Source organism: Protopterus annectens, chromosome 12.part0 (assembly GCF_019279795.1).
Source record: "Protopterus annectens isolate FY-2018-M chromosome 12.part0, PAN1.0, whole genome shotgun sequence".
Classification (NCBI taxonomy): domain Eukaryota; kingdom Metazoa; phylum Chordata; order Ceratodontiformes; family Protopteridae; genus Protopterus; species Protopterus annectens.
In genome coordinates this window covers 1472939102-1473011190 of record NC_056746.1, presented here as the reverse complement: position 1 = coordinate 1473011190, position 72089 = coordinate 1472939102, and positions in this window count along the sequence as shown.

Genomic DNA, 72089 nt, shown 5'->3' with positions numbered 1-72089 from the left:
ATACACACTCTCACTCACTACAGGGTTCCAATCCATACATGGACATGGCAGTGTCCCTGTGGACACATACATGGTACTGCCATGCACACGTTATGTCCTAGGACACTGTCCCAATGTCACCTCCGATCTCCCTAGCTGTTATGTCCCGCCAACCTGTTCGGTATGTGTCTCCACAGCAGCCCACTGAATTTACTGCTAGCCTGTTCATGGACGTTGTGTACCTTGACCACCACACTACCACATCTATCACACTACACATGGGTGGTACTGCATTGCACATGTGGGACTGCATTCGTACACCCATGACTGGACCATTCAGTATGGCACTGGGGCACATCCTCACATCCGTGCTTCACACACTCATTGATGACCTCCATGCCTTTACTGGCACCCTTGTTGGGCCTCTGTGTGCCACAGCATGCCACATACACATGCTGGCCACCTGTCATACCTTTGCATGGGTGGTTGGTGTGGTACGGAGGGTAACAGATCAGACATTGTCCCCACATTGCCCTTCAGCACCATTCCACATTCTGGTATTGGCAATGTACACATCCACCATCACATCATACCCTGTGTCTCAGGATGTTAGGCTATATGACTCCTGGACAGGACACACAGTGGTGCAAGCATATCATGCTACCTACTACATGTCAGGTACATGTGGCATTACACAGTCCTCAGTCATGTGGCCCCTCATGTTCACTATTTGCTTACATACACAACGTGCTGTCACAGAGTACTGTCCATGCCTAGATATCCCACATCTACATACCTGGCAGCATTGTAGCTCCACAAGCTCATACTGCTAACAACCGTACAGGTGTCAGTGTGGCAGATACATCGTGTAGATGTCATTGCATCAGGATACATCACACATGGTGCGTACACATCACCTTTGCATAGCAACAGTCATCCACTGGGTATCACATGGATACTGTCCCCATACATGCATATCACATTGTACATGGTTGCTGTACACACACATGCCCCACATGGTGCTGTGGTTGCCATATTCCACTGTGGCGTGGGTACACATCTGCAGGGCCACACATATCTGTACTGTGTGTGTTGCTGGTACATTGGTAGCCTTTGTACCTGTGCCATACACACATCTACACACGGGCAGGGTTACAATAACACATTTGTGGTGTACCTTCCACAACGGCTACGACTTTACATGGCACGGCAAGGTCATGCCGTGATGTATACCAGGCTCAGACAGTTTACATATGCAGATGACAGATGGGGAACACATCTGTACTCATCTGTGTACCACTTACACAGGGGTGTCATCTACTCTGACATGGGCCATGTCCTCCGCATTAGTGATGCATGTAGTACTCCTACATGGCAATTGCAGTGGGCGGGGTGAATGAAGAACTCCTGCATATGTGCACACATGCCACGTTGCATAGCCTGGGCTTCTGTGTTACTTCCGCAGACACGACACACACCATGCTGTGGAACGTAGGTCCTGTGCACATCCCACAGGGACACATTGTGGCACTGGTTATGTGATAGCACCCTTGCTGATAGGGTGACACATAGACATGGTACCACCACAGCGGCAGTACTGTGTAGACATGCAGTTGACATCCACCTCTGCTGTTCAGTGGACACTACCATGGGGAGGTGACACTACTGTGTACACTGCACATGTGTTTACACATGGACCTGACGGACGTCATTGTTGCACACATTGCACCTGCTACAGATCGTTTGGACATGGTTACTTGGTGTTCCTTCCATTTCGGGTGGCTATTCTGCTACTACTCTGTCCCATATGTACAGGCCATACATATCCTGTTAGTGTACATAACACTAGGCCATACCTCCATTATGCATGCTATGCCTGTGATACTGTGTATGATGTCTGTCAAATCCACCATGACAGCTTTACATTACACATACTTGACATAGTAACCACTACTGCGAGGCATACGTGCACGTCGTGCGCACATTACGTATGACATCAACGGTATATGCCCATACACATGTGTGCTGTGACAGTATACATACATGTCCTATCCCCTGCTGTGGCACTTCCTTGTTGGACATCCACTGCCAGCATCAGCGTGGGTGGTGGCATTGTTCTGTGTTTTGCCCCCCTATGGCAGCCCTTGGGTTATCCCGGCTGTGTACATGATGTCCCACTGCTGTGCACACGGTGTCCACAGTGGTTGGTATGCTCAGCGGGTTAGCACTACATAACCACCTTTCACCACTCTCTGCTTTATGGACAGGTATCCTTACTTACAAACACCGTTCACGTACAGTGCAGCTTCGTCATACATATCATGCGTTACACACCAGTACATCTCGTGGGTTCTACATACCTTTCCTGTGTTTACTTCCGTATTCCGTTCGAGTCTCGCTATATCCTTAAGTCTCAGTCGAGCCGTTTTGTAGTATTGGTTCGGTATGAACATACAGTTTGAAGATCCTAGGAGTCTTCCTTATATCCGTCGTCATCTGCGACATGTGGGTTCATCACACCAATAGCTGTTCCTCGGTGTGTACTTATGCGCATATCACCTGTGCATCTACTCCATTCGTACAGTACGCGTCGGAACTAGGGCATGGTTCATTCCTCGCCTGGGCATTGGTTATTTGCACTACCTTCATGGAGATGGTATGTATTGTGTTATGTTATGTGTGACTGCAGCCGCTATGTGTGGCGTCAGGTACATTTTGCAGTGGTGTTAGCCGTGGATTGTGTGTGTTGGGTATGGTATTATGTTCGACATGTGGGTGTCCCTGTCCTGGCGGCGTCTGTCGATGGTGTTTTGCATTCGGATGTGTAACATAGCTCTTGTATTCCTTTACACAACGGATGCAGGTATGCATCCGCTGCTGATAGTGTTTCCCATGCGAGATGTTGCGGTTATGCCGCTGTCATTGACTGCCTGTATGTTTTTGCTGCTATTGCGGCTTGTATCCCTTTGATATGTGCGATGGGGTATATCTGCGGTTGTGGGTGACGGGTACGGGTTGTGGGCCTTGCATTTCTACATACACGGTATGCTTGTGTGTGTGCTCTATCCCTGCCTGGGGAGCTGCATGTTACCTGTCTGTTGTTCTAGGAGTGTAGGTTTTGTTGATGTCGTCTGGTGTCGGTATCGCCTGCATGTGTGCTTCCTGCATGTATTCCTCCGTCACATCGGTAGTATATCTGTGGCTGTTCGTACGTGCCGACTATCCCTTGGCATTTTGTCCCAGATATTTACGGTCATTGTGGTCCTGTACTTGGGACGGCCTGTATGCTACTGGTTGCCACCTATTCGGGTGGCGATTGCTTGTTTAACACTCGTAGAACACACAGCGGTGTTTACGGGCCGATACGTAGCCACGATCGATGCCGGGGTAGCACATGCGTATTTCCGCGGTACATGACTATTGCTGTGTATCGTTGCCGACGTATTGTTTTGAAATTAACATATCGGTGCCATACATACGGTCATGGTTTGTACATACGTCCTTTGCATTTCATGTTGGCTATACTCCTGTGGTACATTCTGGGACATTTTCGCTTTGCATCGTTTTACGTCGCCACGCGCCTAGCCAGGGAGGGGCTCTCAGTACTACTTTTGGGGTACTGCTGTACATACGCCTGTGGTTCCTATACTGTATGCCTACACATGTTATTCCACTCCGCCTGTCACATGTCACCTACATACACATTTTACAGTGGCACACACATTACACTCGCACAGCGGAACACACGACACCCTCACTGCACACATACACATACTGCCGCTGTCACAGGGACGGTTGCACACAGTACCTACATTGCCCGCATCACAGGCGGCGGTGTCTACCTCCGCCCTCATATCCTAATAATATTACCCGCACATGTCCTGTTACTGTACCGTGGCCTGGCAATCATCCCGACTCGCGACTATGTATTTAGGTAGGTTGACCTTTCCATGGGTGCCGTTCCCTGTTCTGTCAACCCTCCCGGATACTCAGGTTGTCGTTCACTATGTTTACTATGTAGAGATATCGCGTCTTACTTCTCTGTCACCTTGCATCCCTCTGATTCCCTGTCTTACCTGTTGTACTTTATATCTGTGTATGTGTACATATATTTCTACATGTGTAATGATATCTATCTCCATATCTGTGTATGCACATATGTACATATGTATACATCTTGCGGCGAATGTGGCAGCATACGGCTACGCCGTCTGCTGTAGGACCCGCGTACGGTTGAGGTGTTGGCGTTCCATGCTCCGCTGGCTGTTGGGTGTGCAGTGTTTGGGTGCTACCTATGTTGGAGTCACACATGGGACCACCCATACAGTACACATTACGGGCGGCCATGTTTGTGTGCTGTCCATTTCACTGTGTGTGCAGGTAGGGAGGTGTCAGTCCATGGGGCCTACGCTGTCAGAGTATGTGCTATACGTTCCCTCTTTGCCAAGGCATAGGCATATTGGGAAAGCCTCCGTCTGCCTACTGGGGCTGGCACAGTGTGTTCATGGCGCTGAACGCTCTGTGCCTGTGCTTGCCTTGGCAGTTGTGGTGGGCTTGGTGGCCCTTCACCATTATGTCCCTGCAGCAGCTGTTTCCGCAGGATCATATTATGTAGCATGGCACATACTATGAATATGTGGGCACATGTGCCTGGAGAGTACTGCAGGGCCTCACCGGATGTATCCAAGCACCGGAACTGTGATTTCAGCATCCCAAACACACGCTCTATGATTATTCTGGTTTGTGCATGTGCCTCATTATGGCGTTCTTGCATGTGTGTGTGTGTGCATTTCTGATGGGTGCCATCATCCATGGCTCCAGTGCATAGCCAGCATCCCCCACAAGGTGGCCTTTTGTGATGTCCCCCCTGGCGAATACCTGATACAGCTGTGAGGCATGCCAGATATGGGAGTCGTGGTAGCTTCCAGGGCTGCCAGCACACACATCCATGATAATGCCCTGCACATTGCACATGACCTGGCAATTGATGGAGGGGAATCCCTTGCAGTTTATGTAGCGTCTACCCTGCTCCCCGGGTGGTGACTTGATTTGTATGTGCGTACAGTCTATCGCACCCAGTACCTCCAGGTATTGTGCCACACGGTGGAAGTGGCGCATATTGCTAGCCAACTCCTCCTGAGATCTGGGGAAGTATATATACTCATGGGCATGTCGTAGCATGGCATCCAGAAACTGGTGTAGTACCCTGGATGCTGATGCCTGTGAGATGCCCATTATATCCCCGGTTGGCCTTTGAAAGGTACCTGTAGCCAGTATTCGCAAGCTTACACATACCTTTGTGTCCACTGGGATGGGCTCCCCTCTGTTGTTTCTTGTTCTCAGGCATGGCTGGCACAGCTCCACTATTTGCTGTAACGTGTCCTTGTCCACCCTGTAACGCTCTACTATCTCCAGGTCTTGAAGCCCCTGGTAGGTTACCCTTGGTCTGAACACTCTCCTTCTCCTCTGAGGCCTACGGTAGTTGTCGGCACCCTCCTCCGCAACTCCGTCTGTCTCTGACACATGCTGATGTATCACGGCCACGGCGGCACCCAACATATACATTTTAAAAGTTCCCCGTGTGTTTACACCCTAAAGTGCGGCGTTTGGGAATACGCGCTGTGTGTTGTGTGCATTCACACTTTATACTGTTGTGCTGTACACCCGGTGATGTCATTGGGTGTGTCTGTGCGGCCGTATCTGTGGATTATCTTCCGTGTTTTACCGTTGGCACTGCAACGCTGTTGCCTTTGGTGTTACATTACACTTGCCTGCATTGGTTTAGCTTTACACCTTACCTTACTGTTTCTGCACGTTGCACCTACTATTTCCTGGAGTGCATCCTGCAGGGACATGGCATATCATGCATTTTGTCTGCCGCCGCCATTATGCTACCTCTCTACTTGGCTGTGCTGTATCGGTTCTTCGCTCTTTGCAATTCTGCTACATCCCCTACTTTCTTTGCATTCATATGCCTCCCTTTCCCGTTTTGCAGAATTCTGCATGCAGAGTTGTCAGCTGCCGCCAATTGCCCTTCGTGGGTTGATTGGTGTTGATTGCTCATTACGACTCCAATTACACTGCTTCCGCATTTCCTCATATTCTCCGCATCACCTTCCTGTATCCGTGGTTGTTGACGGGGTGGCCGTCACATGACTGGGTTGGGGGAACATAGTCATCCTCGTGCACATGCATCTGTGCGCACATTGTGTACTCTCAGCGCATCTATTTCCTCACACGCCGGTCCTGCTGCTGTGATGTGCATTGTACAGCCCATGTTTGCTGGGCTCCAATGTGCTTCCTCCTACAGTGGCACACCCCTCTGCGGTTGACATGTATTCCCTCTGGGCCACTTCTCAGTGTATTACTGCTGCGCCGTTTGGTGCAGCCTTACGCCGGCGGGGGTTTTGCGATTCAGTATTATCTGCCTCATTTGCATGGCATTGACTACTAATACATGGTTACGGCGCCGAACACTGCCGCCACTCCTTGGCAACCCTTGAGCTGTGGTTGTGGCTTTCCATGCATACTATGGTGTATTGTGGCTGTGAAGCTGATGTGTATTATACTGCTCTTTTATGACATTGTCATATTATTTCATTGTTTCGCACCTTCCGTGGACATGTCCTGGGGTTCTGCTGTGGTTTCTGCGGATATACCATTTATGTCATTATTTACATTTTGTGCATGTTTTCTTTTGACATTCTCGATGTCTTTCGCCATTGGCATATTGCACCAGTATGATACCTGACGTTGACAGCCTTCCGTTACTCCTATGTCATGTTTGGATATATGTAAACCGATTTTTTTGGTTTACATTGCCGTGCCCTTATGCTACGCCTGCGCCACTTCGTGGATCGCTATATGCCTTCATTTGCATGGTGCAACACCACACATGGGGTGTTTAACATACCTACGCCGGAGGTGGCGCAACTCAGGCGCACGCCAGTAGTGCACGTGGAATTGGATCGTACCTGAATTGCTCGGCGGCCATGTCTGGCGTTGTGGCGCCTACGCTATGCGTGCGCCTGGCGCAAGGTTCATGAATCCCGGGGAGTGTCCAATAGAATACTTTGCAAATGTCCTCATCCCTCATGATTTTCGCCTCAAACTTCACGTGAACACCTTCCTATACATGATCCACCTGCTTCCAAAGGGTTGTGTTTCTGACCTTGGATGTTTCAAATCTGCCATAGCAACAATGCACTCCTAGCCTGGAGGAGTCAGGTTACAAGAATGTAGTTTAAAAGACAGCAATACTGTGGCTTATGAAGCTGTATTTTTCCCAGCCCTGCATACAAATTATATTTGCTCTTTAACAATCATATTATAGCATTAATAAACTGAAATGAATATACATTTTAATAAGCTGGCCTTGTCCCATAACAGTTTCCTCCCTCTGACACTATCAGTATCATACCATACATATAATTATATTTTTATTTTTCTTAACTTGATACAATATTCATCATTAATTTCTGTCAAAACAGAACTGTCATTGATTTGTCCAAGCAGTGGCATTTCATGTGCAGGTGAGGTTAAACATCTTGTAATCACAACCTTTAGAAAAGAAAATGCCAAAATGATTACAGGTATAATAAAACGTGCAATGACAATACCCTGGATTCTGCTAGTTCCCAGGTTACCAAAAATACTGCCCAACCATCCAAAAAGTGTTCAGTTCTCTTTGGCTCTTTGTTCCATGAAGTTTGCCAGTTTTTCCTGTTCATCATGATAGTCATTAATATATGAACAGCAATGACTCCCTATTAGGGCACATGACCCCCCTTTTGTAGCAGGCATTATATCAAGTGTCATTTGATTCTGTAACACCACAGTTCACATTTCAGTCATTTTTTGATTTGCCATTCTGATGTGATGTGAAGTTTTGTTGGCCACCTCCTGTAGAATTTGGGCAAGCATGGTGATTTTAAGCATTGTCTTTTGCACTCCATACCCCGGATTAAAACTTGAAAATACTTGCTCAGTCCAGTGGATTGCTCACTTATTTCTCAGTCTGTCTGCTGGTGGTGTTTAAAATGTTGAATAGCAGGAGTAATATGGCCTACAAAGCAATATCCAGACCAGTTTATAGGCAAACAGGGGTAGGCACGATCACCACAGATGTAGTAACGGTCACTTATCATGCCCATGCCACGCCTCCAGTCATAGCTTTTTAAGTACAAAGAGTCTAACACACCTTCATGCCTGGTGTCATTACATTTGCTTTTTTCTACTGGTACAGTCCCATTTCTGGCATAACATGTGTCGCCATGATGTGTGGTTGCCAGTTGAAGAGACACAACCTTTGAAAAAATAGTTACATTATGCCAGGTTAAGCTGATGTCATTAAGGTCCTTTTCAAATGACACCTATGATGCATGGGTGGGAATCATAGGAAACCCTGCATTAGAATGATGAGGTATATGCGAACATATCCAGCAGTTTGTTTTGTTTAAATCCTTGGCATATTGCCGAAGGACCAGCAAGAAACTGTTTTCTCTCGACCAGTTTATAGAAGGGAACAGCAGCAGTAACAAAGAAGTACCTGTTGTCACTGGATTCATTATGGACTGCTACTGAAGTTGACCTTCTCACTGGGCAGATGATTTATCTGTCACACCTCAATCTCCCTCTGTTGGGATGTGATTATTGATCTGGCGTCCCCACATGACAGGTCTTCTTGCAATGAGATGAATGGATCCATGTTGGCTGTCCTGCACAGTGAACTGCAGTCAAAGTGGTGATCAAGACCTGAAAAGGCTCCTTCCACCTCGGGCTCAGGCAGTTTTTCCTCTGAAAAATGTTCACATACACCCAATCACCTGGCTGTAGTTGATGACAGGGTTGGTCAGGAGGTTTTGGTACCACTGCTCTTACTGTTTGATGATATTGCTGCAAGATATGGAGTTTCCTACAATCAGAAATCATAGCATCAGCTGACCAAGTTAAATCAGCATTTCCCACTTGAGGGGTAGCTGGAAGAGCCATGGCTTTCCCCATTAATATCTCAAATGGACTTAATTTCCTGGTGGCATTCAGTGAGTCCCTCATACTCATTAATTCTAAGGGAAGGGTTTTGGGCCACTTTAAGTGAGTTTCAGCACAAATCTTCAAAATGTTATTTTTAAGGGTCCTGTTTACCCTTTTCACTAATCCAGATGATCATGGGTGATTGTGACAGTGAAGACTCAACTTAGTATTAAAAGCTTTACATAACTTTTTAAACATATTATTAAAATGAGTTCCCTGGTCACTGTTAACAATGCTGGATATATCAAATATTTGTATATAATCAGATAACATTTTTTTAATACCTGTGACTGCATCAGCTTTGCAGCATGGGTAAGCTTCCACCCATGCTGAGAACATACACACTACCACCAAAATAAATTGTAAATTATTAGTCTTAGGCATCTGGATGAAATCCAGCTGTATATTAAGAAAAGGACCCAGGGTGGAGGTAAACATGTTGATTTGCTGTTGGCATGTTTGCTTATGTTATATTCCAAACAAATACTACAATTATGTACATACTGAAGTATCAAAGAGGAGACATGAGGGGCATACCAACTTCAGGTAATTTGATTAAACAAAGCTGTCTAACCTGTATGGGCTGGTAGATATGTCCTTACTAGATAAGGTAGCAAAGAGGCAGGTGCCACCAGTCAGCCATCCGGATGCCACCATATGCCGTCAGAGGATTTTTTACATCCATCTTTGAGCCACCTCGGAACTCCTCCCTGTGATACCTCAGCTTGAAAGGCTGAGAACTTTTCAAAATCAAAGATATTATTACTATTGCCGTTTGTTACTGTTAACATACAAAGATTTTTCAACAATTTACTACTGTTTGTTTATCAGCATGGTCTGCCAAATAATTACCTTTGATAACAACATTCTGTCCCTTTTGATGTGCACATTTGATTACAGACAGCTTTTTAGGTAACAAAAGTGCATCTAACAATGATTTTATGTACCCTGAATTTTTAATTTGATTTCCTGAAGAGGTCAAAAACCCTCTCTCTCTCCAAAGTTGCCCAAAAACATGTACCACCGCAAAAGCATAACTGCTGTCTGTAAAAATATTGGCCACCTTGTCTTTGGCTAACCTACAGGCTTTTTTGCAAAGCCACTAGCTCAGCTATTTGAGCAGAGTGAACACCCTCTAATCTTTTTTTCCAATAATATATATATATTTTTGATGCAGACTGCTATTCCCGACATCAACTTTCCTGTTTGAGCTCTTCGACAGGAGCCATCTGCGAACAGAAGCATGTCAGCATTGGGTATAGGAGTGTTATTTAAGTCCTCCCTAGGAGAAAGCAAATAGTTACAGACACACACACAATCATGGTCTTCACAATCCTCAGCAGTAGGAAACAAAGATGCAGGATTTAGAACAGGGCAGTGGATCAGAGAAATAGATGGATCAGAAAGAAGTGTAAGTTCATATTTCGTTAGACGTGCAGTCAAGAAGGGATGAGTTTCCTTTTAAGTAATAAAGATGATTCAGAGTGAGAGATAGCTACTGTAAGATTCTACTCTGTGATATTAAATGATCAAGATAATATACCTGAGGTAACCATAGCTGTATTTGTTTTGCTGACACTTTGTATCTTTTTCTTGCAAGGATAGTCAGAAGATGCAAGGTATCCTGTTGGCACCAACTTCCTTTCAGCAACATTATCAGTAAATCATTTAAATATTGTACTAACACAGACCCACCTGGAAATGTCACATTCTCCAAATCTTTTTGTAGAATTTGAGAAAATAATGAAGGAGATTCAGTATATCCTTGTGTCAACCATGTCTAGGTATATTGCTGTCCCTGATAAGTAAAAGCAAACAGAAACTGACTGTCATGGTGAATAGGTATAGAAAAGAATGCTGAACATAACTATCACAGAAAAGTAACTAGCTGTAGGTGGTATGCAACTCAGTATTGTTTCTGGATTTGGAACAACAAGGAAAAGTAGGTAGTACTGCATTATTTACAGCCCTTAAGTCTTGGACAAATCTATAAGTATCCTTTCCTGGATTTTTCACTGGAAAACTAGGAGTATTACAAGGGCTTTTAGCTGGTATTATTATTACTTGCTGTATTAGAAACTGAATTACAGGTTTGATTCCCTGTTGTGCTTTTGATTTCAGTGGATACGGTGGAACTTTATGGAGGGGTTTGATAGATTCAGTTTTATTTTTGCAGGTTTTTCAGATTTTAATATACCTACTTTATTAGTATGTTTAATCCCTAAGTTAGCAAGCACATACTGCAGCAGTTTTTAGTTGTCGATATGCCTTCAAAGGGCTTTTCTTAGCTTTGGGTAAGAATTGTAATACTTCCCCCTTTATTCTGTTGGAACATCTAGATACACCACTTCTGGTGTACAGTAAATGGTACAACCCCGCTTACATAAATTGTTTCTAGTAGGTTTACTGGTGCAGTAGTACTCAAAGGAAAACATTTTTTTCTTTGATTGGACTTAAAGAAATGGTTATAGGTTTTAAAACAGGAGACATAACAGTAGCATTTGTTACACAAACTCCCTTTACTTTGTTTTTGTACTGGTATTTAACTGCCTGAAGTAACTTTTAATACAGACCTAGTGTTGCCAGTTTTACTAAGAATAGAATTGGCTTTGCATTTATTTTTACTTTAATATAGGGTCTTTGTTTAGTGGCAGCACAGGGTTTGCAAACACTGCATGAAGGCAGCTGCAATAGCTGGTTTTGCTTGTTCATTTGGATCTGGTATTTCTAAATGTTTAGCAAACACTACTTTAAGATGACTCAAATAATCTGCAAGGGCTTTCTCTTTACTTTGCCTACATGCCTTACACACTTTTGTAATTTAACAATGCTATCCTTTATCTATTAGTGCATTTCCTGTGAAAGTGAAATTTGTTATTTTAGCCTTTTTAAGTAACTGTGATCTTATTTCATTTGAAGTAACTTCTCGAAGCAGCTGGTTTAAATCTGTCAAAGTAGGGTTGCAATACTGTTTTTTTTTAATTCCTCTTTAAACCTTCATGGATTTTTTTTCTCTTCTTTCAGTTAGAAAACATTTAGACATAGTATGCAAATCAGCATTACCCCCCCTTTTTTTTAAAGGTGCCAAAAAATCTTCTACAGAGACAATAGCCTCTTGTTCTACCCTATCATGTGAGCACTTGTGATGAGCCACAGGAGTGTCAAACACTAATGCTCCTATTGGAAAGGTAGAAGCTTGTTGAGAATGAAGAAAAAAACTTTTTTAACTGCAGATGACTATTCTACAGATGGGAGTTGAACAGGAGAATTAAGTTGAAATGTAACAGTACCATGCTGACCTCGTGTTCAAAAATGCATTGGTCTGAGAAACAGCAGAACCTTGTACAGGGGCCACCCATATCAGTACATATGGGGTGGGGTGCAGTAGTTACTGCAGGATTATCATCCTCTTTAAAAGTCTCTGCTTTTTGGGCATCCTCACTTTGTTCCAAGCCTGCTAAGACAGGATAAAAGGATCCCTTTTTACTGGTCTGTACTGCCTTTTTAACCTCTTTTACTTGTTGCAACAATTTCTTATTAGCATCCTGCAACCCTCTTAATGCTGACTCCCTTTCCCTTTTAAGTGCTTCACTATATCAAGAATAAAATTCTGTCATTTGTTCCCCACTTACCTTGCTTTTTCTTTTCTTTCAAAATACCCTTCAATGTCAGCAATTTAGTCTTATCATAAGTTCCATTTAATGGAAATACCCCACCAGCACAATTCTTAGTAAGCTGAAACCAGTCATGCAAATATTTACAACTCTCCTTTCCATAGTTAAAATCCATAACATATGCAGGTGTTCCCTTTTCAGGGATTTGATCTTGCTTACTTATCTTTGCTCCCATTTTTCTTCTTTTATAAATCAGTAAAAATAAAAATGTTAGGCTTACCTTACAACTTCTGGATGCTGGCAGTTCCAAAGACAGAAAATAACTGTAGTAATCCACACACCATACAGGGAGGGAAAGGTAGGAAGTCTGTCAGCATGCAGCAACAGAAGAGAGGATTAGATCAGCCTTTTCCCACAGCACCCCCTTGTTTTCATCCCTGCGCAAGCTCAAAAGTTACACCTCTAGTATTGCTGTCTGGATAACAGGGCGGATAGGTACTGTGTCCAGATTTGACCACTCTTTCAGACCTTCTGAGGGTGCTTTCACACAATCACACTGTTAATTTCCAACAAGCTTTGGGCTCATGAATTTATTTTAACAACGCATACCTCTACATCCTATCAAGCGGTAGGCTCATGAATTTGTTTTAACAGTATACAGTCTACATCCCAATCATGCGGTGGGCTTATGAACTTATTTTAACTTTATCTTCATCTTTTAACTTTTTGTTTTCTTTCTCTCACACATTCATACATTGATAGAATAAAAACATCTCTCATAATTCTTACCTTTCAATCCTGAGGGTACCGCCCTCAACACAAGGCGTTTCCTTTGTTAATTTGTCCTTTAATGTATGTGCACATACATTTACTATACTCATTTACTGTGGGGTCCTCCCACTATTACTTGTATACCTTACAACCACTCAGTCAAAAAAAAACACAGTCATGCACTTACATTTGCTAAAATTGTCTTAAAAAAAGAAAGAAGAAAAAAAACAAAACAACCCTTTTCCCCTTACAAAATAATTTCCCTGCCAAGGCTAGTATAGGTTCATAGGTTCACAGTCTACATCCCAATCATGCGGTGGGCTTATGAACTTATTTTAACTTTATCTTCATCTTTTAACTTTTTGTTTTCTTTCTCTCACACATTCATACATTGATAGAATAAAAACATCTCTCATAATTCTAGTATGTTTGCACCCTGATGTCTGAACATCTGAGTCTCTGACTATTCCATACAAAGCAGTGTGGAATTCACAGAAAATCTGCGATGAGCCCTATTCCAAAACTGCCCTGCAGCAATAACAAAGTTCAGATCCCGATAACAGCAACAAATTGTTATAGTCATAAATAAATAACATACCAAAGTTCAGATCCAAAGAATGGCACCAAATTGTTATAGTCACAAATAAATAACATTAAGAATTTACCTTATATGCCTTTAGACAGGAACAGTACTTCAGGATGTGCAAACAAAAATTTTATTCTTACAGCGCTGGGAGACAGTCTTCATAGCAGATGTCAAAATAGTCTCTTTGAACAGAGACAAACCACATTTTTTATACATTTTTCTTATCAAACCTAGTCATGCACTTTCATTACATTACAATGACTGTGTCCAATAGAAAACTTTGCAAATGTCCTCATCCCTCATGATTTTCACCTCAAACTTCATGTGAACACCTTCCTATACATGATCCACCAGCTTCCTTAGGGTCTTGTTTCTGACATTGGATGTTTCAAACCTGGCCTAGCAACAATGCACTCCTAGCCTGGAGGAGTCAGGTAACAAATTCCTTTTGTAGTAACTGCAACACATACTATTCTCTCTTATTACATACTAAAATAAAGTAGTTTAAAAGACACCAATAATGTGGCTTTTGAAGCTATATTTTTCCCAGCCTTGCATACAAATTGCTTTTTAACAATCATAGTATAGCATCATTATTAAACTGAAATTAATATGCATTTTAACAAGCTGGTCTTGTCCCATAACAGGAATTTTAACTGAGAGAATGCTAGGGGCTGTTGCAGGTCTACTACATCTGCATGTGCTGCAGCTGCTGCTAACAACAGGCCTTGAAAGAGAAGGAGAAGAGTGTTCAGGCTCAGGGTAACCTTCCATGAGCTACATGAGCTGGAGATTGTAGAGTGCTACAGGATGGACAGGGACATACTACAGGAACTCACTGTGCTCTGCCTACCTGAACTCAGACCCAGAGCCAACAGAAAGGAACCCATCCCAGTGAAAACAAAGGTATGTATAGCCCTTAGGATACTAGCTACAGGGGCTTTCAAAAGACCAATTGGGGACATGACGGGGATCTCACAGGTATCTGTTTCCAGGGTGCTCCACCAGTTCCTGGATGCCATGCTACCACATGTTAGTGAGCGCATTTCTATTCCCCTCACCCCTGAAGCAAGGGCCAGCAATATGTAACACTTTTACCATGTACCACACTACTCTGAGGTGCTGGGTGCCATAGATTGCACTCATGTCCACATCAAGTCACCACCCAGTGAGGAGGGTAGAATCTAAATCAACTGCAAGGTGTAACACTCCACCAACTGCCAGGTCATATGCAATGGCCAGGGGATTATCATGAGTGTGTGTGCTGGCAGCCCTGGCAGTTATCGCAACTCCCATATCTGCTAAGCATCACACCTGTACCAGATGTTTGCTGAGGGGACATACTACACATACTACACAGCCATTAAATGGGGGATGCTGGCTATGCACTGAAACTGTGGATGATGACACCCATCAGAAATGCACACACACCCATGAAAGAATGCCATAATGAGGCACATGCACAAACTAGGAACATTATAGAGCATGTGTTTGGGCTTCTGAAGTCACAGTTTCAGTGCCTTGCTATATCTGGTGGAGCCCTGCAGTACTATCCGGCCTCATGTGCACATATGTTCACAGTATGTGCCATGCTACACAATATGATCCTGCAGAAACAGCTGCAGGAAGGTCAGCAAAGGGAAGGGATGAACAGCCCCCCCACCACTGCCTAGGTCACCACAGCTACAGTCACAGGAGGACTCAGAGGAGGAACCCCCTGAGGATGTCCCTTTAGGCAGACATAGGCATTTCCAGTGTACCCTGACTTTGGCTAAGAGACAACACATAGCACATTCACTGACAACCTAAGGCCCTAGGGACTGACACATTACTCCTATTCACATACATATAGTAAAATTGCTGATGCCAGGCAATCCACACAACCTGCACCTATCCATGTATTGGCTGTGTACTGCTTGCATCACACACAGTCGGCCCTGAACTACAGTTCTGTCAACTGCTGCATTCACAAAGTAGTTCTCTAACCTACACACTGCTTGTAAGGATTACTATAGTATGGTATAGTGGGGTGTGTGGACAGAAGTAACATCTACATGGGACTACAGCTACCCAGTCCACTAGTATATGTTCTGTAATATTTACTAGGCCTCATGTTTGGAATATTCACTACATCAGTCAATGGGGGTGTAAAATAGTGGGGTCACATGAAATTTGGACTACTGTCTATCCCAGAAGACTTCCCCAACACAGCAGTGTTCCCATATAACTGCTTTAACAGTAATTCAGCAATGTTATATCAGGAGACCAGGAAATCTCAGGGCTGTAACATAGAACTCAATCACACATTGTATGTCACATGTAATGCAGGAATAACAACATACATATTTATGCTGTTGATTGTGTGATGAATGACTTGTCTCTAACTGGCAGTCTGTGTGGCTCAGTGAACTAGGAAAGTTAGCATGGGTGATGGTGTTGATCAGGGGTGGCTCATGCTATTGGACTACAGGACTGCAGCCCCCATCTGTAAAGACAATAAAATTAAATAAATTAAAAGAAAAAAAAAATAAATAACAAAAGCGAGTCCCACAACTCCATGCATGACTGTTTGGCATTCCTGGAACTCCCACACATGCGTACAGGACTCCAGACGGCTTGTGAACCTGTGCGGATTAGGAAGACATGGTGAACCAGCCTGGATTAGGAAGACAGCATCAGACTACAGAGATCCCAGAAGTCTATGCAGTTACAACAGCAAAGACTGGAAGGGGATCAGACTGCAATGTCTGCAGGCTGAGTAGCTTGCTCTCGCTCAAGGGAAGTATTGTATTGGATAGCTTGCTCTTGCAGGGCTGGGACTTTCAAATTCAGAATGGATTACATTTGCAGGGCTGGGACTTTGAAGGAATTAACTAAGGTAGGTAGGTGTATGTGTGTGTGTGTGTGTGTGTGTGTGTGTGTGTGTGTGTGTGTGTGTGTGTGTGTGTGTGTGTGTGTGTGTGTGTGTGTGTGTGTAATGCCCCAGTGCAATATACCTGGTGGCTAGAGAGAAACTCAGGAAATATACCTGGTGGTGGCTAGAAAATAACTCAGGCTCAAACCCTGTACATTGGGTACAGGTAGCAAGATCTTGAATTCCCTACCCACCACCACTTGTGAAAACTATTCAGATTTGTGCCTCATATTTTTGTTTTGTTCCTCATAAAATCTGTGGTTTTCTGGATTTTGAATTTACTAAATAATGACGGGCATTTGAATTTCAGACTTTATATTCTTCAGAAAGTACATGATAACACAAAACCTTTTTAATCTAGCAATGTTCTGTTTATAAGATCAATATTTGAAATGTGTCCCTATTTTTGGGGCTGTATTTCCCCATTATTGGTTTTGTCCAGTTTTTTTGTGCTAAGAGGTTGAGAGCTATGGTGAGAACTGAATTCACTAAATATGTCTGGTTGCTGTATTTCCCCATTATTGGCTTTGTCTAGGTGTTTTGTGCTAAGAGGTTGAGAGCTATGGTGAGAACTGAATTCACTAAATAATAGCCATTTAAGTTTCAGTGTACCTGTCTTTCAAGAAACAGCTGATTTGGCATAAGTGGTATGTTGCTCTGACTGCAGTACACAGGCTCCATCTGTCTCTCAAGACTTAGCAGTGAAATGCATGGTGGTAACACATCATTTTATTCTAGCATCTTTCCAAGATTATACAAGCAATGTTTAAAATGTGTCCCTAGTTTTGGAGCTTTTGTCCTCCCCCAATACATTTTGCTTTTTCCAGATTTCTTGTGCTGCAAAGTTGAGAGATACAGTTGAGTGTTGTGTGGATTTTACAAGGAGCTGAGAGCTTCAAGGGAAGAGAGGTTTAGTGCTGCTTATGCTGAGTCTGCTTGCATTGTTAATAGCACAACATGTAGTGTACTTGCTTTTGATACAGAAAGCTGTGGGTTCCACTCCCCACAATATATATATGCATTGCTGATACTGTACTGTGTTGTACTTTTAAAGGGGGTGGATGCTGCTATCCTGAGAATGTCCTCTTTGACGAAGATATCTAGTAACTATGAACCTATCAGTTTGCCATCCATTCCCTATTGCAATATTACTCGCTTATCATTTTTTTAATGTAACATAGGCAATTTATTCCTCAAGGGCAACAGGCACTTTATTTGTAGATGAAACAATGAAGTATAAAGTTGTTTTCTAGCAGCAGCCTCTTCATTTGTTACAAATCTCTTTAATGTAGAGTTATTTAGATGTCTTTTACTTCTGCAGAGATTGTGCATATTTACTGAAACTGGTGGACTATAGAGGTTGAGTAGACTTTTATGATGGAAATGTTCTGAATTGGGCCATTTTGTCATTATTGGTGCATGCATTTTGTTTCATTGTTTTCTAGAAAAATGTTCAAAACAATACATTTAAAATGCCCTCTAACAACTGCACTGTATTATATGAGGAATATAATTTAATACAATTAGGAAGGTATACCAAAGAACACATGTATGTTTCCTGTGCAAGGGACCTATAATTTGAAAACAGCCCAAAGTTGATCTTTATCTGCCACTGGCCAGATGTATTTTCTTTGAATGTGGGTTTCAATGCTGTTTCAATGAATGTGAGTTTCAAGGGCAGATAAGTTTTAATGCCAAGTCTATTTTCATTGTGAGACTGCATTGCTTTGCTTAGCAGATGTCTATTAGTAACCATAAAAACAAGGCACCAGAAGTACTTCTTAAGTAAGGAAGCCACACCAAAATTGTTCCAGGAAAGGCTGTATGAGCGCTTTCATTCCTTAATTACTTTCAAACAAAACAGAACTTCATCAGATACAAAATAATACATAATTTCCCCCTGTTTAAATACCCGTAAAGATCATGTGATTTACAACTATTACTTAAAAATTTATCATAATTTTAACACATTAATAAAAATCTAATCATTATATTTATTTCTTCATTTCTCATATTAAGCATACTACTAATTGATATTCTGTCATTTAGGCCTGGTTTTGTGGTTGCAATCAATAATAAAAAACAGGAGAGAGGAGGCAACTGGGCCAGTTTTCTTGAATTTAGGGAGACCTTTTGGAAGGTATTATTGAATGCAACCATGAAACCAGGCCTAAATGATAGAATATCAATTAGTAGTATGCTAAATATGAGAGTAGAAAATATTTGAAATAAATGGGAAAAACAAGAATATATGGATTAGGTACACAATCATTAGAAGTGAATATAAATACTAGAACATTTTTATTGTGTGGTTAGTGTGGGTTTTAGTTGGTAACTGGGGTAGTAGTTTAAGTAAATAAATAAATAAACAAATTAATACATTTGTCAGCAGGAATTGCACATTAATTTATACAAATAGTAGGTTAGGAAGTTCCAAGTAATAGATTTTTAATAACAATATGTGTGTTTTTATTGTTTAAAATATAATGATCAGATTTTTATTAATGTGTTAAAATGATGATGAATTTTTAAGTAATGGTTGTAAATCACATGATCTTTATGGGTATTTAAACAGGGGAAAATGACATATTATTTTGTATCTGATGAAGTTCCATTTTGTTTGAAAGTGATTAAAGGAATGAAAGTGCTCATACAGCCATTCTTGGAACAATTTTGGTGTGGCTTCCTTACTTAAGAAGTACTTCTGGTGCCCTGTTTTTATGGTTACTGGACATTTCATCTGTTTTTAGATGTTTATTAGTGTTTGTGCTGAAAATGTAAAATAAAACTTTTTTATGAAATCCAAATTATCATAGAAGTAAAGCAATATGCACATTATAGTGTTTATTGTAAATGGGGTGAAATAGCCAAGTAATGGGACATTGGAATAGCTGCATTTGGGAGACCCCATTCAACCATGATTTTGTGAGGGGGGTAAGCATGGCAAACTCAAAGACAGCCCAGGCTGAACTATACCTCTTAACTATCCAGATTTTTACAGAATGAATAGATTTTTGCTTCTTATTTTTGGTTTGTTCCTCATAAAATTTGTGGTTTTCTAGCAAATAATTTAGTAAGGAAGTCACTAAATAATGATATACATTGAATTTCAGACTTCATACCCTTCAGAAAAATGCATGCTAAAGCAATACCTTGTATTCTGTCAACTAAGTTTATACAAGAGCAATGTTTAGTACTGTTTGTATGTTCACCCAATATACTTGACCTTGTCCAGATTTCTTGCGTTAAAAGGTTGAGAGGTACATGCAAATAAATCACTTTACAGAATTAGGTATATCCAAACATCTAAACTGTCCCCAATTTTGGCTTAAAATATTGCTCTCCCCTTAAGAATCCCTCTGCAAAATGCCAAATTTGGAAGAAAATGTGGAGGGTTTACAATTAAAAAATTGTAATGATCAGAGTTATACATTACTTTTACTTTTAGAAATGCATGTAGATTCTCTTATTTTGTTAGCTGCTCAAGTTAACAGCACTAATATTTAAAAAGTGTCCCTTCTTTGACAGTTTCCCAGCTCTATTGTGTGGCTATTTTATATTTTTGCATCAGATTTTTGGTCCATTTTTCATAAAAGTATGGTTTTCTGGCAAATTAGTGGCAAATCATTAAAGACTGAAGATAGAAAATAATGACAGACATTTGAGTTCCAGATTTCATACCCTTCAAAAAATTCATATTAATGCAAGATTCACTATTCTATTATCTTTCTACATTTATAAGAGCAATATTTAAATATTGTCCTTATTTTTGGGCCTTTGTCCCACTTTTTTTTGGCTTTGCCCAGATTTCTTGCTCTGAGGTTGAGAGGTATGACAAATGTGTCAGGGCCATCACCATCAGCCAGACACATTTCAAATTGTGACATACTTGCGTCACCCCACTCCCCCACTTAGTGACTCTGGATGTGTCCAAGCAATGAAGGAGCAGTTATGCAGTGTAAGTGTGCAAAGTATCCCCCCATCCAAGGTAGACACATGTACTACAGTGGATTTTCATCTGTCCTTGATTTTGCAGAATGTTCTGGTTTTCTGTCATATTTTTATAATGTTGATTTATGCTTCTTCTTATTAAAAAAAAACATGTTGTTGGAGTGCCTGTTGCTCTGTGTCTAAGTAGCAGTGCTTTAATGACCATCAGTTAAGCTTGTCTGAAATTGTAAGATGCAAGTGCATACTGTTAAAGAATTACCAACATTGAAAGCTTTTTTGTTGTTGCCATGCAGAGAATATTTACATAACTACATAGCATATATGCCGTAGGTATTGAAATGCATATGACAGTATTTGTAATAAAGGACAGGATTACAGTATTTTCAATAGCTCATTAGATTTGTTGGAGACTTGCAGTCATCTTTGCAGGCTTTACCCGTAAACTAAACAGAATGCCAATCTATCATGTGTGGTCCATAACCTGTGCAGTAATCCTTTAAGCAATTTATCTTGAGCTTGTTTCTTGTTCGCTGTTCATTTTTTACTTTGATCATGTTTCCCCATGAAAAATGTAGATAATTGTTGTCACGCAGCAGGTCTTTTTTGGAAAATAAACATTTTTACAAGTGGGGGGTATCACAGAGATCGCTACTTTCAGCATGTTACTTGGTACTTTTAAAAAGCTGAATATAAATTATAATTAGATCTGCAGTGCAAAGAGAAGTGATTTGAGTTGAGTGCTGCTTGTTTTTTTATACTTGATTTCGATTGACATTCCAGTAATGTATTTAAAAAGTAATTTATTTTTTCATGCCTCACAACCTTTTTGTTTCCATTTAGATATTAATTAAGCTTGTCATGAAACCAATGCATTGAAATATTTGTTTTCTTCTACACTTCATTTTGTCTTGATTGGACTCTCATAATATAGTTACCACCCATCCCGTTGTCAGCGGGACACTCACGGGTTGAGCTTTGTCATCCCATTGCCCACACTGTCAAGCAGTGGGACTTTAAAAGTCCCATTCTCTAATACACACTGAATTGCCATGGAAAAGCTGAAAACACCTTCGTTTTTTCCACGGCAATGTGGTTACGTCACCAACCCGGACCTGCAGGCAGACGTATTCCCTGTCAGGTCCGGGTGATGTAAATCATGCAGCAACTGGCTGCAAGGATCGAAGGCAGTGGGGATTACACTTGAAAGAGCCCTACAAAGGTCGCAGCTGTAGAGCGGTTTTCTATTAGTACTTCTACAGCTGCTAATTTGATTAAAGGACTGAAATTTTTAGCCAGCCAACAAGTAAGGCAGCCAGCCAGCCAGCCAGCAAGCCAGCCAGCCAACCAGCTAGGGAGCCTGCTAGCCATCCAGCCAGTCCAGCAGGTAGGGAGCCTGCTAGCCATCCAGCCAGTCCAGCAGGTAAGGAGCCTGCTAGCCAGCCAGTTCAGCACGTAGGGAGCCTGATAGCCAGCCAGCCAGCCAGTCCAGCAGGCATGGAGCCAGTCATCCAGCCAGCCATTCCAGCCGGACGGAAGCCAGCTAGCCCAGCGAAGACTGTGATAGTGGTAAGTACATAGTATTTTGTGCTTTATTTAAATTTAAGTTTTTAATGTTTAGAGGTAAACGGGGTGCAGTATGCAGTATTTAAATCTGTGCAGTGGTAATTTTGAGATTTCCAAGCAGTAGTTTAAAACAGGAATATTGTGCTTTCTTTAATGTTGAGAGGTAAATGGGAGGGGATGCAGCATGCAGTATTTAAACCTGTGAGTGGTAATTTTGAGAGTTACAAGTAGTAGTTTAAAATGGGAATATTGTGCTTTATTTAAATTTAAGTTTTTAATGTTTAGAGGTAAATAGGGGTGCATTACACAGTATTTACATCTGTGCAGTGGTTAGAGATTTTCAAGTAGTAGCTTTTAAAGGCATAAAAGCTGTGTGTGTATGTATATGCAATTAGAGTTGTTGTGGTTGTTGGGGTATGATTTGCAAGCATTACGTTTTAAAGGCTGAAATATGTTTATAGAAGTTTTGTTTATTTCCAGTGGGAGACAGTCTTAAAGATAAATGTAGTGTGATATATTTCTATTGTCGTAGCTTTTTCAGGGTACTTTCTGTTTACAGATAGAAAATGTTCGAGCATAGTTTACACTTTTTTGTGTGAAAATGTGTGTAATTCAATGCTGTTTTCAAGAAGTTAGGATATATTGATTGGGTAATTTTTCCTGTTAGTTCTTGCAAGTCAACATGCATGTGGTATAAGTCTACCTTTAGATGAGGAATGTTAATAGGTAACATAGTGCATTTATTATTCTAGTAGGTACATGTTTCCAACTTGCCAAAGCTGTTTCAAGATCATTTTCTTTTATAGTTGTAAACGTATGCATTTTACTATTTATGCTGTCTTTAATACGGTCAAAATGCCCTGCTTTGCTTGTAATGTGAATATGGGTGTGCTGCCTTTACTTGGGCCTGTTTATTGCATCGTTGTGCTGGGTAAATTACTTCTTTTAACTGCTATGTTTTGAGGTAAAAGGGATCCATGTGGTTTGCTGTGCATTGTAGTTTATTTTAGCTGCTCTTGCAAGAAGTACTTTTAAAAGGCAAAATGTTTATGTACTAGTTTTCTTTTTTTTTTTTTTTTGTGGATGCATGTTTAGAAGTTAATGCAGTAAATTTGGGATTGTGATAAAACATGCCATCATTTCAGGATAGTTTGTTTTTTTAAGTAGCAAAGTTTGTATTTTGCTTTTAGTGATGTCTTCAATAAATTAACTATGTACTGCTTTCATAATAATCCAATTACGCCCAATGCTGCTGTTGGGCCTGTTCATTAATAGATCATTGTGCGGTGTAAACTAGTGCTATATGTTTATTTCTTTTCTTAACTGCTGTTGTCAAAAGGTAAATTGGGTCTATGGTGTCCACTGTGCATTCTCATTCATTTTAGAGTGTTTTTTGGGTACAATGAAAATGTGTTTAAATGTATTTTCTTGAGGGGTGGGGAGCATGTTCTGCTCCATTCCTCATGTCTTTCATATGCCAGTATTTTTCAAGCCAGTTCTTTCATATGCCAGTGTTTTTCTAGCCAGTTCTTTCAAGTGCCAGTGCCTGTATTCATCCATCTAAAACCCATTTTTCCCATTTTTGCAGATGGGGTTGTTGGGGACATCATTTACCAGTGGCAATCATCTACAGCCAAAGCCAGTTCATTCTCAGGTCTTTGGTGAATCTATATCAAAGAAGAACATTAAACTGCTTCATGTTTTTATATGCCAATGTTTTTATGATTATCAGATGCCAGTCTTTTTCAAACCAATGATTTCACGTGCCAGTGTTTCTAGCCAGTTCTATTGTGTGCCAGTGTTTCTAGCCAGTTCATTTTGAGGGATGAGAGCATGTTTAGTGGTACCCTTAACTGCATCTCCTTCACCACTGCTCTGGTGATGTCATGGTGAGGGTGTGGCCAGTGTCATAGTGGCCACACCCCCATGTCCCACTTTGGCCCGCTTAAAAGGTGGCAACCCTATCTCATAATGATGGTTTGGCACCCAGGGCAGCATATTCAAAGTCCATGTTTTTGCAGTTTTTAGCATAGATCCACACCTTTCCAGTTGGCCACATCCCTTCCTGTTGACTCCACCCATTCAGCTGTCTACTGCAGCTCCCCTTTGATTTGAAGTCACTAGCCGCGACTGATGTTGATGCTTCTAATCTGGGAGTAGTCACATCTTTTGCATGTGAGGTATTATGTTGGTGTTTTCACAGACTGTCAGTCTATGTGTAGTGTAACATTATGAACATCAGTCACATATTAAGTACAGCAGACAGCTGAGGAATGCCATGGACATTTTTAGTGAAGTGCAGTGCTGCAGAAATAAGGGCAGATGTCATTGTCTGCAACACACAAAATCCTGGACTGAAGTACAGGTAGGTGTGGCCTGGAGTCACTTTATAAGTACTGACAGTCTCACTGGGCATGTCCATACTCTTTTAGGCAATTCTGTTGCCCCTTCATCAAAATATCCTTTTATGTATGGATATGGATATGTCTATACATATAGACGTATAAGTATACATATCCGCCTGTCACCATCTCTCTCTCACATACATAGTAAATCTATCTCTATGCAGTGTCAAAAAGATACATACTGATATATATAGCTATATGTATATATATATATATATATATATATATATATATATATATATATATATATATATATATTGGAATGATACATAGACTCGCCCCATATATCTACATAACACATATACATATCTCTCAAACACACACACACACACACACACACACACACACACACACACACACACACACACACACACACACACACACACACACACACACACACACACACACACACACACACACACACACACACACATACAAAACTACATTTATATATACATCCCTGTTACATACATAAATGTGTGTGAATGTTTGTATTGTCCTACATACCCTAATAATGGTGAGTAAATCCACTATCACACATCCATACTGTTGCTCAAAGGATCCAAACTAAGGGCACAATGGCACATAACCCACTTGCTTACAAACACTTGTGTCTGCTGGATGTCAACATGTAGACAGACACAGGTGGACAGGTAGTGTAATGTATAATATTGTCTACACATGCATGGACAGGGCACATTGTTCCTGCCCACAGGTTTGCCTATCAAAATGCAAACAGCCACATATGGCCATACTGGTAACTGTAGACACATAACTAGGATAATAGTTATCTCTGCTAGGATACTAGATGCAGATAACAGTACAAACTAATATCACTCTGCAGGCCACAGATGCTCTGCAACAGAAGCCTAGTTTGTGTAATGCTCAAATACTGTGCCTGCAATCACATATACAACAGACTTAAACTGTGGCATGTGTGATAAGTACTGTGATCTATAGTGTATAAGACTAGATAGGTAGGGCTTCTTCTCTCACTCTCACTCACTCACTCCAGGCTACTTGGCATATGTGTGTGTGTATATGTGTGTATATATTCCTGCAAAACAACTGCTGTGCTCTCACTGGCTGTCCACCTGCAATGTTTTTGGCCCTGTAATTTGCTACAGCTTTCCAAACTGCTGTCTTCTACAAGGACTAATGATGTCATCCACTTTCCAGCTGACAGTGTGTTATCAGACAAGCTGTGGCATGTATAATAAGTACTGTGAGCTAATGCATGTAAGACTAGATAGGTAGGGGTTCTCATCTCACTCCAGGTTATTTGGTGTGTGTGTATATGTCCATATGGCATATCACCTCAGTAGCCTAGAAATAGGTACAGCTTTGCAGTATTTTATTTGTAGCATGTGATTTGGCCCCCAAAGGACTGACCACAACAAGGCCTGCTGATGTCATCCAGCATAATGTTTCCTGAACTGCAAGCCACAAATCGCCTCTTAGTAGTCTAAATGCCACAGGCAACAATGACACTCATTGGAGATGATCTCCATTGAGCACATACTGAAGACATGAGGTTTCCTTGTGAGGGACCATACTGTTTTGTGCAATTGTTTGGAAAGGTACATTAACAAATGGCTATTGCACTCATATATTGGCTTGCTGAGGGAAGAGTACTTGGAGGTTATGAGTATGTCACTTATAGGTGACTGTGGCCTCAGCTACGCCATATGATTCCTGCCATATCACCATAGAGACATGGTGATCTGAGGCACATTAGGTGTAAACCTGTGTGGCCAGGTCTGTGTGCCAGTTTTTTCATCCCTGAGTATGTACAACACATGCTGTGACTGATGTGCTACTTACCAGGTAGGTACATAAGTCTAACTGATGGAAATTATACTGTCAACAGGCATGTGCTTGCAATACCCTCTTGCAGGATAGTGACATACCACAGAGACTGTATGAGTGCACACAATGTGCAGGCATCAGCCAACATTGTTAGCCACAGTCCTTCAGTAGTCATGTGTACTGTGATTGAATGTATTCCAAGCAGTAGAGGACCCAGGATGGAGGCCTGTTGAGCACTGCTGCTTACAGATCAGCTATTGGAAGCAGATGCCCCTATGTTGTGTATGTGTGCCAGGAATGGGTCACTTAGTGACCCCTACAATAACAGTATTGTGGTTGTCTAAGTGGGTGTTTTGTAAATGTTGCCTGAGCAGGGGAAATAGTCAGATGGCTTGGCTCAGTCTAAGGGGTTGTACATCCTGATGTACCCTCACCCAGATCCTTGGTGACTGCCTCGGAAATGTCCACCATGTGTAACAGTCATGCTCCCCCGATCACACATCCAAACTATGTACAGTCAACTGTGTGCAGAAGACATATGTGTGCTGATCAGCTCCATTATGATTGCCCATACAGACATGGATACTTAGATAAAGAGGTGTACAGTTAAGTTGGTCAGTGGATGCACCACCTCTATGCAAGGGTATAACAGTTGCCATTGTCCACTCAGCTGGTGTGCAGCCAGTAGTGTTAGTATGATTGCAAGGGTTTCCCAATGGTGTTAGTAATTCTTGTCAGATCACATGCGGGATGCAGCCTGGAATGTTAGCATGTGCAATAGATGCTGTGCATGTTCCAATGACAGCCCAGTTATGAACTGCTCTGTAAATATAAAAGTTATGGGACAGGTTGTAGGAATGTCATGTGTCCCATGTGGTGGGGACAAGGGAGTATAGCTGATACAGAAGATGTGGGAGTAGAGGTAAGGTATGAGTACAGACCCATCATATATGGCATCCTGACATATGAGTTCACCGACAATCTGGGCCTGTCCTTTGAGGTAACACATGTAACTACACTATGTGTTTTGGCTCTGCTTTGTGTGAGTGGCTACATTTGTCACCTACAATGTCTACACAATGTCACAGCAACGCTATGTGCTTCTTTCAGCTGAGGAGGTAGTGTCTCCATGTTAGGAGGGGCACCCTCGCCACAACTGTCACACAGCACTGTCCACCTGTTATTGTACAGCCTGCTAATGGCAGTTGTCCACCAGTCAGGTCTGCTGAGCCGTGATGAACCTATGTCCCTCCTGTCACATACATCCAAGTTCATGCAGTTGTAATGCTTCTGACATAATGCATGGGTATAGAGCTCTGCATACTTGCCTGTCCCATCTGTTGGGGAGGTGCAGTCACACTATGTCAACCATCCCACAGGAGGTAATACATGGCTTTCTTGACATATATGTCTATTATCTGCAAGGGGGTACATGCCAGTAGTTCTAAGGAGACTGATCTGTGGTCAGATCCCACCAGGGAGGACCTCACATTGGGGGGCTGTACTGGGCACCCATACTGGTAAACATGTGCTGCAATATGTTGTTTCCCCATGTGGGAATGGCATGGCAGTGCTGCAGGGCATTGTAGGTAAAGACTGGGACCATCCTTTGGGCAAGTAAGCCACAACACATCTAAGCAACACAGTATGCACATGTTACATGTCCCTAAAATGTATGTCTGTGCTCTGTGCAGACACCTTGCATGACTCTCTTCTTGCAACATGCTGGAAGTTACTGCAATACTTAATTGCACAGAGAACAGCTAGCATGCAGTGCCAAGCAGTGTCCCCAGATCTCTGTGTCATGCCATGAGAAGAGTTAGCATGGATGTGGGCACTAACACTGTGGTACACCTACTGACACTGGACCAAACACTGTTACTTTTGCTCAAAACCAGATTATGCCTACCGACTGTAATGGAAACTGTGTATGTCATGTACAGAGTATTATGTCAGCTGGTGGATAGGCAAGTGTCTGACAGTTATACTCTGGGAAGATAGCATTGGGAGACCCACCCTGCAATGACTCCAGTCACCAGTAGAGGTCAGCATCCTTCATTATTGGCATACATCGTCTACCTATTTCTTCTCTGCAGTCACAACCACTGTCTGTGACCTCTGAGTACATTAGCAGGTGATTGCATACTGGGAGCTGTCACAAACTCCCACACAGAACCAATGGTTATCCAGGATGGCCTAAGGCACAGTCAGTTGTTCTCTGAGCCACTAACAAAGACTGACTGCCAAAAACTGCACAATACAATCCTGTGGGAAATCATCCACCCTTGGAAAATATTGTAGTGTCCGCAAACCACAGACAGTTGAGCCATTACACATGGAGTTATGCACACAGAGAATAATGTAGCCTTTAACTGTCACTGGTCGGTAAGATGTGGGGATGCATTCAGTGTTGTACAACCTATACTTACAGGTTTGGGATGTAAATCTCAGAGTGTTACTGCTATACTGAATGTGACAGTCATCACACCTGTCATTGTGTGCAATGGCACCTTTGCTATGTCACTAAACAAACATAGCGTACAACTTTAGCAGCCACACAGGTTCCATCGTACACCAATAAACAGCATAGATAACATGCTCTATGGAGTCTGTGACATGACCGTGCATGTGTAGTCTGTCTCCTAAATGCTTTGGAGGGGATGTGTATGGCTCCATACAGGGAGGTGTCAGATCCCACTGTGTACCTCCCGCATATCCATGACAAGACTAACAAATGTCTCACTTGTTCTACATGCCTACAACATCACTGTGGTATACATAGTGCATGCTGGAGAGACAGTTATGTAACACAGACAGTACACCATACATGAAACAGGCCCCCCCATGCATGTGAAGCACACATCTGCTGTGACACACATGCTGGTTACAAAATGAAATGCAGAACACGACAATCATAACTGTTGTTGGGCAACTGTACTAGACACAGGATATTTGTAGAGGGGTCATCTTCATTACCACGGTTTGTAGATGTGTTAGTTCCCAAAACCCTGGTGACACTTATCAAGGATAGCAAACCTGTTCGCCGATTAGGGATGCATGACTACGCTGAATGCTGCCATTGTCCTTGTTAGCCTATTATACACATGTGAACCTATGCAGCCATGCATTCATAGTGCTGCACCTTGCTGAAGACATATTTCTGCTGTGCTGACATGCCATCCTGTGCTGCTTTATTGCTGCTGTGTATCCATAGGTTATACCAACAGACTTCTGAAACAGAAACAGGTCCATAACACACCTGTCATTGTGTAACTGCACAGCCATTACATCATCATACAACATAAGGTACACAAAAGTATGGGGCATACTCATGACAAATGCCAGCATACACTGTCATTAACCACTACAAGTGGCATGGCAAAAACACATTACATTACACAAGTGCATGTTAACTAATACAGTCACCCTGTGCATCAGACACAATTTCATTTCCCTGTACTGATGGTGAGGATGGCAAGGATGTGGCACATGTATCATCACTTGCACATGGTGTTGTGTAGCGGTGCAAGAGGCCTAGGCTGACCCAAACCATTGACCACATATGTGACTCAAGAAGGGAAGCAGGTAAGATGAACCATGGAAAGGTGCCATGTGTGTCTGTAGGTGAGCTGCATTTGACAGTGGTGTGTGAATGTGTTTGTACAGAGTAAAGTTCAGTGCTAGCCCTACATGTGTGTATGTTGGAAAGCTTCGGACTGTACATGGTAGAGTTGACTGTTCACCATCTTCAGCCCCCAACACAGGAACTGGCTCTGCCAGGAGTTGCACTGACACCTCAATGCCCAAGGTCAGAAGCAGTGCTAGTACCTGATGATGACAGCTGTCCTTTGGGACCATGTCCCCCGTGGGAATGCCCAGGACCATGAGCCCATGGCTTGCCCCATCACGGTGTGGACAACACAGTCCCCTTTGTAATGCTGGCTGTACTGCCACTACTAGAGCGTGATTGTGCACATCCACATGGACTCTCAGCAGATGCGGTTGCTGACCTATGTCCATGAGTCTGACACTCAACCCCAACCATATGTTCCAGCACAGACAATCTGCAGTCCAAGACAGACAATGTCTCAGACCACCTTCTGTCCACTTCATCAGTGAACCAATCCAGGGTGTCCCCAGTGTGGTGGAGGCAGTCACAGGTGTCAGACTTGCTGCAGTCATAGCCCTAAGTGTACATCTGGTGTTCCATTCAGAATGTGCCTGTGCCTTCATGATGGCCTTAAACATGCTCCAAGTGACCCGTGATGTGACACCTGCAACAGGTGGTGGATGGACAGCAGGCCTCCTACAAGCACCCCTGTCAGTCGGCCTGTATGGTACCTACTCAGCTGTCTAGCTATGGCCATTGTCTACACTCACTTGAGCCATAGTTACCACACTTTCTTGTTCAATGTCCCCACACTCTGATTGTCGAATATCTGTGGCCTCTGGGGACAGGGTATGTATGGGCATACTGACTGTGTGCGGTAACAATAAGGGCAGAAGAGATGTAAACCTCTGGGACAGATTCAGCCCCTAAAACCCCCACCTGTGCCATACTGTGAGCACCATAATCCTCAGAGTCTTAGGAGACACTGACATCATGTTGTGTAGGGGACATACACCACCCCCGTCACCTCTGATAAAGGAAAAAGCTGTACATTAATACCTGCACTATTATGCTCTGTAGTACGATGCTGTGATATATTTAAGGCTCTATATACTGTCATCATGATGAAAGACCTGTTGAAAACCCAACCTTATATAGTAGGACATGACAATATGCTTTCCCACTAACAGCTGTAGTTACTTCAGAATAGCATCTCTTTACACTGTAATCTCATCTGCAATATTCTGTTGACATTTGTGTAGACTCTGTACAGTTGACACATATGACACTCTGTGGTGTTGTGACAGTACTGGCACAACTATCATTGTGGCCACACCTACAAGACATAGGTATGAGTCTAACATGTGTACAGTCAGAATATACATGTGCAGTTGGCAATCATGCCAACAATACTGCAATGCAGGCAACAAGCCTGGGATGATAGTCTAGGGATCACAATGCTGTAAACCTACATCTATAACAAAACAGCGTCATGCAGGAGAAGGACTAGGGGCTTAGCCAATAACTGACAGACCTGTGAATAGTTGAGGGAGAGGTAATGTTAGTACCACTGCATGTTCCACCAATACAAGGTAATACATTCATATATCTCACATTTACAGTATTACTATGTTAATTGCTGTATTGGTCAACATCTGAGCATGACAGTCAAACTGCAGTGAACCCCCCCCAAAAGCAGAGAGACCTGACACCCATGTAAGACTATGTATGCCCTGACACACTGAATGCTACAGTATTGCACTGCTGATCAAACTAAGCTTACCTACATGCTCCTCTGCCATGGACACTGTGGCACCCACATCCACAATGTAGGATAGTATAGATGCCTGGGAGCTGTTGTGTGTGCACAGATTTGCCAGGAATTCCTCAGTGGTTGAGAGGGCTTGTTCCACTCCAAGCCCTCCACTGGCGGCACCATGATCCCTGGCAACATCTAATGCTCTTCTGCATGCGGCATTGATCATGTCCATTGCATGGTGTCAAACCTGCTCATATGTCTTTCCCTAATGACCAGTGGCATTAACATCATGGACAAGGTCAGCCCAAAATGCCTCCCACCGTTCCCTGCTGTGCCTCCCCCTGGACAGTAGGACTTCATGGTGTTGATGGAGCACTTCCACTATTAACTCATTCTCTGCATCCATAAAAGCTGCATGGCGTCTTGCATACATGTTCCCTGAAAGACGACATGGGAACACATGTCAGGATCACATACATGGAAGTACATTATGTAGAGATACAGCAAGGAAAAAATGGCTGGCAATATCTACTGCTTGATCTCACATGTCATATCCCACAGTGTAAAAACATACTAAGCTTGTGGATACAACTAGGACACTTCTGATAGTCAGGTATTCCCATGTTTGCATGACAAATACTGCTGTATGTTCATAGCTGACATTGCAGTCTATTGTAATGTGTCCCCAAGGGGCAACCCCCCGATATGTCAAACCAACTGTGCCAAACAAATAGCAGTGTGCCCTTACAGCCACTGTAAAGGGATAGTTCCATGAGCCCATTCCACCCTTGATGTTTTGCACATTCTCTGTATGTGTAACATATCTGGAGATCATTGACATGTCAGTATTACATTTCTAAGAAAGGCTTAATGCTGTAATCCCTATTCCCTGTAAATATAGTCAGATATCTGCAACCTGATGTAAACAAGATGGTTACATACCTGATGGAGTGTAGTACTCCTTCGCTGATATGTGATGATAGTTAATACTTTGCATACATGTGGTCTGTGTGAGAAAAGTCTCATACAGAATGGTTCCCCATAGCCAGATGCTTGCCTTTTTAACATGCTTCTCATCAGCAGGTAATTTCCTCTTAACCAATCTCTGGTTCTGAAATAATAATTGCACCACCACTGATGATTTGCACTATCATCAGCCAATCACATCAACTACAGTACAATATACAAGGCCTTCATGTAGATTAGGGGCCCTTTCTGATATGTTATGCTGGACATTACAGGGGTGAGGAGACTACTTCAGCACAGAGGGTAGGTCTGTAGCAGCAACTTTTACATAGAGATGGGTATGCTGCAGGCAGCAGCTGCTGCTGCTGCAGGTAACAGGCATAGGCAGAGTGTGTGAAAACTTTGGAGGGCAACAAGCTGTAGGAGTAACTGTGGGAGCTTTGTCAGTCTTACAGAATCAAAGGCAGAGTGAAGCTCCCTTTCCAGTCCAATTAAGTCATGTGTTTAAGTATGTTAGGCAACAGTATCACTAACAGAGTACTAGGCCACATTTGTTGTGTCCTTCAGCAACATGGGGGATTAATATAACAATATGTCCACCATTTGGGTGACTGTCAGGTCACCTGTTACAGTCTGGTAGTAATTTGGAGCATGTAAGAGGCAGTCCATGATACAAGCAGGTACTTCAAATGTGTATGTTAGGTGCACAGCTGTGCTAATCAGGACTGTGGGTTTGAAAGGATTGTGTGGTACACTCATATCAGAGGCCCTCATTTGCAGTACCGGAGTTGAATTTCTCTGTGAATGCATATCAATGCATGACTTGACACTTTATATACTTATACTTTTGCTATAGGGATATGTGAAGTATGTTTCTATCTGCAGGCCTGTGACTTCCATCAAAGAAGTGCAGATAATGAATTTGATATGCATTGTGTGAATAAAGAGTGCATGACTCGGTCATTATTTGCTGACCTCACAATACTACAATTTCATTGCTACACACCACTGGATTTGAACCCAAGACTGTGTGTGGCAAATGTACTGTTTATGAGACATTTAACAGATTGAGCTACTGAGTCAATGCTGCAGCAGGTGTATTTGCAAGTTATACGTGCACACATACAGGCTGTGACAACCATTTTCTACATCCATTAGTATGTGCATGGTTTTATATGGATGTATTTGTGCACCAGGGTCCCAGTAGAACATGTATTTCGCTATTAATGTCTTAGCAGGTATCCTTCTACATGTGGATGATAAAAGGGAACATTTACCTGCTATCACAGGCTTCACTTATATCCATTATTATGTCTTTGGCTTTCTAGTGGTGTACTATTGCACCAGAGTCCAAGATACACCCCCATCTTTTCCATTACTTTTAATCAAGTTTGCACAGTGTGATGCAACATACAGCTCTGCTGAAACATGTTTAATCACTGTAACTGCCAATTACTATGTTTTGTTTAAACCACCTATTTTATTAAGAGTTGTGTGGTATGGCAAGTTAATGCAGTGGTCTGCAGGATGGATGGTCTTGGATTTGAAATATGGGGCAGGTGTGTATTACAATTTTAAAGACACATATAGCCAACATAGCTCTATTTAGCCGAGCTTAGTGAAGTTGCATGACGCTGCACTTTGTTCAGTGTTACACTAAAAAATATAAAGAAAAGAAAAATGGGGAGATAGGAAAGTGGTGAGATGGAGTGCAAGCATGGGGGGAAACATAGTGAAATGCAGGTAGGGATGTCCATGAAAGTTGTAGCAAAGAACTATAGCTATCTATTTCTTGTACAGCAACAACTGTGCACTTTGACAGAATTTGTGCATGACTTTGAACTCTCACACCCAGAGAGAGGGGTGAGGACAAATTAACTGCATTGTCAAGCCAATTGGACCAAATTACATGTGTCCAGTGCACGTGTGTGAAATGGAGAGCTATGTATGGGATGATGTTTTGTTTTGTTTTTGGGACAGGTGCTATTTTATTTTTATTTAAGGTGAGAGTGGAATGTTGGGGAAGGGACATATGTACATGTGGGAGAGGCAAGTTGGGTAGGTGAGGATGCATTTGCAGACATACAAGACAAACAAGACAGCAGACAGGGGTGGTGTGTGACATATGAGGGGAGTGAACACTTTGGATAGGGAGGGTGTTGTGGAATCTAAGTCCCATGTGCCTCCACAAGGCAGCAGCATGACTCACTCCCCCACCTATAGGACTGTCTGCACTGCTCCATCACTGCTCCAGGTGTGGCAGTGAGGGAGCATGGGTACTGGGATGATGCTGGAACCCAGTGCCACAGCTGGATGAGGCACGGTAGGTGGATCAGCTGGAACCAGCCTACCAATGTGCTGTGGTAGATGAGCTATAGCAATAAGTTAAGGTTAGTAATAACCAAGCCATTGTTAATATTAACAGAATGGAACATCATATGTATCAATCCAAATGCATATTAATGTATATTATGTGTAACACAACATTAAGTATCATAACAGTCAGTATATTAACAGCATGCCAGTAAAAATTAAACCATAAGGCCAACAAAACAGTTAGTTTAACAAAATATGTTCATATTGAACCATAATAAAAACATAAAAATCATAAATCGCATTTTACAAAAATAGTTTAACAAAATATGTTAAAATTATATCATAACAACAACAATAATAAATAAATGAAAATAAGGGGTAGAGAGAGAGAGAACCATTCCATTGCTGAAAATGAAAACTATATCCCTGAAAACACTGATAAATACTCTACAGGTGTGTAGTGTCAGTTTTGAGTACAGTGACTACAATTCTCCTATAGCTGCACTCAAGCTGTTAGCATGGGTCAATATGGGCCAATCAATAACAAATGCAGGTACACAACTACACAGAACACTTTCATACAATGTGGAGTTATATAACTACCAAGGTGTTCTGTAAGCAGATTTGGTAATACATTGCATTCCAGGCAATCATTTTTCTGGTAATCCTGTGACAGATGGATTAGGCAGTTTTAATTGCATTATGAAAACTCATGACACTTGAGAGGTATGAGTGCATACAGTACATAAACTAGACATCCATCATGCCTTAGTTGGCAGGCATGAGAATAGACCCCACTAGGGGGACATCGGCAAAAAATGTAACTATTGACTGCAACAACTTTGTACAGACATGCAAGGAATACAGCCATACTGGAAACATTTAGACAGATTTATTTAGGTATCAGCAATGCTGCTTAATACTTTATAGGTATTGCTGATAATTGTCCATGAAATGTAAGCACAATAATATCTGCTTGGGTCTATATTACAACCTCGAAGATACATTTCGAATACACATTCATTGACACATAAGTGTCGAACGTTCTCTTCACCGAAAGTCCTCATCATCAATTTCTTTCCAAGAGAAAGAAATCAGTATGTCAACTACCCACAACACAATATAACAAACACTATGAAGTGGGGGGCTATGACCCCCAAACCCCCAATGTGGGGGACTGTGTCTCCCACCCCCTCAACTAAATATACTAACTAGGAGATTGCACTAGAGTGGGGAAAAGGGCAGATTTAAAACAATGGCCAACCGATTTTTTTCTCTTGGAAAGAAATCGATGATGTGGCCATTCACTCAAGAGGACATTTGACACTTATGTGTCGATGAAAAGGTACTCGAGATTTTGTACCATCGACTATTTAATATAGACCCTATCTGCTCATAACATGGGCTACCTCAACCATATACCATTTGTTCCTGGAGTGGAAGAAAATTAGAACATTATGTGACTGAATTAGTTTTGCATTCCAGAACTATTACAATGTTATACTTGACTGTAGTGACAGTAGAACACAGATGCATGGAATACAGCCACACTGCATTTATCGAAACAGATTTCTTTAGGAATCAACAATGCTGCTTAATACTTTATTAGTATTGTTGATAAATACCTGTGAAGTCCACACACACACACACACACACACACACACACACACACACACACACACACACACACACACACACACACACACACAAAAAAAAACCTTAACAAGCTAGCCAACGCTTACAACAGCATTGCCAGATTTGCTACTGCATCCTCCTTTAGGACCCATCACTGCCATAACCTGAAACATTTAGGCCGGTTAGAGCTTCTGAATCAGATTCATTTTAAACAGCTCACCATTGCGCACAAAACCCTTTTCCAACCTACCAATACCCCAATACTTGCTAGTCTCATTACCCAATATAAGAACCTTTCAACTTTATGCTCATCTAATAAACTACTTGTATCAACAAGTACATCTAATAACATGGCAGGAGATGCTCTGTTCTCAAATGCAGTTGGAAAGTATTGGAACCAACTCCCCCATGAACTTACATCACTGTCTTCATTTACACTTTTTAAATACAATCTGAAACTCTATCTTAAAACCCATTGGTTATGTCCCTGTACAAACCAGACTAATCTCATACTATATCCCATATACCCTCTCTTAGCACCTATTTCCTGATCTATCTGTGTCTTTCTAGATCAAGGCCTATCCTTGGCAAAAACATATCTTATCCTAATAGAGATAATTTAAAATACCTAGTTAAATTCTTCTGCATATAATTCTAAAGCATCCTACCTAGGGCAGGCAACAAGTATTGTTTAAACTGTGAGCATTGCTGAACTGTCAAAACTTGAAGTATATATTTGTTTATCAATTACTTTCTAGTTACTAATGAAGTCTTGTACATAAAGTCTAAAATATCTTATCTAATGCTTGTAACATGTTTTTATATAAACTGTAAAGATTCCTGAACTGTTTAAAATTTGTAGTATTTAACTGTGTAACAACTAGTAACTGTATGTTAGTAGTCTAGTAATCTCTTGGAGCTTATCTCCCCAGGACTCTACTGAAAATGGACATAAATCCAGTTAGACTATCCTGGTCAACAAATGTAAAATAAAAATAAAATAAAATAAAAATAAATATGTTCCCATAGAGTGGGCTACCTCATCCAGATACATTTTAGAGTAGAAGGAAGAGAGAGCATTATGTGACTGATACTGGTCTAGAGACAGTGTTGGCACTTGACTGCAGCAACCCTACCATAGACAAGCAATACATACAGTTGTCATGCAATGGTTATGACAACACAATCCTGCTGTACACCATTCAGCTTACTGTTATTGGTATTGTTTATTGCAATACAGTTTACTGTTCATTTATTGCGAAATAGCTCTGATTGCCCATTTATTGCACTACAGTTGTTATTGTGTATACTTTATTGCAGTAAATGCTTTACTCTTTCTTGCTTATTGCACTACAGTTAGCATAATAAATCCATACTTACCACACTCATGGTGCAACCTGGCCAGGCACCCACCATGGGACTCAACATTGCAAGCCCTCTTAGTTGCAGCTGTTGGAAAAGAAGCACACCATTATGCATACCAGTTTTGCAGACATTCAGCTTGCAGTGTGATAAAACAGTGGAAAAATACTTATATATTTGTGGGGCATTTCCAGCTCATGCTTCTTGGACCCAGGTGTCCAAGGTTCCCCTCTTTTTCCTCTTCAGGTCATCAAAATGGTGGTGACCTGTGTGGGGGATACCAGTAGCACTAGTGAGTTCCCTGGCCAACTGGTCCCAGACCTCTGCCTTACATTCTTAGCCCTGGAAACTGCCCTGTATCAGCCTAGGTTCATATTTATTTTTTACCAGGAGGCCAAAAAACACCCTCGACTCCTGAGCACCCTATCACTGCATCAAAAGCATGCACCTTTACCAGCACCACCTGCCACATTAACAGATGAGTAGACTCCAATGAATGGTGCAGAATTTCCTTCTCTTGGCTTCAATATAGGCTCTTTCCCTCCATAGACGTCATTGAGCAATATTCAAAAAAACGCTGTGTTGCTTAGCATCACACAATCCAGCCAAGCAGTGCAAAAAAACGCACAGCTGAAGATTCAGCTAAGCTTTGCGCCATGCAAACAGCAGTAGCCATTAGCATGTTTAAGAAGTGCCATATTTCACAAATTTGTTTTTAAAATTAAACATATATGATAAATTAAATTACAGACATCTTATGACTGCTACAGATTTAAACCCAGGACCTACTAAGCATTAGGCTGTAACTCTACACATTTAGCTACTTGGATATTATAAAAACTAGTATACCTTCACATATACTACTGGGCTACCTGTTAGTATTCTGCAGCACCGTGGTGGTGTGTTGAGCAAACACCTTAAATAGACCCAGAAATAATTAATTACATCCGTTTTCTATTTTTAGATGTCTGGCAGCTGTCGGCTATGTATGTATGAGTGCCACTCAGCTATGCTCCACTCCGCACAGTGCCACACAAACAGCAATTTAAAAAAATATGTAAATATGATATTTAATTACATCTGGTTTCTATTCATGTGTAGCAGGTGTCAGCTATTTATATGTGAGAAAAGCTCGGCATTGCTGTGCTCTGCACCACACCACCCAAACATACAGAGAGAAAAATAAATAATTTATAACAATAAAATATTGCACATTTGATGAAAACAGGAACACTGGCAGAAATACTCCCAAAAACTCATGCAGCACAAATGTTGTATAAAATGTGGAATTTAATATGAATTAAAAAAATATATATAAAAAACAATAGTAAATCGTAAGCATTTTTGTTAACACACTCCCCCGGATTCACGAAACCTCCGTGTAAGACTTAATATGTCTTACTCGGAGGCTGCAGTTGAACGGTATGACATCATCATGCCAGGAATATTCATGAGGGCACGCTGACTCATCCGTAACCCTTACACAGACTGAGTAGGCAAGCAGGGGGCGTGTTCGACTGCCGAGCAGTCTAAAAGTACACGCCCCTGCAAGGTTTTAAAAAGCATAATGTCAACAGACAAGAGCGAGTTCGCTCAAATGTACTTGCACCCAACACCACAATCCCTGACACTGTAAACCCCCATCACAGTTATAAAATTTAAAATATTAAATTTATTTTTTTTAAATCCACGATATAGCTGCCCGTATTTGCGCTTGTTTGAGTGGGTGTGCCCATTGCTTAACCACAGTTAGCAATTGTGACATTGAAGAGCATATAAGAACTACTTATGCCAATTAATCCAAATAGCAATAGCGTAATGGTAGAGCGTATGCACAAAGAGAAAGCATTCATGGTTCAAGTCCCACCACTCCCCTTCTTATTTACATTTTAAAGCAGTATTTGAAATAATACCAGACATATATGATTATAATTTTATTAAAAGCAGTGACATGGCCAATGTATCAGTGAACAAAATACATATTTTTAAAGGACCCAGATATATAATAGCCTGCTGTTAAGCAATGTTTTACACAGCTAAACACAGGTGCCCATAGTTCAATAGCGCTTTACCCATCTAAACAGAGGTGCCCACAGTTTAATAGCACTTCACCCAGCTAAACAGAGTTGCCCATAGTGTAATAGCACTTTACCCAGCACAATAGAGTTGCCCAAAGTTTAAAAGCGCTTTACCCAGTGCAATGTGTTTGTGCAGACATGCGCGACATGCCAACTAGGCCACCATAGGGCACCGGGGAGCAACGTAGAGCTAAGTTGCTTAAACGCAGCCACACCCCCTAGCCTGTCTAGACAGTATTATAATAAAAGAATGACAAGGTTCAAACCCAGGACCCTTTGCATCATAATCAAAGTACAGAACCACTAAGCCATGACAACATAAGGGAAGCAGCCACTATTAACATTCATAAACTTACGAATAGTAGTTTAACCATTACTAAGCAGGTCTGCAGTCAGCCGAGAATTTTACAAAACAGCCAATCACAAAAAAGTGTGGGAAATTCGGCATATTTAAGCCCCATAGGCAGGAATACTCACCATAACTGATTGTAGCTCACATTTGCAGTCAGAATGGCAGGTGCAGGAGAGGGTTCACGCTTCCGAGTGCAACGTTGGGGCATCGAGGAGTCCAAATACATGGTTTGGCTCCTTGTCCACCATCACAAGACAAGACTCCTGCAGGGCCAGTTCCAAGGGACAGAGTACAAGGCGGAGGCTTGTAACTGGTTAGCTCATGACCTCACCAGTGCCACCGGCATTCCTCGGACTGGTGAGCAGGTCCGTCACCACCATGCAGACCTGAAGAGATGAAAGCAGGACCACCTGAACCAGTGGATACAGCAGGCCCGTGGGATGCAGAATGCCCCACAACTGAGTATGTAGCCATGGAATGCAGTATGTAAGAATTGATAATGGAGTATGTATAATGGATAGGTATGTCTCAATATCCCTTCATTTACTTTACAGCTGCAGGTGACCATGCTGTGAATCAGCAAGCCTATGCTGATAGGCTGCTAAGGCTGTGCCACCAGGCAGGTTAGTGATTATTCTGCATGTATTGTTATATAAAATATGGGAGGGAGCATGAAAGAAAGTGTTGTAGTCCAATAAAACAGCCATAGAATTGCCTGAATAAGTCCTCGGCATGTACTGTCAGATAAAAACATCAGAGAGGCAGAAAAAGAGTGTAGTAACCCATTAAGAAAGGTAAGATATGTCTGGAATAATATCCCTGCAGGCACTGTCATATAACATAAGTGAGTGAGCCTGAAAAAAGATTGTTCTAACCTATTAGTAAATGTATAATATGTCTTGAACATGTCTGCCATAAACACCGTTAAAACAAATAAAGGAGTGAGCCTGTGGAAAAGTGTGCAATGTTATTAATAAAGGTGTAAAACCCAGAGTGTGTCTGTGCCACAGAGTCTGAAATGTTGTTGTACCTTTGCATTATACAAACAGTACCGTTTGAAAATGTGCTGGCAACCCAGAGTTATGCAGTCCCATATAAAGTGGGTGATGGAAGTGCTAGTAGCTGTGAAACATATATACAGTCTACAACAGTCAGTCACTGGCTGGCATGAATAAGTAAACCTGGCACACGTGCAGCTTGTAATTATTCACCAGAAATGTGAGTGTGTGTCAAGAAATGCAGGATTCTGTACAAATCGAAGTGAAAATGTCATGTGAAAACATCCTGGATATGTAGATAAAGAAATATAAATGCAAACAAGAAATATGTAGCAGTAACATCTGCATCCTGGACAGTTAGTATGTCAGATATAGGTCAGGAATATATTGAACTAGCCAAACCCATGACGCAACCTAATGTATGGTGGCAAGTATAATAATACAGGTAGGGGATATACACTTGAAGTCACTGGGAATGTAGTGTAGACTAAAAGGTCATTATAAGATGTTAACTGAGGTTTTTTCTACACCCTACTGTATGTGCATAAACCATGCAATTCCACACCTCAATGGGTATGTGTAACCTTAAATATTTGTTGGGACATATGTCCTATTGTTTTATAAATATTTGCATTGATGTTGATGCATGTGCCCTGTTCAAACACCACGTTCATGGTGGCCTGTTGCTACCAAACATCCCTGCATGCTGTTGGAATATCCACTGATGTTCAATATATGCATGTGTTATGCTTGCTGTTCAACTGTTGGAACCTTGGTGTCTTGGGGGTAATGTGGATATTACTGCATGCTGTTACAACTAATCTGGAATGCTGTTGTTTATGTTGTAATTAAACACACCTAATCACAGAACGTATGGGAAGGCCGGTCCCTGCGGACTCACCTGTCCCTCCTCAGTTGGCGAGTGCACCTGGCACCAGCAGCTCCGGTGCCCAGCCCGGGCTCCCCTTCTCTGTTGGTCCTTTGCCACCTTTGGGTGGAAGCACTGCAGGGGATGGGGCTCGTCCCCCCCATGCAAGCATGGGTGGAGAAGGGCCACCTGTCACCCTTCGAAGGGTCCGGGCTGTGGTGCGTAGAGAGATCCAGCTTTCAGTCACTGATCCCCTACGCCAGCTTGAGGCAAGAGTGGGGCGTCTCTTGGGTGAGCCTGCCCGTCCTACACAGCCCCCAGCACAGCCACCCTTGGGGCTGTGAAGGTGCAGTGGCGACTGCCCATGGGTGGGGATCTCAGTTCCACTGTTACCATCTATGGGCTCATGGACTTGCGATTTCCAAACAGCCTTCCCCGTCAATTGTGTTCATCCACCCCATGTGTCAAACTCCGCCCCTGTATGCATCTTGTTTGTCTTGTCTGTTTACCTCCCCAACCTACCTCCCCAAATATACCTACATCCTCTACCTCACATTCCACTCTCACCTGAAAAAAAAAAATAAAAAAAAGGGCAATCTGTTCCCACAAAAAAATTACGCCCCATACATAGCTGCCCAGTTCACACACATGTCCACTGGACATGTAAACTAATAATTCTAATTGGCAGTACAACATATTTTGTTGTCCTCACCCCTCTCTCAGGGGTGGAAGGTTTCAAATTTCACACCAAATTTCAAACATATGCACAGCTGTTGCTGGTAAAGAAATGGGCACTATGGACCTTCCCTACACCCATCCTGCACATCCCGAGCTGGTTTCCCTACTGTCTTTCCCTCTTTGTGCCCCCTTTTTCACCACTTTCCTATCTCCCCATTTTCTTTTCTTTAAAAGAAATTAGCGAGGGGGTTAGTGGGAGTAACCACTTTTAAGCAGTAGTTAGCGGGGGTCCACGGGTGTGAGCTTGTGTGTGCTTAGCTAAGCATTGCTAAGCATTGCTAAGCATCGCGCAAACCCGCTTACAACTGCTTAAAAGTGCCTTAGTCACTCTGTATGACAAGGCCCTTGTACTGCTCAGCTGCAAAATAAAATACCCTTGTCAGTCTCGAACCCAAGACCAAGAACTCACCAGTCTGCATGAAGTACCACTACACCACAGCAGATATACAATAGCTTAGTGCTGAAAGCAATATATCATGCATTACCATGAGTGAATGTAAAGGGAAAGAAGAAAGGAGCCACTTTTGAGATTTTAAGTATTTTTCCTTTGTTTATTTGCTAAGTTTTTCTGCATAGCCGCCTATTTTGAGCATTTTCTGGCTTGTTAAATTTGATTTCTGCATTAGTAACTGTATTTAGAGCACAACCTAGAGCTGCTTACTTAATTTCCTGTTTGCACTTATTTTTAAAATAGTTTTTTTCTCAAAACTTGCATTTTATCTGTCTTTGGCCTAGCACTCTTGTGTGGGGTCATTTAATGCACTGTTATAACTTGTTGATACTTGTGAACCTCTGCCATCTCTGAAAAAACAAAAAAATCTTGCTTTTTTCCCACTTTTCTGAGATTTAAAAAAGTTCAGTTACAGGCTTGCTGTTCTTGAACTGTTTGTAAGTTTCTGAGAGGCCATTTTTTGCTTGGGCTAAAGGGAAGTCTCTCTGTTGATCAGTGGCAGTGAAAAACATTGAGCAGCCTGCCTGCCCCTGTGGGAGTGGTTACTGACTTGAAACTGTAGTTTTATTGGCCATTTTGGGTCAATTCCAAAACTCCTTCATCTTCCTCTCTTTAAACCCTCTTTTGCGCGGTTTTGCGCATTTTTGAGCATAGAGCAACAGTGGGCAGCTCCGCCTAATTGGGTTTAAACTATTCCTGGCTCCACAAAGTCTGCTCTTCACTTTTTCCCTTAGAACTGCTTTATCTCTCAATTTAAACACCATATTCTCATTCTGAGGCCCCTCACTGCTCCAATTAAGTAATCCTACAAGTTAGCACTATTAAACCATAAGCACTACTTACTCTTATACTCTCGACGATTACCCTGTCCTCTATTGGTCCGTCTTAAATTCAGTTTCCCCTATTACTCTAGCATGTCCAAAGGTCAGTCAATGGTTTCTTCTCCAGTCCAGCTGGTGAATCTGGGAATTTTGAGGCAATGTTACAACTGTCTCATGTACACGGACAACCCTCTCCTCCTCCAAACAGGTTCAAATATATGTGAGAGATGCAACTATTTAGCCAAACTGGAGGCTGAGCTCTCTCATCTCAAAACTGGTGTAACCAGTCAGGAGGAGAAGGTAACCTCACACAACACAATTCCAGTATCCCATAGTCCCACCACACCAGCGAACCAAACACATTAATACACAAAAACATACTCGGAGGCTCTAAATAAAAATCTACCTAAGCAACAGAGACCTCCAAAGCAGACATCCAAGCAAATGCTACCTCAAAACAAAACACACACAACACATAACCCACAAAGTCAGTGTGCCAAGCAGCCACAGCCCTTAAGGCTGAATAACACACCTGATACTCATGTTATAGGTGACTCTATTGTCAGACACACTGATGTCCCGCTCACCAGGCTGAATAAAGAGAAGGTCACGGTGAGCTGCCTGTCGGGTGCTAGGATCCGACACATAACGCAAGCACTCAGGTCACTCCAAAGCAAATACAAATATGACTCAGTCATTGTACATGCTGGTGTGAATGACCTGAGATGTACCTCCCTGAACTACATGAAAAAAGACATAGAGGAGCTCTCTGATCATGTAGCCCAGGCTGGTATGACCCTGACCTTGAGCAGCATCTTACCCTCACCTAGAATGATGCCACAGTACAAAGACAAAATGATCGATTTTAACAATTGGCTAAAATGTTGGTGTCATTCAAAGGGGATCCAGTGTCTGTCAGCCTGGGATGCCATGCTCGACAAGCCACGTTGCTTCACTAGGGATGGCTTGCACCTGTCACCACTGGGCTTTCAGATATTGGCAAAGGCTCTTGCCACCCCCATAGTGCCTTTTTTAGGCAAGGCTCAAAAGTCAAACCCACTCCCATAGACAGCACAAGGAACGAGAAACTAATGGTAATGCTGCTAAACGCCAGAAGTCTTAACCTCAAGATGCACACACTCGAAGCTCTCCTCAGTATGGAGAACATCGATATCTGTGCAGTGACAGAAACCTGGTTCAAGGCTCCAGAGAGCACCCCAGCACTACCAGGCTATACCTCATATCATGCTTTTCGGCCCTAAAACCCGGACCGAACCACAAAAGGAGGGGGAGTTTCCATATTTATCAAGGATATCCACACCTCCAGGTTAGTGGCATTGCACGAAGTATCGGAGACCATCCATGTGCAACTAACAGTGGGCAAGACTGCTTTTCAGTTTATAGCATCCTACAGACCACCCTCTCAAAGTTAGGAATCCCACTCGGCTTTCCTGAAAACATTAGAGAACATGAAGATCTCTCCAAACACCATTATATTGGGCGACTTCAACTACCCAAACATTGACTGGGAGCACTACTCAAGCTCCAGAACCTTAGCCCAAAGATTCCTGAAAATTATAAACTCAAATGCTATGGAACAACTAGTCACCACTCCCACAAGAGAGGACAACATACTAAACCTGATCATTACCAACATGGGGACTCTATGCTCCACACCAGAAGTATATCCCTCATTGGTAAGATCAGACCATAAATTAATTTCACTGGATGTCCACATCCCAACCCCACCCCCAGCCCAGAAAACCACAGTGAAAAACTTCTCAAAAGCAAACTTCTCACTTCTCAAAACCAAAGTGGAATCCTTCAAGGCCCCAGGGTCAGTGGAAACTATGGCCCAAACTGCAGAATCCTATATAAATGCATTCTACGGACATCTCCAGGAATGCATGGATCATGCTATACCAAACAAAACCAAGACCCAATCATCCAAAGGCAGGCGTCTAGTCTGGTGGACCCCTGCCATAAATAAACTGTACAACAGAAGGAGGAAGCTACTACATGATAGAGCAAAATCCCTAATAGGGAAGGCATCTCTGATCAGTACTAGCAAAAAATTACGATCCCTCATAAAATCCGCCAAGGCCAGCTTCGAGAGTAAAATTGCACAGGACACCAAAGACAATCATAAGGCTTTTTTCAGTTATGTTAGAAACCTGGGATGCAACTCCCAGACTTGTTCTGAGTTGATTCTAAATGACAAAAAATACACTGAACCCACAGACATCGCCAATATCCTGGCAGACAGGTTCAGTGCAACCCCCCCCCCCAAAAGAGCAAGTATCTATCCCGGCAGAGGGCTGCCTCCCAAACATCTCAGATGCTCAGGTGAAGGCTGCCCTCTCCAAAGCAAAAAACACTGCTTCCATGGGACCAGAAGGCGTCCCAGGTTGCGTCCTACATGAACAACAACAGAAACTAATCCCTCAAATAAAACAGCTATACAATCTCAGCCTCACTACAGGATATGTGCCCACAGAATGACATACAGCAACAGTGGTCCCACTCCACAAAGGTGGAGCCTCTATGGACCCTGGAAACTATCGCCCCATAAGCCTGACTAGCTTAGTCTGCAAGCCTATGGAGAGGATCATCATGGAGCTCATAAACAAAGACATTGGGGACCTACAGACACTAGATCCTACCCAGTTCGGCTTTGTCAAGGGCAGATCCTGCCTTTTGAACCTGGTTGACTTCTTTGAAACAGTCACCAAAGCCATAGATGAAGGGAAGGTAGTCCACACAGCCTATCTGGACCTTGCAAAGGCATTTGACACAATACCCCACAAGGGCATCATGGATAAGCTATCCAGCTTAAATATAAACCCCTATGTCACAAGATGGGTCACAAACTGGCTCAAAGACAGAACCCACAGAGTGAGAGTTGCTGGAGCCATGTCAGACTCGAAACCGGTCACAAATGGCATCCCACAGGGTTCTGTCCTGGGACCACTCTTGTTCGGTAGATACTTTTCCGAGGTACAGGCAAACGTGGAAGGACTATGGCTCACCAAGTTCGCAGACGACTGCAAACTGGGCGCCATAATCAACTCTCCAGCTGACATAAACATCCTTCAAAAAGGTCTCACAGAGACAGATAACTGGTGCCAGCGCCATGGTATAAAGCTAAATGCCAAAAAATGTATAGTCATACCCTTTGGCAAAAACAATGTGCCCACAAATTACCACATAGGCGGAAACCCATTAAGTACAGAGAAAGTTATTAGGGACCTGGGGACCCAAGTTGATAGCAATGTCTCCTTTGAAAACCACATTGCCAAAGTGGTTAGAAAGACCTTCTACATAGCCCACCTCATCACGGAGGGTTTCACATCTAGATCAAGAGAGGTAATCGTGCCCCTTTATTCATCCCTCATCAGGCCCATCATAGAATACAATGCCCTTTTGGGATGTACCTTACCCGACACCTGCAGCAATTAGAAAGACCCCAAAAGTATCTCACCAAGAGGATCAAGGGTCTCAAACAGATGCCATATGCTGCTCGGTTAAAAAACTCCAGCTCTACTCAGTTGCATACCGCCTACTTGGCGATCTATGCCTGACATACAAAGCTATGTCAAATCCAGAATTAATGGACATGCTCCACCTCAGTAAATCTAAATCCCTTAGAGCCACACGCTCGAGGGACTTGAACCTCAGCACAGAAATAAATAGAACTTGCTGGAGGGACAGGTTCATAACCCAGAGGCTCCCTTCACTCTGGAATAGAATTTCAGTTCATGTGAGGCAGAGCACCTCACTGAATCTCTTCAAGAAGAATCTCAATAAGTGGATGGGGGATCGTAGGTTTGTCCCAGGGATTACTCCCGTGTCACTATTAGACAGAGGGACAGTAAACTAAACCTTAAAAAGGGCACAGTATACTCAAATCAAGGGGTGGCACAAGCCATACAGAATTGGGCTAGGCTTATAATTGCCCCAGGGCAGATAGCCTAGTATGAACCTATGAACATATGAAAATAGGAATGGCATAACACAAATCTTGTTATGTGGACCTTAACCAGCAGGTGTTGTTGAATTGCATGACATGACTGTGAAAAGAGAATCAGCCATGCTAGTAGGGAATAAGGTTACAGTAGCAGCTTACAAACCCAATACAGTATCAGAGCAGGATAAACACTGGCATATTTGCATAGGTCACAGGCCAGACGTCCCAACAGTGACTGCTCTACAGTGATGACCCTGGTTTGTAAACAAATGTTAGTTGTGCCCCTCTGACTCCCTGTGAAATCTACTAACAGTAGGCAGAAGGGTGTTGAATCTCACTTAATGACAAATATCAATAAGTGAGAGTAGACACCGCTTGCACGTCAGAAAAGGTGTAGTAATAGCTATGCTCTGAATCCCCCAAAGTCTGAACTGCAAAATGTCTGAACAATATGACAGGTGTATCCCAGTTATATGTAACTTTCCCTGAGGCTGGTCAAATATATACATGTGAGTATCTGAGGCCTGGAAGAGTCAGAAACATACAGGCATATCAGCTTATCTGCTGTTACACACTCTGCAAATAGCTGTAGAATGAATCCCACAACAAGCATGCCCTTATGTAGAAGTACAACACAGAAATATCAAAGGATGTAGCCATGTACTGCTAGCAACCACCTGTGACAATGCCATTGTTCAGGTGCTGAAAACACTGCTGTGATGCACAGTCAAAGAATACTAGGCTGACCTCTGTCTACCATCTGGATATGTCCACAGGTGGAAGCTACTCAGACAGACTACAAGCCTTCATAGACTTACAGGTACACAGCAACTCTGCATGTTCAGTAAGATAAACATCACACAATAATAAATAATGCACTCTGCAGTTCTGCACCTCTACAAAAAGGTACTATATACCTGTGTAGTCAGGCACAACCAAGGGTGTAGTTAGGCATACACAGTACAGAAATATGTCCAGTTGTCCTGAGCAGACTGTGCTAATGTCAACACAAACAAACCACAAACTGTTCAGAAGTGAGTAACATACTAATGACAGTATAGCAGTTCACAAACAGTGCATGTGCCTAATATTCATAACTGGTAGAACAACATACTTAGTTGTCCTCACCACTCTCTCAGGGGTGGAAGGTTTCAAATATCCCAACTAATGTATTGCGTATGCACAGCTGTTGCTGGTAAAGAAATGGGCAGCTATGGACCTTCTCCACACCCATCACGTACATCCCAAGCTGGTTTTCTACTGTCTTTCCCTCTTTGTGCACCCTTTATCACCATATTCCTATCCCCCCATTTACTTTTCTGTCAAAGAAATGAGTGCGGGAGTTAGCGGGAGTGAGCACTTGTAAACAGTAGTAAGCGTATTTGCACCAGTGTGCGCATGTGTGCACTTACCTTGCATTGCTAAGATATGATAAGCTAAGCCAAGCTTAGCTTAATATTGCTAAAATACAATAAGCTAAGCTAAGCTTAGCTGAGCATCACTAAGTGTCGCTCAAACCCGCGCAAACCTGCTTACAACTGCTTAAAAGTGTCTTAGTCACTCTGTATGACAAGGACCTTGTACTGCTCAGCAGCAAAATAAAATACCCTTGTCATTCTCAAACCCCACACCTTGAACTCATCAGTCTGCATGATGTACCACTAAGCCACAGCAGATATACAATAACTTGGTGCTGAAAGAAATATAGCATGCATTACAAGGAGTGAATGTAAAGGGAAAATAGGAAAGCCATAGGAATACATTGAAATAAAGAAATATAACATGCATTACAAGGAGTGAATGTAAAGGGAAAATAGGAAAGGCATAGGAATACATTGCAATAACTACTGTAGTATGCCAGTTAATTCCCTAATTCCAAAAGAAAGTACATACTCCCATGTATCCAATGTTAGCATTAGTCGGTGTGAGTAAACTTACACACTGAGAAAAGTGTACTGGAAGAAGCAACAGTCAGGTTTCAGTACAACATGCATTTCACTGGCTGCAACCCAGATTCAGATATGAGACATATACCAACCTTCTGACTGACACAACAGTGTCCACAGCAAACAAGCATGGCCCCCACCTTGCAAAACTGAAAGGCCTACACCTACCTAACCTATCATTTTATAGTAGTGTCCTGAAATCATAGTGAGAACTGCAATTACCACACAGCAGGCTGCATGCAATTAATAAATGGTGGGCACCAATTGGTGCAGAGGCCATCACATGCACATGTGCAGATACCTAGAAAAGCAGCCTGTACTTGCTGTCCACACAAGCAATCATATAATTGCAGCAACTGGAGAGAGAGAGAGCGAGAGAGACAGACAGACAGAGACAGACAGACAAACAAACAGAGGCAGTTGGAGACACCAAACCAAAAAAAAAAAAAAAAACGTCAACAGGTACAACAGACAGAGGTGAGAAATACAAAGGTAAGGTATGTAACAGAGATGTATTTGCTGGCATCCGAATGATGTGTCTGAAGGGTACTCTACATACTGTAAACCCTCCATATGTGGCAGCAGTCCATATCTATATGTATATGCAGATGTGCATAGGGCAAGGGACATACTGCAACTGTTAGTGAAGGCTGGACATATATATGTAGTTGAAGGTTGCTATGTGCACATATCTATGTAGGTTGTAGTGTGTGGCATTGAAAACAGCAAGCAGTGCAGGCATATGCCATGTGGTGGTTAAATGCTGTGGGACTGAGTTACAGCCAGTGAGGTCTCCTACAGCTATACGGCCTGAGGACAGCGAAATGCATTCTGCACAACACTGTGCAATATTTTTACATAATTGTATGTCTCACAACTGTTTCATAATTGATATTCCCACCATGAAAGGTGGGCAGTATATGTGCCTATATGTGCATGTATATGTACAACAATGGATGTTTACAAGTATGTGTATATATATATGTATATATATATATACATATATACATATATGGATATATATAAAGATATATAGATATGTAGATATATAGATATATACATATATAGATATATATAGAAATATATAGATATATACAGATATATATGGATATATATATGGATATATATAGATATGTATACATATATATATATATATATATATATATATATATATATATATATATATATATATATATATATATATATATATATATATATATATATATATATATTCATATATATATAGTGAGAGAGGGAGACACGGGGTCAGGTGTATTGCAACAGGTGCCTGGTGACCAAGGCATGGACTGAACACCAGTGCCATACCCCATTCCAAAACACTTTACCCACTAACTACCAGACAGGTGGTTGCCTATCTTACATTGAAGGTGTCAGAAGGGAACATGGGACACAGGTGGATAGTAGCCTCCCCTTTGATATTCACAGTGCCACACTAGTCTTGTAATCTGTCTACATGGTACGTGTCATCACAAATGTTGTGTCATGTACGGAAATATAGGTCAGTGTTCCCCTGTACTCATCACAATGCCCCATGTGGTATGTACCTCACATGACAACTACAGCAAGTGGAAAGGCCACAGACATATCTCACAAAGAGTAATACTGCCCTCAAACACATACCCTATGCAGACTGACTGACATAACCACAGCTACAGTGCGTTGCATGCCAGCCATCCAGAGGTTACCTCTGCCGAACATACAGAGGTATGTCACACCCATAGCAGTCAGACAACCATGTCAACACCTCACAATCCCACTGGGCTACACGGCCTAGGTCCCTAATCCCCATCACCTCACTAAACAGCACATGCTGGTGGAATATGCTCCTATTGTCAAATTTGCCATACTCTGGAGTAAATAACCCAGCATTAACAAACAAGGCTCCTCAGTAGCAGATGCCATACATAGCCCTGATGATTGTTTGGGGGATAGATAACACGCCCTGGGAATCACCTCTGTGTATCCGGTTGACAGGAGCCAGTGAAATCAATTTACATGTGTGTCAAAGGCCAGGGTAGCATATGGCTAGGCTGCTGTAGGCCCTAAAGCCAATAGCGTATTACCTACCTATGACACAATGCACACACACATGTACTCAGTGCAATACCTGATATGTGAGGTGGAATGAGTGTGACAGTGAATGTGTGCAAGGTTTGTAATGGTGTGATAGCTTAGTGTGAGGTTGTTTCTGTCATGGTAGTTTGTGTACTAGGTGTGAGGCCAGAGAAAGATGTGTCAGTTATTGGGATGCAGACATAGTAGGATGGCATATGTTGTGACATAGTTCCTTGTGTACGACTGTGGTGTCCCATCGTAGGCTGAAGCAATACATCTATTCTCAGTAAGTGGTACTGCTGGTGAATCCAGCTGACATTTGAACTGGTGTATTACCTGAAGCTGTAGGCCTAAACAGCACAGTATGGAGTATGTTTGCATTCCCTGGTAACACTGTCTTGTGTGTTTCCTGTAGTCTGCACAGATTACATACCTCAGGCATAGGTATCTGTAAGTAGGGGCACACAGTACTGTAAGGTACACAGGAAATGCTCATCTGTATCAGTATACATTTGTGTGTTGTATAAATCTCTGATGTGTGTGTAATGATGACTGTACCATGTCCTCAATCACATGTGTGTTGCAGGGTTTGCGTGTGTACCTAGCAACATGTATACTCTGTTACAGCAGTATGCCAGCTATATTAACAACTGTGCACATATGGTAGGTAGGGGTATGGCATCAACGACTAGGGTGGGTTAATGGTCATACTGTAACTGTACTTCACATACATTGCAATGGATGACATATGTCTTCATGCATTAGCTTGATATGTACCCCCATGGTGCGGCCGTGCATTGGATCCCAAACAGTGTGCCGAGTACTGGTGTATACTGGTTTGTTATATGGAGTGTGGCAGGCACTGTCAGCCAGTTGTGGGCTGAGCACTGATATGTGGTATTGAATGTGTGTATCCTCTGACAGACGAACAGATGCTATATATGGCAGTTAACTGATATCTGTACTGTATAATGTTACGTGTGCCACATGACTTGCTCACACATATCGTTTACTTGTCTTCCAGGCTTATGGCTCATCAAAGGAATCCCTCCTACACAGCCGCAGAGGAACAGGAAATCCACCACAGCTTGGTTCAGCACTATACCCTGCTGTTTTCCAGGACCAGCCAGCACCAGCATGAGCGTACTGCACTGTGGCAAGAACTTGTTATTTGGGTAAATGACATAGGCATGCATAACTGGACATATGAGCAGGTACGCCATCACTGCAGTGACTTAATTAAACATGTCCGGCGGCGTGCGTCTGATATCCATAGACAACAGCTTACCACAGGTGGTGGGGTGGCCATACATCCCCCCTCACCAGAGTGGATGAATTGCTCCGAAGTGTGGTGGCTCCTGACCTACAGCAGCAAAAACATCACACGTGTCATCATGGAGGCCGGAGCTACCCAGCATGGTGACATGGATCATGCAGGTAACATGCCCTAGCTGTAGACTACTGTTACCTGTATTGTTAAATTATGCATATGTGAGATGTGTACTGTGTTTACCAGTTGTGCTACCTATTGTGTGCAATACTGATATTTTGAAGTATCCATACACTTATGCCTGTTGTTCTACTGTAGTTTACACACTCACAGTAGCAATGCCCAGTTGTGGCCACTGACAAACTGTGTCATATTCTTGTAGGTCCCTCTGGTGTGACAGCAGGGCAGACGATACATGCTGGTGCGTGTGTTAACACTTTAAAATTGGTATTGAAATGTGCATGTCATAGGTGAGGTGTAGGCCATGTCCACATAACACACCTGCGCATAAGGCATGCTGTGCATATTTGCTGTGAGACGTTAAACATCTCAGTAAAGTCAGTAGCTGCCTCAATCACATGCAATGCACAGAGCACCAGACAGAAATGTGTCAACACTGTACTGCACATTGGATAGGCATAGTTGACACACATGTACACAACATAACACGTTTGTCATGCGCAGTACACCTCAACATGCTACACATAGTGTAACAGAACACCCGCTGCCAGGTCACACTTCAGTATCCCACATGTCATCCACACACCACACATAATATACCTGAGGGGTAGGGGCCTAGCATGGGGCTGTGCAACACATAACACAGTCATGTTAGGCAATGCTCCCTATTGGGCACCTCAGACACCCTTGTGCAACGTGGCTGTGTAATTGTGAACTTAGCTATGTCACTGCAGTTCAGGTACAGCATGCTAGGCGGTGGTCTAGCACACTTTAGTGGCCATGAGTGACCACATGATGCTTGATGATGATGGCTAATGGTACTACACCCCATACAGTTACAGTGACCACAGTACTACACATTGCTTTGCAACTTTATGTTGTGTGTGTGCACACATATGCACCTATACAAATTATGCATAGCATGTTGTGTGTGTGCAAACATATGCAACTATACACAATATGCATAGCAATCGCATTCTGTACAAAGTGACACATATGTGTCCTGGAATGATATTGGGTATATAGGTCACATGACACACATTGGGTATGTGTGCTGTTGAATGTTGCAGTCATGTACCATGCAATGTCATGGCTGGCACTGGCATATCTGGAATATGACCCACACTCACCATAACCACTTTACAATGGCCATGTCCAGGATTGGTATATCATCACGTATACATGCACCACTCATCCCGTGTGTGTACATAGCATGCATGTGCTACACCTGTGTCCACAATTATCTGCTACAGACACAGACACTGCATTCAGACATGGAAATCCATGTGACACACAGATAACACATGCAGCCATGGTACGTATACCTGTGAGTGATGGTGCACAGGACATTGCAGAGCTTATAATACTTGCACAGAAATGTTGTGTCCTTATACACATTGTGTTCCAGGGTGTAGGCAATGACTGAACATGTACACACATGCACCACAGCCATGTACACTGTCATTAACTATGGCTGTCTACACTCACACTGCATGGACTTGATCAACACATATTCTGCATGCTGACACGTGTGACGTGACTGTTTGCCTTGTGATACTGTCACCCACCTTCAACCACTATTGAGTATGTTTTGGATTGCTGTTGTGTGTGTGTATCTGCTGTAATGAGGAGTGTGCATGTGTTCCTGTGTGCATGTGTGCATGTGTTCCTGTGGGCATGTGTGCATGTGTTCATGTGTGCATGTGTGCATGTGTGCATGTGTCCATGTGTGCATGTGCAGACTGTAAAGTGTGTTTCCTGTCTTCCTCTCACAGGTGCTGAGTTAGGGGTTGGCGAAACCAGCAGGTGACCTGAAGCCACTACTATGAATAGTGGTGATGATGACACATGCATTTTGGCACAGGGAGATTTGACAGGGTCTGTCATTGGTCCGCCAATCGACAGTACACAGCGTTCTACCCCCATCTATGCGCACACTCATACTGTCAATACATCCCTCACCACCAATCGCCATAGGCAAGGGGCAGCATACAGTTGGCATTGACCAGGAGAGTGTGGTACCCATGGCACTTGCATCCCCTCACAGCAGCCATTGCCGTAGACCCATAATGGTACCACATAGGCAGAGGTCCAGGGGTTCTCAGGGGAGCACCACTGGTCATATTGCCCCTGGCAGGCATGCCCTCACAGGTCTTATGATGACCAGTATGTTCCGGGCTGTAATGCAGGCTCAGGCACGTATGGAACGGTACACCAAGCAGAGACTTAGGGCGCAGAGGGCACATTACACCACTAACAATGACAGCATCCGTGACTTTGCTAGTGCCATCCGGACTTACACCGAGGTCATTGATAGACATTGGGGGGAGATAATAGATGCCCTTCACAACATGTCTTCCTTGAGCCAGGACCGTGCGGGACGGTTGCGACATCGACGCGGATGCATGCCAGCAACAGCAACAGCTGGCAGTGGTTGGTCGTGGACAGCCCACAGTTCACAGCCGCTTCCGTAGTGGCAGTACCAGCCCCAGCAATGCTGGGGCTGGCCTGTCCATTGACCATCCCAGTAGACCACATGCACATGGCTCTGGCCAGTCCCAGCAGGGACGTGGGTCCAGTTGTCATACCTCTGCCTCTGATGACAGTACCCAGTCAGGGTTGGTACCCGATACTGTCCGTAGCACCCCGGCCAGGCACAGGTACTGTGTCCGTGGCCGGAGACAGTGATCTGTACAGCCTAGCAGGTACAGTCTGTGGCTGTCCCACAAACTACCGTATATGGCAGCCACATGGTGGAGCTGTATGCATGCAGACACACACACATTAAGCAAACAACTAGGGCTCACACATACACACACACATTACATCAACATTGGCCCATGCTGTACTGTTGTCCCTCACACACACACACACACACACACACACACACACACACACACACACACACACACACACACACACACACACACACACACACACACACACACACACACACACACACACACACACACACAGACATGTCGATTGGATGGGTCAATGTCAGGCTCTGGCAAACAACAAAACGCCCTGTGCATATGATGATACCTGTGCCACCTCCTGTCATCTGCATTATTGATGGAATGACAGGCTAACATGGTGCTGATGCACAGGGTGACACTATAGCAGTGTAGCAATAATAGCAAGTTGTCAACAAGGAAGTGTAACTATATCCTTGTAGGTATATCTGAGCAGACATTATGCATCAAAGCTCTGATTGTCAATGTTGCATTGTTTACACCACTGTTAGGTCTGAGTATGTATTATCCACCCATGTGCCACTTGGCTGAAGTGTAATGTGTTGCCAGCATGTGTTAATGAGTGGACAGTATGTGTGTGATGTGTGCAGTACAGATTAGCAAGTGTACATCTGTGAACATGGTGGGTGCGCACTGTCTGGATGTACGTGCGTAGTGGACACATAGGACGTGTGGCATACCCTGTCGTACACATTGTTAACATCTCATAGCATCTTTCAATGGCCAGTATGCATTCTACTACAGTTATGTACTAACATGGGTAGACGTGTGTATGACATGGGTTGACATTATGCTGTGGGTGATGCCGTTAATATCTGTCAATGATTTGCAGTCTGGTAGTACACACAACCTCAACAGCATGACTATAAGCAATCATTGGATGATGTCCTGACAAATGATACACAGTAGTAGGGAACCCAGTATCAATTGTATCCTTCTGGTGCTACACTGTAACACTAACCAATGGTAATGATTGCCACCCATTACTGTGACAACACCTGTTTATCATATTGCCCCCTTAGGTACATGCAGACACACTAGGGATGTGTTCATCCAAATCTGGAAATGCATGGATTGGCCTGCAATGCATTCCCTGGATGGGACACATATCCTACACAAGGGTATCATACAGACAGATACCTGTTGTCTGATACATGCTGTATAGCAGTAAGCCGACTATGGCATAGTCATCCTCATGTACTATACATACTATCCCATCAGTACCACACAGGTGGTAGCCCTCAACATGTATGTTGGGTATCATTGTGTACATACAGACCCATGTTATGTCATGTGTCCCTTGATATCCACATATCCATAGGTATTGTGGAGTCCCAAGGTGTATCACATAAGACATTAAAGGCCTGAATGCATATCCACAAGGAAGTTGTACACTATAAAGACTGTCCATTCTTGGCAGACTTTGTTGTGTATGGCCATGTCTGACATATACACCAGGCATATACCCTCACTCACACTACTCTTATGTAACTGTCATGGGTGTGTGTGCCACAGAACACGACAGTGGATGGCCTTGTCACATACATACATATGTGACCTACGATCTGAGAAGCAGTGGCACAACCTGTCAATGGAAACAAATGTCTTCATGTAGTATGCAGGCTTCACACCTATGTACTAATTGAGGGGACATGTACACATATATATTTGCCACGCAGATACCTGATGTGTGCAATGCACTTACTGTTGTAATCATACTATGTCATACCATAGTAAAAGCAAAACCCACACCGCATTGACCAACACACAGTCAGCATTTGCAGGATTCAAATCCCTATCCAACTATGTTATGATACTACAGAAAGATGCATTAACAGGGTGCGCTATTTGCTTTATTGGCTGCGTTTTCTTCTCTGGCTTTATTTGTAGGATGGTGACATCATCAGTATTTCCAAAGAGGAATGTACCTCTTTTAGTGGGGTTTCCCAGTCTCCAAAAGGGGACACTTCTCAAAGGAAACTGCACACATACACCCCCCCAACACACACTTACAGGATTCAAACCCCTACCTTACTATGTTGTGATACTAGAGAGAGACGCATTAACATGGCCAGCTATTTACTTTACTGGCTGGTTTCTCTTCTCCGGCTGTATTTGTAGGATGGTGACATCATCAGTCTTTTTCCAAAGAGGAATGTACCTCTTTTAGTGAGTTTTCCCAGTCTCCAAAGAGGGGACACCTCTCAAAGGAAACTGCATACATACACACACACACTGTTTGCAGGATTCAAACCCTTCCCTAACTTTGTTAGAATACTAGAGAGAGATGCATTAACACGGCGCGCTATTTGATTTACTAGCTGGTTACTCTTCTCCAGCTGTATTTGTAGGATGGTGACATCATCAGTCTTTCCAAAGAGGAATGTACCTCTTTTAGTGAGTTTTCCCAGTCTTCAAAAATGGGACACCTCTCAAAGGAAACTGCACACATACACCCCCCCCCAACTCTTTGCAGGATTCAAACCCCTACCTAACTATGCTATGATACTAGAGAGAGACACATTAACATGGCACACTATTTGCTTTACTGACTGGTTTCCCTTCTCCGGCTGTATTTGTAGGATGGTGACATCATCAGACTAGACATGGTGATGTGTGTACACTTTGTTTTATGCCATTCCAGGAATGGTCCATGTGGGTAAGCAGGTGTCAACAGCTTGCACAATACCTTAGAATCCTTACCTTGTGTGATCGATCTGTGGACACATTGACATTCCATCATATGTCAACACATATTTATGCACAGCTTGTTGGTTTTGTGGATACTACATGTGTCTGGGATGTTGATAAAGGGCTATTCAAAGTCTATGTGACACATGTGTATATGTGTTCATTGATGTATGTCCTGGGTGGCTGCCTTGCAAACAGTCTAGCATGTTTGGGAACCATGATCTGCACATAAACATACCACGGTTGGTAGGGTTGTGTGTATGTCAGCTTCCAATAGCTCTGTTTATGACTGCAACCATGATGGACTCCATGACCTTGCAGATCAGACTTCATAGGCATACTGGACTTGACTTCCCATGGTGTGTTGTGCGCCAACACTTGTGGGGAGTGCCATATGTAGTTGTGACACATATAACAGTTCCACATCCTGTGTAGGGGGTGAGGCTCAGCTGACTGTTCAGGTGCATGATCTGTTTGTTCTGTAGTTTATGCATGACACATATTGGGAATCAATGTATTCCACTTGCTGCCATGCTTTTGGCAGTGGGGGTATCTGCTCATCCATTCTACATGTGATATCTCCTGGTATGATGATGTGGACTATTTTCAGTGAGAGATGGGTATGTACATATGGGAAGTCTGTCATGATGTCGGCATTGTCACTCAGGTACAGTTGGCCCTGACTCAGGACATATATGGGTGTACATTGCTATTTATGACATAGCTGAAGGAGGTGTCATGATTCAGTCTGGATTCCTTCTCAGCTACTCTTTACAAAACACCAACAGACATGAGCACTAATCCCTGTTATACTCTTTAACATGCTTAACCCCCTACTGATCCTTTGTGATCAGGCTACAAGAGTATGTCATGATAATATCCTGGCATGTCCAGTTGTTGGTTTGTGTGTACTCTTCAGTCCAGCTGGTGGACATTGTATTATTGACACAATGTCACATCTGCCTCATGTACACAGACAACCCTCTCCTCCTCCCGACAAACTCAGATATATGTGTGAGATGCACCTATATAGACATACAGGGTGCTGAACTCTCTCGACCCATGACTGGCACAGTCTATCAGGTGGTGAAGGTAACCACACACACCACATATCAGTCTCACATATCCTCTAGCAACAGCACTCAAACCACATTATCACACATAGACATACTCAGATGCTGTAAATGTACTCTACCTAAGCAGCAGAGACCTCCAAAGCAGACACACACACATCTGCTACCCCACTACAATACCCACATATCATAGTTCACAATGTCAGTGTGCCACACAGTCACTGCCCTTCGGGCTAAACAACACACCTAATACACTTGTAATAGGCGACACTCATTGTCAGACACACTGATGTACCACTCACCAGCCCTAACAAGGGAATAGTTACTTTGGGCTGTCTGTTGGGTGCCAGGATCTGCCGCATAACACAGGCAGTCAGGTCACTCCAAAGCAAGTACAGGACTGGCGCCATCATTGTCCATGCTGGTGTGTATAACCTCAGACGTTACTCCCTGGACCACATGACATGATACATGGAGGAACACTCTGATCATGTAGCCCAGGCCAGTATGACCCTGACATTGTCTAGCATCTTACACACACCAAGTATGATGTCACAGTATACGGACACACATATCACATTTAACAGTTGCCTAACAAATTTGTTTAATTCATAGGGGATACAGTGTCTGTCAGCCTATGGTGACATGCTCAACATGCCACGTAGCTTCACTATGGACAGCTTGCACCTGTCACCCTTGGACTGTGGAATGCTGGCTAAGGCTCTTGCTACCACCATAGTGCCTTTTTTAAGAAGGGCTCAGAAGACAAACACACCTCCATAGACATTACAGGTTAAATGAAACTAAGGGTAATGCTGCTCAACAACAGTCGTGTTAACCTCATATTGCGGCCACTGAGGACTCTCCTCAGTATGGTGGATAGCGATATCTGTGCACTAACAGATGCCTGGTTCAGGCTCACTTATGCACACCAGCACTACCAGGTTATGTTTCATACCATGCTGTCTGACAACAAGACTTGGAACAGACAACACAACTAGGGGGAGTATCCATATACATCACAGATACACACACCTCTGGGTTAGTAGCACTGCACAAAGCATCACAGACCATACATATACAGCTACCATTGTGCAATACTGCCTTTCAGTTTGTTGACTGCTACAGAACACACTCCCAAAGTCAGGGACCACTCTCAGCTTTCGTGGGAACTATGGAGAATATGAAGGTCTCCACAGACACCATTATATTGTGTGTCTTCATATACACAAATATTGACTGGGGATACTACTGAAGCCCCGACACCCTCACCCAACAGTCGCTACAATTTGTAGACTCATATGCTATGGCACAACCAGTCAGCACAGCCACAAGGGGGAATACATATTGGACCTGATCATCACCAACATGGGGACTCTATGTTCCACACCAGTGATATACCCCTCATTGCTAAGGTCAGAACATACATGTATCTCACTGGACATACATATACCCTCCACACACCCATCCTGGGCAATCCTGGTGAACTTCTCATGAGCCAACGTCTCATGTCACCGAAGCAAGGTGGTATCCTTCAGAGACCCTGAGACAGTGGCAAATATGGCTCACACTGCTGCATCCTTTACATACACATTCTATGGACACCTAGCAGACTGCATGGATTATGCTATCCCAAATAACAACAGGACTCACTACTCCAATGGCAGGGGACCTGTGTAGTAGACCCCAGGGACCTGTGTGGTAGACACCAGGCATTAATAAGCTGTACAACATCAGGAAGAAGCTACTACATGATAGAGCACAATCGCAGACTGGGAAGGCATCGGTGATCTGTACTAGCAGACAGCTACGATCACTCATGAACTTTTCTAAGTACCACTTCTACCAGACAGTTGCAACAGACACGTAGGACTATCACACGGCCTTCTTCAGTTATGTCAAGAACCTGGGTGGACATTCACTGATATGCTGTGAGTTACTGCATACTGACTAAACCTACCCTGAACCCACTGGCATTGCCAACATCCTGGCAAACAGGTTCAGTGCAGATGTCTCCCACCCATCCCCCCTAAGGAGCAACTATCCATCCCAACAGAGTATAACCTCCCTGACATCACACAGTAACAGGTGAGTGCTGCCCTCCCCAAAGCATACATCACAGTATCAATGTGACCAGACGGTGTCTCAGCCTGCATCTTACACGAGCATCATGACAGACGCAACCCTCACATTACATCACTGTTCAATATCAGAGTTACCACAGGATATGTACCCAAGGAATGGCATATAGCGAGAGTGGTCCCACTCCACACAGTTGGTGCCACAATGGATAACAGACAATATTGCCCTATAAGCCTAAGTATCCTGTTCTGCAAAGCTATGGAGCATATTGTCATGGGACTCATACACATAGACATCGGGAACCTACAGACACTGTGTCCTACACATTTCAGCATTGTTGTGGGCAGATTTTGCCTCTTGAACCTGTTTGTATTCTTTAAATGGCTAACAGGTCCATCGACATAGGGACGGCTGTCCACACAGCCTACCTGAACCCTGCATAACCCTTCAACACAATAACCCACTGGGCCATTATGCATAGGCTCACCAGCGTCGATATGGACACATATCTCACACAATGGATTGATACCTGGATCAGGGATAGCACCTACATGGTCAGAATTGCAGGTGCCATGTCTGACTATACACCAGTTACACGTGGCATCCCACACGGCTCGGTCCTGGGACCTCTCTTGTTCAGTATATATTTGTCTGACGTACAGGCTACCACAGAGGGAATATGGCTGAACATGTTTGCACTTGACTGCAAACTAGGTGTCATGATCAACTCTCCAGCTGCCACATGCATACTCAAACAGAGTCTCACAGAGATGGATGACTGCTGCCTGAGCCATGGCCTACAGCTAAATGCCATTAGTTGCATAGTCATCCCCTTTGGGAATAACAACATGCCCACACATTATCACATAGGTAGTACTCCATTATATACAGTAGGAGTTGTTAGGGGTTTGGGGACATGACTTGTTCGTACTGTCGCCTTTGACATTCACGTTGCCAAAGTGGTTGGACACACCTTCTATGTGGGCCACCTTATCCCATATGGTTTCACATCTAGATCGAATGAGGTCATTGTGCCCCTATACTCATCACATCCATACTTGGTTACAATGCCACATTTGGGGAGTACCTTAACCGACACCTGCAGCAACTGTACTGGCCACGGAAGTTCCTCACCAAGCAGATCTAGGGACTCACACAGATGCCCTGCACAGTTCAGATGCAGTAACTCCAGCTCTACTCAGTCGCTTACCACCTACTCGGATATGATGTGTGCCTGTTGTTTACAGATATACCCAACCCGGAATTACTGGACATGCTCCACCTCAGGATATCCGACTCCCTTGGAGCTACACACTCCAGGGACATATACCTTAGCACAGATGTTAATAGGACATTGTGGTGGGACAGATTCTTATCCCAGATGCTCCACTCATTCCAGAATGTAATCCCAGTTTCACATAGGCAGAGCCACTCACTGACCACCTACTGGAGACATCTTGACAACTGTATGGGTGATCATATGTTTACTCAGGGATATCTTCTGTGTCCCTGCTAGACAGAGGCATACTAGCCTAAACATACATGGGCTATCTTGTGTGACCTACAATTCACAGACACAGTGTAGTAATCTGACAGGGTTGCGAATGCCAAACACACTCTGGCTAGGCTTGTACATGCCCTAGGGCAGATAGCCTAGTATCGACCTCTGAACCTATGCTAATGTTCAAGATGCACAATGTTTATTGCTAATACTGTTTGCAGGTCTTTATCATGTTTGCTTTACCATTTTCTATGAACAACTTCAGTATCTGCAGAACATATTTGATTATGACAAGGTTCCACTATATTATAGATGTGTCTGTTGTCATATGACTGTGTGCACAGGGCAGATTGATGTATAGTGACAGGTTCCTGGGTTAACACATGCAACTGACAGATATGCGTGGCCCACTGCTGTACTCAGACATGGCCTAAGTGTGTGAGCATGCCCAGTTCTGCCATTCCGTGTTTTGTTGCCTGACATTTGTCTCATTTATTCAAGTGTGTGAGCATGCCCAGTGTGAGCTTTCAGTATGTTGCTCTCTGAGGTCCACTACATTGGTTGATGTGTGCGAACATGACCGATATTAACATTTATACTGTGTGTGTTGGAAGTCAGGTTCTGTTCTCACTGCAGGACTCACCTTTGTGTCATAACTTGACAAGAATTATGCTGTGCCTGCAGGGTTTCCATGAAATACTTTGCATAGACTTATCAACATTCCTTCATACAGGCTGGCAACTGCAATACTGTCATGGTTTAGTGGTTCAGTACTTTCACAATGCACAGTATCCTGGGTTCGAGGCCCATCACTGCTTTATAGTCTCATAGCAGACCAGACTGCTTAAGGGCCCCTTAAGCAAATATGAGCATGTTGGCTTTTGTTCAGCTATGCCCTACTTAGACCAGGCTTGTCTGACATTGCTCAATATTCACCAACATTGCTGGACATTGCCCAATATTACTGAACATTGACCACAGTTGTGCTAGTTGGTGTGTGCGATTTTTTTGCATATACTACATGGTGGTAAATGCTGTTTAACACTGCTTTATATTGCTTAACACATGGCAATCATGCCTTAGGTGGTGCTGCAGGACTGTCTATGTCAGATGCACATACGACACTCCCTGTAAATGTTTGAAAGCAGGTAGTGTCAACTTAGGAATTTCTTTTACTACATGTGCGAGTCGGAGAGAGGTATCATTTCCAGAGTTCCTACTGAGCCAGTGAATGTGCTATGCGTTACCTCTTTGCCAAGGCCAAAGCATACTGGGCATGCCTCCTTCTGCCTACTGAGGCAGGCTCAGGTTGTTTCTCCTCTGAGTCACACTCTGCCTGTAATGACCTTGGCAATGGTGCAGGGCTGTTTGGCCCAGGCCTATGCTGGTCCTGCTGCAGCTGTTTTCACAGGATCATATTATGTAGCATAGCACATACCATGACAATTTGGGTACATGTAGTTGGTGAGTACTGAAAGGCTCCACCAGATGTGTCCAGGCACCGGAACCATGACTTGAGCAGCCCAAACACATGCTCTATTACATTACGTGTTTGTGTGTGTGCCTCATTATGGCATTCCTGTTCAGGTGTGTGTGCGTTTCTGATGGGTGTCATCAGCCACGGCTCCAGTGCATAGCCAGCATCCCCCACTAGGTGACCATGTGGGATGTCCCCATTGGCAAATGTCTGGTACAGCTGCATCAGATGCCAGATATGGGAATCCTGGTAGCTTCCAGGGCAGCCTGCACACACATTCAATATTATGCCCTGGGCATCACACATGACCTGGCAGTTGATGGAGGGGAAGCCCTTGTGGTTGAAATAGACCCCACCCCGCTCGCCGGCTGGTGCTCTGATGCGTGTGTGCGTGCAGTCTATTGCACCCACTACCTCAGGGTATTCTGCTATTTGCTGGAAGAGACGCATATTGGTGGCCAATACCTCATGGGAATTGGGGAAATATACATGATAACTGACATGTGCTGACATGGCATCCAGGAACTGGTGTAGTACCCTGGATGCTGATGCCTGTGATATCCCCATCATATCACCAGTTGGTCTCTGGAAGGTACCTGTTGCTAATATTCTTAGGCCAACACATACCTTGGTTTCCACTGGGATGGTTCCCCTCTGTTGGTTCTGTGTGTGAGGCGTGGCCTGCACAGCTCAACAATTTGCTGCAGGAGGTCTCTGTCCACTCTATAGCGCTCCACTATCTCCAGCTCAAGTAGCCCCTGGTAGGTTACCCTGGGCCTGTACACTCTTCTCCGTCTCTTCACTGTGGGTTGTTCAGCAGCATTTCCATTGTCACCACCCTCAGCACGTTGCATATGTTGCCTTATACCAGCAATGGCAGCCCCTAACATGTCTTTGTCTCAGTAAAGCTTTTTCAGTTTTCACTTCTATTAGCTTACTGCCATGTCTGTTGTGAAAAACATACTGGACTGTTGTTTGTAGAGTTTTAAGTGCTAGGCTGGGCTGGGCTAGTGTACTGCCTGAGTAATTGCCTGATTCTGATTGTTTTCACCTGCTAGCTCTGCTAGTACTCCCTGGTAGCTTCCTACTATTTGTTGTGCTTCCTTTTTCCTTTCTGTTTCCTCGGGGGGGTGCCGCGCACACAAGCGCAAACACGTGCACAGCAGCTAACATGGGCTCACACATGCTTACACAGACTAAAACTTGCTTATTCGGGTTAACACGTGCATACACCAGCGCAAACGCACTTACAACTCTTTAAATAGCCTTATACATGCTTACTCCGACTTAAACGTGTGCACTCACGCTTACACGCGTGCATTCTGACTTACACGGGTTTACACATGCGCACACGTGTGCAAACCCATTCAGCAAGAAACTTTGGTGTTATCCACGGCATACACCTTCCATTTCTTGGCTTTCCCTAGCCTACCTGTTGACACACTTCTTTCCATGATGTATAAATGACAGCTGACACATGCCACTCTGCTCCAATGAGCTTCACTTCTTTCATACATACCCCCCTCGTGATGTCACCTATCTTCTACTCTGTTACTCCCCATATCCTACTCCTACACTCCACTGACTGTGCTCATTTGCTATGTAAACTTGCGATTCAGTATCCTAACACTCATTTACATAGGATTGCCTACTGTTGCTTGGTTACATCTCCTACACTGAGCTTCCCCCCTTAGCAACCTCTACTCGGTGGCCATGTTGTCTTCAGTCTGCCATTCCCTTGCATTGTACATTAACAATTTCAATAAAATCCACATTTGTGGGTTTTAATTTTTAGTATTCTGGGTTTTAGAGTGCAGCCCATTTGCGTGGCGCTGCGGTACGCTTAAACATCGGAAATCGGCAAAAAAATATATATTTTTATTTTCATATTGCATCAGGAAACATTTCCAATGGCCATATATTTGGCCATTGGCATGCTTCCTGCACTGGATGCCACCTTTATTTGGAGCTGTCACAACTCCGTTTTGCTATTTGCAGAACGGTACTCAGTTGTCAACTGAATACATTTCTGCAAATAACACTGCTCTTACTCGGACAGGTTCGGGTTTCCTGAACTGCAAATCTACCTCATTTGCATGCCTTTCGCCTGCAATTGGGGTAATTTGCATATCCCAGCCCTGTCGGTGTTAGAGCCATTTTAGGAGCTCTCTTACACGTCCCTACAGGCTGTTCCTGGATCGCTCGTCGGACATGATGGCTGCATGGAGTCTTACTGTACTCTAAGACTCTGTGCAAGCCTTCATGAATCCGGCCCAATGTTAACTTAATAGACAAAAGATAAAATGCACCATTGTGTTTAAATACATGGTAAATCAATCTCATTGGACCCAGAGAACCAGCAAAACGGTCAGTCTTACTAAGGAATTAACCCCTCAATAGACATTCAATAGTCATTATTGTGCTTTGTAATATATCTATTTCTCAACACAAATAATCCTTGCACATGTGTACACAGCCTATAGTCCATTCTATTTACAATACAAATTGTAGTAAAAATTACAATAAATAAAAACTATTAGGGAAGCCCAGTGTCAAAGTCCTAAAAGCATGACATAAAAGGCTGAAAAAATGAAACAAATAGGGGAAATCAGTTATAAAGAATATACTTCAGCCTATTCCTTTTCTTTCAAGGGCTTTTAATTTTAACACAGGAGTAATAGTTGTCCTGTCTTTAATACCAGGCCACTTACCTGCATGTCAGAGAAGCTGCCACCTTCAATCCTTCAACACTAACTTAAGCCCCCAAGGTCTCCTGTCACTGATTAATACATGATCAATGACCATAAACGTGAAACTGTGGTTACTGCTGTCATGAGTGTGTCTAGCTAATGCATTATTCATGTTGTTCCTTCCTGTAGCATAATTGTGTTTGTAAATTCCTGTACTGAATTTTCTTTCCATTTTACCTATGTAAAATGCTGAACACTGATCACACATAGTCATATAAACCACTTCTTTGGAGGAGCAATTGTACCTCCCTTTTACAAGAAATTCCATGTTATTAATTGCAAACTTGGTGCCAGTTTTAACCTTGTGGCACCAGTTGTAAGACTAACATTTATAGAAACCCAGATGCATGGTTTTAATTTGAGTATATCCCTTCCTAAGGAGGTCTTTTAAATTCAGGCCTGTTCTATTAACAGTTCTATATGTCACTACCTTTCACCTAGGTGGGTTCTAACATCCACATCTTCCATTAAGATGTCCCGACTTTTACAAAAAAATTACTTTAACTTATGTGAGTCTGAATTATAAGTAACAATCAAGGATCTAAGAAAAGAACTTCAATTTTCATTCAACTGTCCAGTATCATTGCAAAATGGATCATTCTCAAAACCAGGTGAACCAAGGTCAATGACCCAGGTATCAACTATTGGTTTGAAATGACCCATTGTTCTTGTCCACGTAACTTCCTCAATAAGTTAACTTAGTAACTCAAGTGAGTATGCTCTTCTTTGAAACATAGATTTTAAATTACTACACTCCAGAATAAAATCCTCATCCCCAGAGATCATGTGGGCCTCTCGAACTAGTTGCCCCTTTACCACTAACCTCTTCTGGTATGCAGGGTGGGAAATGTTGTTGTGTAGAAAATAATTAGAATAAGTTTCTTTTCTCTGGATCTTAGTGGCATACCTTCCTAAGTGTATTTCCTTGTACAAGTGAACATCTAAATAATTTATATGGTCCGAATTTATAACCCATGTGAAATGTAAAAATGTGGTGGTGTTATTAAGATATTCTAAGAATTTGTCTAATTCAGAAGAAGAACCTTTCCAGATTAAACTGATATCATCTTGGTACCTATAATACAATGTAACCCATGAATAGAAATGGATTTGAACACAAAAGTCCTTTCCCAGTGTGCCATGACCATATTTGCAAAAGCCCCCCCCCCAACAACCCCACAAGCTGAAACCATGGTCACTCCTGTTGTTTGTAAAAATAACTTGTCATAGAAAGAGAAATACTTGTTTTTTAATACCATTTCTAGCAGTTCCAAAATCAAGTTAATCTTGTCCTGGCCTACTCTATGTTCTAGTAATAACTCTCCAACTCATTCCAGGCTGATACTTTGAGGGATGACAGTGTATATATCTTTAACATCTATAGTAACCAAAATGTCATTCTCATTGTAGTCTGTTTTATTGACCTGCTCCAGAAAGGCCCAGGAATCCTTGTAAATTTGATGTTCCTTTTGCAAAATTTTCTTTAGCTCGTGGTCAATATATTGGGCACAGTCCATGGTGATGGAATATCTAACGTCCACTAAAGGTCTCGTAGGAGGGTCTTCCAGACCCTTGTGGATCTTAGGGATGCCAAAAAACACTGGGAACCTTGGGCTTATAATGTTCAAATAGTTGTATAAAGAAAGGTCTATTCTTCTTTCCAAAAAGATGTCTGTTAGTTGGTTGTGGATTTTTTATAAGCAGTATTTAACTCTTAAGGAGACTTCAGTGTAATTTGTGGTATTTAAAGGGTCAACATATTGACAGTGTAGGTAGAGACATCCATGGTTACAACACCTCCTCCCTTATCAGATTTTATGACTCTAATATCTTTTTCTTGCAGTGCAGCTAACCTGTCACGCTCACTCCGGTTCATGTTAAAAGTTGAGTGGGCTGACCTTTGTTTATTCTTATTCAAAGAATTCAAATTATATAGGTCTAGCTCACATAATTTCTCATATATTACCAGTTTGGAATGCAGCGGGGGGTTATAAGTGGAACTAATTCTGAAGTTAGTACCAGTACTAAAACATGGTTATAAAGTCGTATCCTGCAATAAGCATAAATTTAACTTCCTCAAATATATTTTGAGGTCTATTAAAGTATCTAGAACATTACATTTTCTAGCTGGTAAAAAAGTCATGCCTTTTGAAAGTAAATCTGCCATAACTTCATCCACACACAAATCAGAATAGTTGTAAACTGCAAAATCTTTCTGATGGTTAAATAAAATTGTGTAGGAGGGATAGATTCCTGTCCCTGAGACTTCCCATACTATGGAACAGGCTACCCATCTATGCCAAGCAAAGTTCTTCATAAGCACTCTTCAAGAAAAATCTTGATGAGTGGACAGGAAATAGGAAATACACCCTGGGCATCACTTCTGTGTCTCTGCTCGACAGTGGCACAGAAAAATAACTTTCTTGGGTGGCGTAAGCCAGGGAACCTTGTTGACTAGGCTTACGCAGGCCCTTGGGCCAATAGCCTAGTACCTACCTATGAACCTATGTAAGCACTTGCTCCATGTTCAAAGCACACATTAGTATTAAGGAATTAATTGTGAAAAACAGCATTACAGAATTCATAGACACAAGTAGCATCTTCTTTAAAACACAAATTCTCAGCTTCTGCTCCATCACCCTGAGGGTTGCAAAACACTAAATCAGCGCTTGTACACTGTTCAAAATCAGCATGGGTTACTGAAAAATCATTTAAAACAGAATCAACAAAAAAATTGTTACTACAAGTGATTTCTTCTGAAAAGCTTAAGTCCTACAGTGCCTTGTTTTGGGCCTGGCCCTTTGAAACCCCACTTGAGGTTATTGCCTGTTAGTGTTGTAACCCTTATTTCTAATCCTCTTGCTCCTTCTGAGCTCCAGAAAATCTTTGTCATAATTTATGATCACTTCATCCGATCTTTCAAACCCAGGCTCAGGATTGCCTATTAAATGAAGGGGAGGTGGTGGGTTCCTTACCTTCACAGGAAAACGTTTAGAACTATTATAGAAACTAGGGGGTTTTGGATAGGCTGTACAGTTAGCGTTGTCATTTACATCCCTATCCAACTTGTTCAACATGCCAGCCTTTAACTTTGTAATATGCTGGACTATACTAGTATAGACTCTATAGTGCTCAAACTTCATGTTGTTATATTCCTTATCATCACAAATTGCTTTGACTAGGATATCAAGTTCATTAACAAGCTGTTCTAAGTGAATACTATTGTATTTCACTAAAAGCTCCAACATTTCCAAACCATGTCTATCAAAAATGGCCATGGTATAGCTTGTGGGGGGCATTTGCAAATATGGTCATGACACACTGGGAAAGGACTTTTGTGCTCAAATCCCATTTCTATTAATCGGTTAAGTTGTATTATAGGTACCAAGATGATACCAGTTTAATCTGGAAAGGTTCTTCTTCTGAATTGGAGGAATTCTTAGAATATCTTAACACCACCACATTTTTACATTTCACGTGGGTTATAAATTCAGACCATATGAATTTAGATGTCCACTTGTACAAGGAAATACACTTAGGAAGGTATGCCACTAAGACCCAGAGAAAAGAAACTTATTCTAATTCTTTTCTACATTACACCAGTTCCCACCCTACATACCAGAAGAGGTCAGTGGTAAAGAGGTAACTAGTTTGAGCGGCCCGCATGATCTCTGGGGATGGGGATTTTATTCTGGTGTGTAGTAATTTAAAATCTGTGTTTCAAAGAAGAGCATACCCACT